At 60.5% G+C, this 54,066-nt stretch overlaps 2 protein-coding genes across 9 annotated transcripts; one reads left to right on the top strand and one right to left on the bottom strand.

The window, feature by feature from the left end:
* The first annotated feature begins 18,081 nt into the window (after positions 1–18,081).
* SMTN (smoothelin) lies at positions 18,082–49,624 on the top strand. 8 transcript variants are annotated; one of them, XM_074293470.1, is made up of 22 exons: positions 18,107–18,242; positions 20,340–20,473; positions 26,356–26,504; positions 27,113–27,206; positions 27,290–27,368; positions 27,446–27,522; positions 30,262–30,352; positions 30,455–30,765; positions 30,928–30,994; positions 32,292–32,372; positions 32,491–33,054; positions 33,409–33,734; positions 37,911–38,081; positions 38,162–38,237; positions 38,655–38,801; positions 39,126–39,188; positions 39,377–39,440; positions 39,708–39,887; positions 39,979–40,093; positions 43,637–43,788; positions 44,940–45,105; positions 49,285–49,624. In XM_074293470.1, exons 2-21 carry the CDS (start codon positions 20,423–20,425, stop codon positions 45,082–45,084), a joined length of 3,003 nt encoding a protein of 1,000 aa, XP_074149571.1. In that variant the 5' UTR covers positions 18,107–18,242; positions 20,340–20,422; the 3' UTR covers positions 45,085–45,105; positions 49,285–49,624. The 8 variants fall into 8 exon arrangements, with proteins under 8 accessions (XP_074149617.1, XP_074149571.1, XP_074149565.1 ...); XM_074293464.1 differs by having other exon boundaries at positions 39,976–40,093; XM_074293516.1 differs by lacking the exon at positions 44,940–45,105 and having other exon boundaries at positions 18,082–18,242; positions 39,976–40,093.
* A 495-nt stretch (positions 49,625–50,119) lies between these two features.
* Positions 50,120–53,763, bottom strand: SELENOM (selenoprotein M). Its single transcript, XM_074293531.1, has 5 exons — positions 53,541–53,763; positions 51,560–51,595; positions 51,428–51,462; positions 50,853–50,931; positions 50,120–50,758 (listed from the first exon to the last, which is right to left on the bottom strand). Exons 1-5 carry the CDS (start codon positions 53,637–53,639, stop codon positions 50,567–50,569), a joined length of 441 nt encoding a protein of 146 aa, XP_074149632.1. The 5' UTR covers positions 53,640–53,763; the 3' UTR covers positions 50,120–50,566.
* Between the last annotated feature and the right edge of the window lie 303 nt (positions 53,764–54,066).

Below are 54,066 nucleotides of genomic sequence, written 5' to 3'. Positions count from 1 at the left end.
GTTGTGTATCTAAGGTCAGATTTGAAGTCAGGTCCTCCTGACTCCAGGCCATCCAGTTGCCCCTGCACTATACTATGGTAAATCCCGTGGAGTTCTTGTTTTTCATTTAGTAGCTTCTGGATTTCCCCATCATTTCCATCAAACTGATCTTTTTAAAAATGTATTTGTTTATTTTAACACACATTGCTTTATGAATCATGTTGGGAGAGAAAAATCAGAATGAAAGGGAAAACCATGAGAAAGAATAAAAAAGAAAAACAGAAAAAAGAAATGAATATAGCATGTGTTGATTTACATTTAGTCTCTTTATTTTTCTTTCTGGCATTTTCTGCCCAAAGTCTATTGGGATTGCCTTGGATTACTGAACCACTGAGAAGAACCAAGTCTTGTTGTTATTGTGCACAATGCATTTCTGGTTCTGCTTGTTTCACTCAGCATCAGTTCGTGTAAATCTTTCCAGGCCTTTTTAAAATCAGCTTCATCAAACCAATCTTGATGTTTATAAGTGTTCTGAGTCAGATGAGCAAACACAGTGTTGGGCTCTAAGTCTCTGAAAGCTGCCCTACCCTGAAAGCTTTTCTGCTCCACTATTGCCAACTGGGTGTTGATTCATAATTTTCCCTCCAAGTTAGCAACAAATTATTTCCTCTCAGAGAAGTGCTCTATTCTGATGACATTAATTCTTCTGGTAATCTTTTTGCCTTGGGGCTGCTTTCCTTGAATGCAAATATTTAGGTTGGAGGAATAAGTCCATGATCTGTCCAGCACTTTGTACCACAAATCATCCCTGTCACTCTCACTTCCTGTTTTTCTCTTCTCCTTACAATCACATTAAGAGCCTTTGTTTGCTGTGAGGATACATCTCTGAAGTTTTATTGCATTTTAAGTAAACAGAAGACCTCACTGGTGATGGTCACGAGATATGCAAGCCTTCAGTAGGAAATGATCCTGCTGTTGCTGTTCCCAACTCCATTCCTCCCAAGGACTTCCTGCCATGTCTGAACCCACTCCAGCATTAAAGTCAACCAGAATTATTAGCCTGTGCTCTTTTGGCACATTGATAATAAGGGTCTCCAGGTCTTCAAAAGCATTTTCTTTTACCTCATCAGGGTTGGCCACGGTGGGAGCACAGACCCCGGTGATGGCAGCATGGCAGTTTCCTGAAAGGGGCAATCGCATTGTTGGGAACCTGTCACACACTCTTTTAGGGAGCTTAAGAGCTTGTCGACTACATTAATTTTGATTCCAAAACTTACACCAGCTTCCAGCGCTCCCCTCCCACTTCAGAAACGCAGGTATCCAGCTCCATCTTCATTGCCAGTCTCGTTTTCTCAGGGCCGCTATCCGGATGGGATACCTGCCGAGTTCTCTAACAACAAGAGCGTGTCTTCTTTCAGGTCTACTGGATTTTGTGTGTCTGTAATTGTACCAAGGGGGAGTGGAATTGTCTTTGCAAAGGTGTTTGTGCATTTTGTGTGTGTTTGGACCCCAGGGTGGGATCCCTACCTGTCACAGTAAGCAGGCCGGGATTAGGTTAAGTGAGCAAATGGATCTTAGAGCACCTTGTCTAGCCCCTTCCTTTCACATGGAAGTGAGACCCTTAAAAGGCTGCTAAGACACCAGGGGGGGGGAGCGCTGAACCCCACTGCGGCTTCCAGTGAGAAGACTTCTCCATGGCCGGGGGCTCCCATGTCCGGGGCTGTGATGGCAGCTCCCTGATGCTCTGTCACTTGCCCGTTGCCGCTGTACTTTGGGAAAGGTAGATACGGTCAAATGGTATCGCTGACGTCTTTGGATCTGAGCAAAATTGGAAAGAGGCCATTGGGTCCACTCGCCCTCCCGGAGCCATTGGTCCAGGGGCAAAATCAGTCAGGACTGAATCTAGCTGATGACCTTGTGATTGCTGATGTCCCTCCAAGCTACTGAGTTCACCCAGTGCCTGCTTCGGCTGCCTGTTCTCAGCCTCCCATCCTTGGGCAGACCCCCCCCCCAACCCATCTACATTAGCCCGTCTGCTGAAATTGTTGACGGGGGGAGCCACTGGACAGCTCCTAAGAAGCACAGGGGAGAGTTGGTCAATTCGGGGGCAAAGGTAAATGGGCAGCCCTCAGATCAGAGGTGTCAGTCCTCCCTGCACACCTTCAACCTCCTTACATAGCTAGCATTTATACAGTACCTACGACACGCTAGGGACCAGGTTAAGCCCTCTACAAATATGACTTTAGTGCATCCCACAACAATCCTGGGAGGGAGAAACTGTTATTATCCCCATTTTACAGATGAGGACACTGGCTTCTAAGCTCTTTCAAGCAGCCAGGATGGACTATGTTAATCATATCTTCTGCCCTCTCTCCCTCCCTTGGGTCCAAGAACACATAAGTCAAGTAATCGACAAGTATTTATTAAGCTCCTACTGTGTGCTGGACATCGGGAATGCACAGACAACAAGAAGGAAACAATAGAATAGCTTATGTGTGCAATAGGATGGAGAATCCGTTAGGGAGGAGCATTGGTAGGGCAGCTCAGTGGCACAGTGGGAAGCGCCCCAGGCCTGGAATCAGGAAACCTGAGTTCAAATTCAGCCACAAACGCTTACTGACTGTGAGCCTGAGCAAGACAGTTCACTCTGTTTGCCTCAGTTTCCTCATCTGTAAAATGGGCTGGAGAAGGCAATGGCAGACCAGTCCAGTGTCTTTGCCCAGAAAACCCCAAAGGGAGTCACGGAGAGTCGGATGTGACTGATAAGGACAGGAAGGACTGGCTTGCCGGTGCGGTGGCCCAGCTGAGATCAGCTAACATAAGTCCAGAGGAGACACGGCCACAGGCTGTATGGTTTTCTGCATTCGGTGGCGCAAGAACAGCGCTGAGCAGCGCAGGGACGGTCCTGGCCGGGTACGTGACAAAGGACAAGAGTCAATAGACAACGGGGCTGTGAGAACAGAGGGCAGTGGGGACTGGCTGATTACTGGGCCAAGGGGAAGAGATCAGAGCGGGCGGACAGCCTGAAAGGGGCCGGAGACCCAAAGGAAGGCCAAGGACAGGTTTCCTGGGGCGATCAGGGACAAAGAACACACGTGTTTGGGAGGCAGGCAGCCAGAGCCGGGGCTCTCCGTCGCGCTGAAGAGAATCGCCAGCCCAAGAGAATCAGACACCCTGAGTTGTTTGGAGCCAGGAGCCGCCTACTCTAACCTGCCCCTAAGAGCCAAAGGCCTCACAGGCAGCTGTGCCCAGTTGCTCCCTGCTCAGGAAAGCCCGGTGGCTCCCTGTGACCCCCAGGTGCAGACACAAAACCCTCTGTGGAGTGAAAGCCTCCCCACCTTTGGCCTTGTGCCCCCCCCTGCGCCCCTGCCCAGCTGGATCCCTTAACTCCCCTTCCCTCCAGGGTTTCTGCCCGCCCTCTGTACAGACCGGCCCTCATGCCAGTGCAAGGGCGAGGTTTGATCCAGTCAATCAGCAAAATCACCCGCCCATGGAAAATCACCAACAGGTGTCTCTGTCAGGTGAAAACATGCAGGCGAATCACTCAGGACTGTAAACAAGGCCTCCTGGGATGGAACGGAGACCCCTGCACAACAGGGCCTTGGACAGGGTTCCCAGTGCCTGGAAAAGCGCAACGCTCTGTAAGTGATGGATGACATAGTCTGGGCTTGAGGACCTCCAAGGATGGCGAGCTCATTACCACAGCAGGCAGAAGAGCCCCTCTTTGGACAATTTCCATCATTAGGGAGTTTTCCCCTCCATCGAAGATAACTCAAAGTTACGGAAATTCCCCGTCCGTCATGGCTCCTGGTTCAACGTGGGAGGTTGAACGAAGCCACTCTTCCCAAACAGTTCTGATACTGAGCTCGTGTTCCCCTCCCCTCTTCCCCAAACCCTCGGCCTCCACCCTTCACAGGCCCTTATCCGGCCCGCTCTCTGGGCCCTTCCACATCCGGCGGCCTCCTCTGGACGCTCTCCAGCCATCACGGTCCTTTGGGGAGCTGGCCGTGCAGCTGGGTGCAGCTGGGGACCGCCATAAGGAGGAGGCCGAGGGATGAGCCTCCACTCACAGGAAATGCTAGTGGGTGAAACGCTCTTAGATCATTGGAGGCTGGAATATAGAACATAGAGTGTGTCCCATGATGGGGCCCAGCTGCCCCTCCTTTAGAAGGTAGAATCCAAAGCTTGCAGGAGGGTCCTCAGGTCCCCAAGGGAGGCCCCACCTCCCACCCCCTCCTTCCCTCAGTGCCTTAGTTCCCTCTCTTGGTCCTTCAGAAGGGCCCAGTCCCATGGCCCAGTTCCTGGTCCTGCCCGTCCCCCCGGGGCTCCAGGACGGGGGAGCCAGTGCCTGCAGACCTGTTCTGAAGGCCAGCACAGCTCTCTTGCACCACTGATATTCTCTAAGAGAAAGTCTGGCTTGGGCAGAAAGATCTCTGGCCCGGAAGGCCGGACTCTCTCTCAGGAGCCAGCCGGGGCCGTAGAATACTCCGTTCCCCACTCTGGCCTCCAGCTGCCTCCACATAAGTCATCTCTCAAGTCTCCTCTCCCTCCTCAGACATTCTCTGGTCTGAAGGCCTGCCAGACCTGACAGTCTCTGTTCTAAGGCTCGTTCCCCCGGGATGCTCGTTCTAAGCTGTCCTTTCCTCTTCCTCCCTGGGCCCAGCTCAGAACCAGACACAAAGGGGACTCTTGAAATAAAGCAGGATCTGTCGTGGGGGCTGGGGAGAACATGAGGGCTGCAGGCCCGGGGGTTGGCTCCGAGCCCCCATCGAGGCCGTCTCTCATCTGGCCTCCGTGCAGCTGCTGTCCCCAGGGACAGTCAGAGACATCTGGCTTACTGTTTGCTCTCTGGAAAGCCACGTCCCTCCTGGGGAGGGGGGGATTCCATGCTGGGGTCCGGCCCTCGATCAGTGCTTGGACGAACTGCTGTTTTCTGGGGCCTGGGGCAAGAACCGGGTCTCCAGGCCGGAGCCCCAGCAGATGCTGCTAAGTCCACGTCCCAGTCCGGATCTCGGGGCTGGCTACAAAGCATATTTTGGCCCAGGTGAGGCAGCCGGCTATTAGCACAGAACCCAAAGACCTTAGCAGGATGGCGCTGGAAGCCTCCTCTTAGAGGATCCGGTTCCACCTGGTCAGTACTTAAGTTCTAGGCCCTGTGGTAAGGCCTAGACATACAGTGCAGAGGAAATCTCCCCCCTCAGACTGTAAGCTCCCTGAGGGCAGGGACTGTCTCTGGCCTGTCTTTATATCCCCCCAGGGCTCAGCACAGTGTCTGGCACATAGTAGGTCTTCATAAATATTTATTGAGTGAATGAATGAATGAAATCAGACCCTCCTGCCACATGCTACTCTGCAGTCAAGCCGTCATCCGGCAGGAGCCCGCTCTAAACATGGCGAAGATCCCTGGGACCTCTCGGGCAGGGGGCAGAAAGCAGAGCGCCCTGGGCCAGCAGCCCAATGGGGCAGGCTCAAGCCACGGCCCGGTCGCTTACTTCCCTATAGGGCGAAGCCTTTGGGACTGGAAGAGACCTTGGAGACCATCTCAGCCCTTGTTGCACAGATGTGGAGACTGAGAACTAGAGGGAAGAGGGACTTTCCCACCATCAGACGAGGAATTACTAGCGCTGTGGGAAACGGTGTGGCCCAGTGGCCTTGAGCCTAGAGCCACGGGACCTGGATTCAGATCTCAACACAGTGACCAGGCCCACTTTCCTTATCCGTGAAATTATCTCAGGGATCTGATAGTCTCCTTTAACTCCCCATCTGTGGAGCTTCTTTGCACAGTTCTGCCTGCTTCTTGTTGAGCCTCAGTTTCCCTGTCTATGAACGGGGAAAATAGAAAGCCTAAATAAGCAATGAGAAGGCTAACACTTTTGCAAAATCCCTCCTCGGGCTCTTGGGAGGAAGTTGCTGTCATTCTTATCATGGACCGTGGCAGGATGGCTCTAACTGCTGGGAAGTTTTTTCAAGAGGCCCCTAACCTCCCCTGTCCAAGTGGGATGCTCTCCCAACATTTCCATCTCTCTCCATATCTCTATTATTAGTCAGAATGTCCTCATCTTAAAACCAGATGGGGAAAGCATGAGAGAGCCTGGAAGCCGGAATGCCTCCGGGAGCTGGGGGTCTCTGGGAAGCAGCAGATGGCCGACCGGAGGAAGGTGGGGGCCTGCCCCACCCTGCGGCTCCCACCCTCGGAAACAGCCACGTTTACACTTGGCTTTGGGATGTTCCGGGCCTGGCCCCGCACCCGGCCAGAGGATGCTCTCTCCCCAAGCCCAGGAGAGTTACAGGAATTATTCTCAGCCCCGCTCCTCTCTGCGCTCCAAGGCCGGCCTCGGTGTGGGAGTCAGGGCAGTGTTACAGCTGAGGGCTGGGTGTGGAGGCAGGAAACCTTGGTTCAAGACCAGCCTCTACAAAAGCTGTATCTTTTACATCTTTGGCTACCATGCCAGGGAAAATGAATGCTTATTGAATTGATTTTTAAAAATCTGCCCCCAAAATGTTTTGTTATGTCCTAGCTGCCCAAAGTGGAAGAAGAAAAGGAAGAAGAGAAAGAAGAAGAAAAGAAGAAGGAGAAAAAGAAGAGAGAAAAAGAAAGGAGGAGGAGGAGAAGAAGAGGAGGAAGAAAGAAAGAAGAAAAGGAGAAAAAGAAGAAAGAAAAAGAAAGGAAGAGAAGAAGAAGAAGAAGAAAGAGAAGAAGGAGAAGAAGGAGAAGAAGGAGAGAAGGAGAAGGAGAAGAAGGAGAAGAAGGAGAAGAAGGAGAGAAGGAGAAGGAGAAGAAGGAGAAGAAGGAGAAGAAGGAGAAGGAGAAGAAGGAGAAGAAGGAGAGAAGGAGAAGGAGAAGAAGGAGAAGAAGGAGAAGAAGGAGAAGGAGAAGAAGGAGAAGAAGGAGAAGAAGGAGAGAAGGAGAAGGAGAAGAAGGAGAAGAAGGAGAAGAAGGAGAGAAGGAGAAGGAGAAGAAGGAGAAGAAGGAGAAGAAGGAGAAGGAGAAGAAGGAGAAGAAGGAGAGAAGGAGAAGAAGAAGAAAGAGAAGAAGAAGGAGAAGGAGAAGGAGAGAAGGAGAAGGAGAAGAAGAAGAAGGAGAGAAGGAGAAGGAGGAGAAGGAGAAGATGATGACAATGACCAGTTTCTAACATTTTTTAATGTGTGGCTTTGGCCAATTTTCTTAATTTCTCTGGGTGTCAATTTCCTTCCCTATAAAATAAGAGATTGGATTAGCTAATCTCTAAAGTCCCTGTTATCTCAGATAAATGGAGTAGTACACACACACACACACACACACACACACACACACACACACACTATATATTTTCCATATTCTGAATGGAGCACTCGTTCCCGTCTCCATGTGCTCCCTCTAGCTGTGCTCCATGCTAGGAACGCACTCCTCCCTCCTCCCTCCTCGCTTCTGCCTCTTGAGACACTTGGATCTCCTCAAGGCTCCCTCAAGGGCCCCCCTTGGAGAAGGATGGCCTAATCCCCCTCCCCCCAGTTCAGTTGCTAACTCTTCCTTGGCTTTTGCGTTGTCATTCTCGGTGCCATTTCATCTATGTCTAAGCTGTTTCCTCCCAGCGGAATGTCAGTTCTCCGGGGGCAGAATCTACCTGAGGTTTTCTGCCGGGGTCCCCTGCTCCTCACAGGCGCTGGGAGTTAGTCAGTGCTTGTGAATGAGCGAATGAATGAGTGAGTGGCCTTCCAGGTCATGAAGGAGTATTCATTTTCTCTGATCTCGGGACTTCTCCAGACCCCTCCAGCACGCAGATCACGCCCAGAGACAAAGCCACTTCAGCTGTCTCCGTGGTCCAGGACACCCAGAATCCCCGAAAAGGTTAAAAAAGAAACAGATCCAGGAGCAGATACTCTCTGATCCCGAGCTCACCCAGCACCTCTCTCCATAACCTGGCGAAAGCGACCAGGAGCGCGGCCCTGTTAGTGTAGCCAAGGACGGGATGCAGACGTAGAAGAAACCCTAACTCTCCACCCGCCCTCTGTTGGGTTCTTACTAAGTGCTAATGAGATAATGAGATATTAGGTTCTTACTAAGTGCTAAATCGGTACTTAGCAATTCTCTAGTTCCGGCCTTTCCTGGTAGTTTGACTTGTGAATTCCTAAGGAAGAGCTTGTATGCTTGGGAGGAGCAAGCTCATTGGTTGAAGTGGTTCTTCCCAGAAGCCCTTGCATTATCCCTCGCCCATTCTCTGGGAGGATAAAAGAGGCAACCTTGAGCCTGGAGAGCAGTCTGGACTGGGGAAGGACAAGAGCTGGAGGAGATCCAGAGCCAGGATTCAGGAAGAAGAAGAGGCTGGCTGGAGGCTCCAGAAGCCTCCCAAGAAACCTGCTCATAGAGGAAAAGATTATACAGAAAAGAAACCTCCTCCCAGAGAAGGATTACAACTGAGAGACCATCAGAACATTACAGCCCTCCTCCCTTTTTTCAGTGCCATAAAGATGCCAGCCCCGGTCTTCTCAGAGTTGGGCCAGCTTGGCCACATGCCTGCAAGAGCAAAAGCCTGGCAGGGGTCGCAGCCTCACGGCACCAGTGCTGCAAAGCTCGGAACCGCAGTGTTGGGCCAGAGAACTGAAGAACGGAGGGAGTGGGCCAGCTCCCCGGGAGCTGTACATGTGGAAGGACCAAAGCCCGAGAGAAAGAGCACAGTCCCCAATGGAGGCTGGGGAGTCAGGTGGGACAGACGGAGGCTGGTGAACCATGAATTCTCCAATACAGGACGATGCTGAGACATTTTGAGCTTGACCCAAGATCAGAGGGGGGGAGGAGATCAGAGAGTGAGTAACAGGACAAAAAAGGGTGGGGGTGGAAGGGAGACCAAAATTACCCAGACTTCAAGAAGAACACTTAAAATCTTGAACATAAACAAATAAATCAACAGAAAAAAGGGTTAACAAAAGAAGAAAGCCTGGTCTCCAGATCTAGTATATGAATTCAGACATCTATGCATAAGTGCTGCCCAAAAAAAAGAAAAGAAAAATGATTTCCCACATGATGAAACAGACCCGGGGAGAACAGGGAACTATAACACATTGTTCCTGAGTAGTTCAAAAGAGAAAAGATCATCGCTAGGACAGAATTTATGGCCCACACAGCAAAAATAATAGAAAAACTTGGAAAAAAAAAAAAGAAAGAAAAACTTGAATCTGCAACAGAATCATCATCTCATCAAAGAAACAGAAGAGAGAACGGGAGGTTGGAAATGCAAATACTCAGAAGTGAAAGACCACTGAGAAGAAAAGATGCAAAAAACAAGAGCATTTTTAGTTGCATGCCCCATTTATTGAGCTCCTCTTTCTCTATTTTATTTATGTAACTATTTAGAGATATAAAATTTCCCTCAAGAACTGCTTTGGCTGCGTCCCATCGATTTTGATATATTATCCCGTTATTGTCATTCTCTTGGATGAAATTACGGATTGTTTCTGTGATGTGTTGTTTGACCCACTCCTTTTTTAGAGTTAGATTGTTTCATTTCTAGTTGGTTTTTAGTCTATCCTCCCCTGCCCTTTTATTGAATATAATTTTTATTGCATGGTGGTCTGAAAAGGGGGCATTTACTGTTTCTGCCTTTCTGCATTTGGTTGTGAGGTTTTTAATGCCTTGATACGTGGCCAGTTTTTGTATAGGTAAAAAACAAGAGCATGCTCATTCCATGTGCATCATATACACATCTAGAAGACACGATAGGGATACAATCTAAGGATTACAGGGATCTCAGAAAAACCAATGGGACCAAAAAACAATAATTAAAAAAAGTCATAAAAGAGACCTGGCCGGCACTTCTGAGCGTAAACTTCCAAGTGAGTGTTGTTTGTCAAGATCTAAAAGGACATCACAGTGTTGGGGTCAGTGTACAATTGTGGCTGGTCAGACTCGGGAGATTCTGCCACAGGTCAGGCACAAATGATGATTTGGGAGAGAGATGGCCCTAAATTTGTGCATCAATAAAATAAAATAAATGTATATCTCATGTTTCTTTTTCAAAATTAGCATGAGCAGCAGAGAATTGGTCAATACTTTGGTGCATCCCCACCTCAGAAGCTGCGTTGCATGTGCAATCAACTATGAATAAAAAGCCTTGTACCGACTCTCTCTTCACTTTAGTCTTGGCTTGGAGCAAATGAAGGAATGAATGAATGGAATCTCTCAGTCTCAGAACCAAGAGTCCAACAGAACCCCTTCCCTATGTTTCAACTCTTCACACCCAGAGGACCTCGTATAACTCAGCAAACCCAACAATAGGGGCAGCTAGGTGGGGCAGTGGATAGAGCATCAGCCTTGCATTCAGGAGGACCTGAGTTCAAATGTGGTCTCAGACACTTGACACTTCCTAGCTGTGTGACCCTGGGCAAGTCACTTAACCCCAATTGCCTCAAAGAAGAAAAGAAAAGAAAAGAAAAGAAAAGAAAAGAAAAGAAAAGAAAAGAAAAGAAAAGAAAAGAAAAGAAAAGAAAAGAAAAGAAAAGAAAAGAAAAGAAAAGAAAGGAAAAGAAAAGAAAAGAAAAGAAGATAAATGATTGTCTTGCCTCTGCTCTAGGCTCTCAAGTCTAACCGGACAAACATTTACTAAGGATTTCCTATGTGTGGAACATGGCGGCAGACATTGGGGAGCAGTGGTAAGGTTAGATAATTCTGCGTTCTGCTCAGGGCAGCCCAGTTCATCAAAACAAGCTAAAGAGCCTTCAGAGGAGAGGAATAGTGGCCATTATGGGCACTAAGGACCCTCATTCCCACTCCCCGATGAAAGAGTTGGGCCCCTGGGCAAGGCTCTATTTCCCCTTCAGAGTCAGGGGGGTAACTAACTCTTCCACCTCTGAGTCTCTCTGGCTAGAGCCCCCGTTCCAAGTCGCTCACCCCAGCGCTCAGTGCCGGTAATAATATCTCTTGGAATATTCTCTCTTGCATCCTCAATGCCGTATCGCAGTATCATTTAACCAATGAACATAAACCAGTATATTTCTTTTTTATTAGAGCTTTTTATTTTCAGAACATGTGCACGGATAATTTTTCACCACTGACCCTTGTAAACCTTGTGTTCCAAACTTCCCTCTCCTTTCCCCAGCCTCTCCCCTAGATGGCAAGTAATCCAATATAGGTTAAACATGGTAACATATATTTCAAATGAGCTATTTATTATTTGTAAAAAGTGCAAAAAAATATTTATTATTTGTAAAAAGCACACAGTTCCTGGTACCCAATATAAATGTTGCTATTATTTTTATTTTTACCGTGGCAGTTTCTACAATTGTGTTCCCATTCCCTTCCTCTCCCTCAGCAAGGTTACTTCCTACGGTCTTGGGAGAAATTGTTATGTAGCTCTTTTTCAGTTGCCTCCAATCCCTCCTAGGCAGCATCAACCGGTCACTGGAGACTTTGCTCCTCACTGGGGTCATCGTACATGGAATCTGGTTCCAGACCTCCCATGGGAGACCCTCTCTCCAACCCTTTAAAGGTTCAAAGGGCAAAGTCTACTCCGCTACCAATGCCAAGAGGCAGTGGGGATAAAAGGCCGGATCTCCCTGCCTCCCTCCCAGCCACAGGCTTTCCCCTTTATGGCAGCTAGGAAAGTCACACCTGTAAATGATTTCTACCTTTAGAATGCATGTTCAGCTCCAGCTGAGTGATCAGTCAGCCAGAAGAGAGTCCTGGCCAGAGAATAATCACAGCACGGGGTCCACCCCATGGGGAGGCCCCGGCTGGGCCAGGATTGGCTGCAGGACGTCAGCAGGCTTTTCCTGGAGAAGAGGAGACCCATGGGGGCTTATTAGAGGTCTTCACGAAGGTGAGGGGCTGACCTATGGAGAGGGCTCTTAGCCTTGTCCTTCCTGTCCAGAAGGAGCAGAAGGAACCGATCAGAGCTGGGAATCGTTGGAGGGAATTAGATTTAGGCCTAATTTAATGGAAACTTCCCTAACAATGAAAGGTGTCCCAAAATGGAGTGGGCCGCTTTAGTGGGGAGTGCCTTCCCCGTCCCTGGAGGCTTTAGGGAGAGTCTGGAAGGCTCCTTATTAGGGGTGTGGTAGACTGGGGGATTCTTGTACTGGTACACATTAGAGTGGCTGTCTCAGAACTTTTCCAGTTCTGAGATTCTGAGCTCCCTTTCCTCTAGCTCTCCCTTCTTTCCTCCCTTCTTCTGTTCCTCCTTTCTTTCCTCTTTTTTATTCTCTCTCTTCCCTTCCCTCCTTGTTTTCCTCCTCTGTTCTTCACTTCTTTTTCCTCCCTTCCTTTCCTCCTTTTTCTCCTCTTTTCTTCCTTTCTTTTTCCTTCCTTCTTCCCTCTTTTTTATCCTCTCTTCTTCCTTCCCTCCTTCTTTTTATTCTCTCCTTCCTTCACTTCTTTTTCCTCCCTTCCTTTCCTCCTTTTTCTCCTGTTTTCTTCCTTTCTTTTTTCCTTCCTTCTTCCCTCTTTTTTATCCTCTCTTCTTCCTTTCCTCCTTTTTCTCCTCTTCCTTTCTTTTTTCCTTCCTTCTTCCCTCTTTTTTATCTTCTCTTCTTCCTTTCCTCCTTTTTCTCCTCTTTTCTTCCTTTCTTTTTTCCTTCCTTCTTCCCTCTTTTTTATCCTCTCTTCTTCCTTTCCTCCTTTTTCTCCTCTTCCTTTCTTTTTTCCTTCCTTCTTCCCTCTTTTTTATCCTCTCTTCTTCCTTTCCTCCTTTTTCTCCTCTTCCTTTCTTTTTTCCTTCCTTCTTCCCTCTTTTTTATCTTCTCTTCTTCCTTTCCTCCTTTTTCTCCTCTTTTCTTCCTTTCTTTTTTCCTTCATTCTTCCCTCTTTTTTATCCTCTCTTCTTCCTTCCCTCCTTTTTATTCTCTCCTTCCTTCATTTCTTTTTCCTCCCTTCCTTTCCTCCTTTTTCTCCTCTTTTCTTCCTTTCTTTTTTTCTTCCTTCTTCCCTCTTTTTTATCCTCTCTTCTTCCTTCCCTCCTTTTTATTCTCTCCTTCCTTCATTTCTTTTTCCTCCCTTCCTTTCCTCCTTTTTCTCCTCTTTTCTTCCTTTCTTTTTTCCTTCCTTCTTCCCTCTTTTTTATCCTCTCTTCTTCCTTCCCTCCTTTTTATTCTCTCCTTCCTTCATTTCTTTTTCCTCCCTTCCTTTCCTCCTTTTTCTCCTCTTTTCTTCCTTTCTTTTTTCCTTCCTTCTTCCCTCTTTTTTATCCTCTCTTCTTCCTTCCCTCCTTCTTTTTATTCTCTCCTTCCTTCATTTCTTTTTCCTCTCTTCCTTTCCTCCTTTTTCTCCTGTTTTCTTCCCTCCTTTTTCTCCTCTTCTTCCTTCATTTCTTTTTCCTCCCTTCCTTTCCTCTTTATTCTCCTCCTTTCTTCCCTCTTTCCTGCCTTCTTTTTCTTCTCTCTTTTCCTCTTCCTCCTTAAAGGATAGATCATACAGATCACCCAAAGTTAATAACAAGTAGGGAGTTCAGCCTGGGTCTTCTAGATTGACTCTTGTTTTCTTTTCCTTCTCAGAGCAGGAGTTCTCCAACTCTCAGCAAATAGGATCCTAGGATTGAGAATTTGGAGGAACTTCAGAGGCCTTCTAATCCCAACCCATGGAGGGAAACTGAGGCCCAGGGAGAAGGTGCTTGCTTGAAGTCACAAAGAGAATGAAGTTCTAAGACTGAACACGTCACTCCCTGGCGGAGAAGCTCAGTTGGCTCCCTCCTGTGCCTAGGCCCACTGCTCCTCCTGTCCTTTCAAGGCTTCCCATGGGACCTTTGAGGTTTCGTGCTGGCTTTGGGGGCAGGTCACACAGGGCTCACCTGCCTGTGCTGCGTGCCAGCCTTCCTCCTGGGTGCCCAGAGACAGTGTTCCCTGCAAGTCCTACCTCCAGGCCTTTGCATGTTTGGCGTGTTCTTCCTAAGCTCCGTACCTCCAGCACCTGCTTCCACCAACTGTTAGGACTACACATGCCTGCTCCCTAAACATTGTTCTGTACTCAACAGGCAAATATTTTGTGCCTATTTGTCTTTTTCTCCTCCCTCTTTCTTCCTTTCTTCCCTCTTTTTTATTCTCTCTACTCCCCTCCACTTGGGATCCTTCTCCAGTTTCCCTCCTGGACTCTGCCTGGGTCTCCCCTTTGCCCCCAGAGCCCCTGCCACCTGCCCTGCGCCCCCATCCCTGCTAGAACCAGAGCTCTTTGAAGACAGGGATTCTGTCACCTTTGTAACCCTCGCTCTGAGAACAGAGCCTGACAAACAGGAGGAGCTTAATAAATGCTGGTTGAATTTGCTAGATTAGACTATGGCAGAACAGGGGTTCCCTGCTGGGACTTCCGCTTCTGCCAGCCCAGATGCCCTGGGCTGCCCATCATCATTAACCCCCACCCCCAGCCCGATCCAGGGGAGTGCTCCCTCTGACCAAGGGACAGGGAGACCCCAGGAGGCTGCCCCCCCCCCCCCCGGCTCTAGGCTCTGAGTTCTGGGCTCCCAGCCCGAACACGTTTTTCTGGTTCTTGCTCCGCACCCCAAACTCCATCCGGGACACCGGCCTTGTTTCTGAGAGCAGATAAAGACCCGTGTCTTTGGGCCAGGACTCGGCCTGGGACAGGCCCGGCTACACCCAGCTCAGGGTTGGAAGTCACTGGCAGGCTGGGCTAGCTCCTGGGTGGGCCGAGGTAGGATGGGGCGGGGAGCGGGGAGGGGCTCCCACAGCTGAAAGCCTGAGTCCTTTGTTCCCAAGGAATTCTGGACCTCCTGGGTTCTGCCAGATGGCATTCTGGATGCAGCCCATCTGTGACCCTTAGAACAGGGGATGTCAGGGTGGGAGGGGCCTGAGAACTGGGGATGTCACAGCCGGGAGGGTAGAAAGAACCTTCGACTCTCCTTTTCCCTCATACACCATAGCTGTTTGTAGAAGAGGAAATGAGTCACTCCAAACCAGACTTGGTCTCTTGGTCTCCTCTCCCGGCCCGTCTCAGGCTCCTCGGGTTCCAGGTCTGTCTGGCCCTGCTTTTCCCTCCCCGGGGCCCTGCACAATCCTGGGTGCTGCCCACCCCCCACTCCTCCCGCCTCTGCACCCAAGGTGTCGTCCCCATCTGGGTGCTGGCGGTGACTCATGGGTCTGGCACAGGCTGGATTCTTAAAATATTTATTTTCAGATGTTTGGATTTGAGCAAAATATTGTAGCTGGCGGAGTGGCTAGTTCCCATCCATCCAACTTCCCCCGAGCCCCTCTGGAAGAGGCTGGGCGTGGCCACGTGTTCCTCCCTCATCTCATCCCCTCCATCCCCCCTGCATCGCCCCCTTCCTTGGCCCCTGATACTCCAGGACCCCCTTTAGTCAAGTTCTTCCCTTCCAGGCAGGGAGGGTCAAGAGCTAGGCCCAGGATCCTGCCTGAAGCCGGGTGTTTAAGTACCTTGTAACCCTCCTCATCCTCACTGAGAGATGCAAAGCCCCAGGGTTAGAGCTAGAAGAACCTTTCGGGCTCATCTAGCACCATTTCCATTTTTTTTTTTTTTTTTTTAGTTATTATTCCAAAAGGAACAATTAAGCATCCATTATGTGCCAGAAACTATGTTAAGCACTGCATAAATATCTCATTTGATCCTCACAATAAGTCTGGGAGGTAGGTGCTATTATTATCCCCATTTTACAGATGAGGAAACTGAGGCAGACAGCAATGACATGGCTTGCCCAGAGTCACACCAGAAAGTATTTGCGATGCGATTTGAACTTCGATTTTCCTGATTTTAGGCCCAGCGCTTTATCCAGCCGCCTTCAGCTTCAACTCTCCGTGCAGTCATGGGTCCCCACGGGCGGACCAACATTTACACAGGGCACAACAGAGGCACATGTGCATATGGATCCGTGCTCTAACACTTCACATGTCCAGAGACACGTGTGCACATTGTGTTTGTCCCGAAATGGAAACTGGGCAGCTAGATGGCATAGTAGATAGAACAATAGTCATGGAGTCGGGAAAACCGGAGTTTAAATCCAGCTTCAGCCATTTACTAGCAGGGGGACTGTGGGTAAAGCCCTTAACCCTATTTGCTTCCATTTACTGTAACTTACAGTAAAATAAGTTGGAGAACTCCAATATCTTTGCCAAGATCACCCTAAAATGGGCTCACAAAGAGTCGGACACAACGGAAAAATACCTGTATGAAAAGGAAATGCGATAGCTAAATATAAAGTGCAGCACTTGGTTCAAAATATCAGTTCTCTAGTCTAGATTTTAATTCAACAAAAAATTTGAAGTGCCTACTATGTGCAAAGCACGATGTTAGGTATGGGAATGGAGGCCAAAAATAAAATTTTAATGTACCTACTATGTGCCAGGCCCTTAGCTGAGCTCTTTACAAAGACCCTCTCATTTGAGCCTTATAATAAACCTAGGTGCGTTATTATGGACCCATTTTGCAGATGAGGAAGCCAAGGCCAGGTGGCTCAGGGTCATTTAGCTTGTAGAGGGGGGGGGTCCTTCCTATGAGACCAAGCGCAGCCATCTCCTCATCAGGCCAGGAAGAGAAGCTGCTCCCATCCACTGCTGTGCCCAGTCCCATGAGACGTTGTCTGGTTATCTGCGTCCTGACTGCTGGGGCCAGGCTGGGGGGGGGGTCCCCCTTGGGGGATTACGCATTAGAGATCTGTGGCCGGCAGCCTCCGCCTGCCTTCACGGCCCTCCCTCCCACGGGGCCTGGGCTGGGCTGGGGGGGATCCGGACTCTCCGGCCTCCGCTTCCCCAGGTCCCTGGGCCTCCCGGCTGGTGCCTTAGGGAGGTCGGCAGCTCGGAGCCCCAGAGGGCTCTGGGGGGCGCAGGGAGGACGGGACCCTGGTGGTCCCCATCACCGGCCTCCTGTTCAGGCCTCTTTAAGCTGGAGCATTTTCCAGTCTCCCGCCCAGTAAATATTGAGCTCTAGAAATGTCGGGGTGTCTTCAGATAAACCATTTTTTTTTTTTTTTTTTTTTTTGAGGCTGGGGTTAAGTGACTTGCCCAGGGTCACACAGCTAGGAAGTGTTAAGTGGTCAGGTCCTCCTGAATTCAAGGCTGGTGCTCTATCCACTGCGCCACCTAGCTGCCCCCATAAACCCATTTTTCAATGTTCTAGAAGAAATTGAAAAAGGTTCATCCCTGCCCAGTCAGAAGCAGCAGAGTCTCCTCATTCCATCCTTAAAGAGTAGTCACCAGCGGTTCTGGGTTCAAATCCTGTTTTACCATTTACAACTTGTGAGCCTATAAGCTCCCCACAGCCATCTTTGGGCCTTTGTCTCCAGTTCAAAGAAGGGTTGGACCCATGACCTTTAATGAAAGAAGCAAAAGGGAGCCCTCAGTAAACACTTGTTCTTAGCCCTGACCTTAATCAGCTTAATCAGGGCTGGCTTCTAAATCCTGACTTTAGAAGTGGTGCTTAATTAATGCTGGCTTCTCATCCCTGACTTTGGGAGTGGTGCTTAATTAATGCTGGCTTCTCATCCCTGACTTTGGGAGTGGTGCTTAATTAATGCTGGCTTGCTAGCCCCGACCGCAGGGAAGAGGCGCCTAATCAGTGCGGGCTGCGATCCAGCCCGAGGCCGGCGGTGCTCCGGCGCTCAGAGCTTTGCAAAGGGTGCGCTCTGCTTCGCTCCCGGACCGAGGGGCTGTGCTTGCACCCCTCCCCCTCCCCGGCCTGGCCCGGCTTTCTCGGCCCCGCCGCCAGTCCCCGCAGCCCGCCCCGTCCAGGCTCCCAGACGGAGGGGAGAAGGCGGGGTCAGGGGAGGGGGACTCGGCTAGGAACAAAGGGGAGAGGAGGAGAGGCAGGAGGGAGGAGCGAGCTCAGCCGCCCGCTCCAGAGCCAGCCTCTCGCCGCGAGGGGTAGAGTCTCAAGCCCTAGCAGGGGAGGGGCCGGCAAGTCCGCGCTGGCAGGCTCGCGGTGGGGGAAAGACGGGGGCGTGGGGGGAAGAAGGGAGGAGCCGAGGACTACAACCCCCAGGAGGCTGTGCGCCAAGTCGGCGGACCCAGTCTCGAAGGGAGGAACAGCAGTGAGGAGGCGTTACCCAAAATTAAATCGAGCCAACCGCGGGAGGGAAACGGCTGAGAGGGCGGGGAGCGGCGACGGATTGGCGGCGACGGCGGCCGAGGGGCGGGGCGGGGCGGGGCCTGCGGAGCCGGACCCCGGACGGGCGGGGCGGGCCGGGCAGTGTCCCTAGGAGACTGGGCGCCACGGACCTCGGTCAGCCGGCGGCGGGCGGAGAGCCGAGGGCGGCCACACGGACCGGGCGGAGCGCGGGGGCGGACGGAGCCGGTGCATGGACCTGGGCGCGCGGGGCTGCGCGGGCCGCCGAGCCCAGGTGGGTGTGCGCGCTGCCGCCGGGAGGACCTCGTAGCCGGCCCGGGGTGGCCCAGGACCGGGGAGACGGGCCCGGGGATGCTCAGGACCGCCTAGTCCGGCTCTGGGACCGCGTAGACGGACTCCGGGAGCGCAGCCCGGTGGAGTGGGGCCTTGGGGGGGCGGTTCTCAGGACCGTGCAGTCGGAGCCCCGGGGTTGTGGGAGCGCGGAGAGAATGCCCAGGACCGCCTAGTCCGGCCTCGGGGACGCGGAGATTGTCTCTGAGGATGCTCAGGACAGACCCGGAGACGTGTAGAGGAGGCTCGGGACCGCGTAGACGCCCCGGGGGCTCGCGGACGCCCGCGCCGGACTGCGGAGAGCCTCAGACGGGCCCTGAGGGACGGCGGGATCGGGATCGGGGATGGGCCGGGGAAGGGCTGCGGCAGACGGGTCCCAAGTGATGGGCTGTCCCGCACAGACGGCTGACGAGGCCCGGGAGAGGCCACCCGGCGCGTGGGCAGAGGGGCTCCCGGGACTAGAGCCGCTTGGAGGGCGCTGGAGGCCGGGCTTCCACCGGGACGGGGCTGCTGAGATGGGGGGCGGGGACCCCAGACTGACGGGGCCCTGGGTAGAGAGCTGCGCACATAGTAGGTGCTTCATTATTAACCTCTGAAGGCTCCTGTCTGAGAGGGGGGACCCCAGCAGGGGTGTCAGGGGCCAGAACGGCTTAGAGGGGGGCACAGGGGCCACAGGGGGGGAGGCGGGGAGAGGAGGAGGAGGGAGAAGGCCCCTGAGGTGGACGGGATTACATTAAGGAGTAAGTGACCCCGGGAGGGGGGACTGCAGACAGAGCGTGGGTGATTACTGCCCATGACGCAGGTTTCCAGGCCCCCTTCACCCCCCCCCACTCTGACTCTCCATCCCCCCCTTCCTGGGAAAGAAGGTGAGCTCCCACCTCTGGAACCTGCTCACCTGGAGATGGGGGGGGTGACCTCCAGGGTGGGGAGGGGCAGAGGGATTCCTGACCCCTCTCAAAGGCGCCATGGAGGTGCCAGCTGGGCCTGGGTGATGGGCAGAGGGGAAAGCGGGGCCTTTCGGGGGTGCCTGGGACCTGTCGGGGGCGGGACAAGAAGGGAGGAGCTCCCAGGTGAGCCAGCCTGGCGTGACTAACAGCAGCTGGGGCTGAGTCAGGGGCTGCGGCCACTGTGGGAGTGAGGAGAAAGAAAAAGGAGGCGGCATTCCTTGGGGGGGGGCTGCCAGCCACGTGGGGGTGCCCTGGAGCCCCCTGGCATCAGTCTGGAGGGAGCTGAGAGGGCGGGAAGTGCCCGGATCGGGGCCCCTGCCCCTCCCCCCCGGAGCAGCTCCGGCAGGCCAGCCCCCTCTCTGGGCCACAGCTTCCCGGGGTGCCCAAGGAGAGCTTCGCACCCTGACTGCGGGGGTCCCCTCCGCCCCCCCCCGAGGGAGCAGGCCCCGAGCCCGGAGCTGCCGCTGACACTTCTGGCTCTGTGAGCCTGCCCTTGTCCGGGGGGCCGGGGGGCTCCGGGAGAAGGCGGACGGGGCGCAGTTCACCAGCCGGGAGCCCCTCACCAATCATCCTTTGCATTGATGAGGAAATGGGGGCACACAGAGGGGAAGTGTCCGGCCACAGTGTCGGAGGGCAAGAGGCAGCTCACAGAGCGGGGCGCGGGGCCCCTTCCCACATTACCAAGCCCTTGTTCTAAACTGCCTAGCAACTGGCCCCCCCTTGTCCTAGACCCCTCCCAACTAAAGCTGGGTGAGCTCTGGCTCCGCTGGGGTCACCAGTTCCTTCTCACATTCAGGGGACACTCAGTCTCCAAGATGGCAGCCTCGGGAGGGATGGAGCGGTCCCCTAGAGCCCCCGAAGGCCCTTCAGCCCCGTTCTGTCTGTTCCTCACCATGGCCCTTTGGCGCAGGGAGCCCGAGCACCCCCATGTCACGGGGGGCCCCCCAAGCCCTGAAGGGAGAAGCCCTGGGCCGGGGCCTTCGGGCCTCCCCCACCTGCCTTCAGAAGCAGCGAGGTCCGGCGGTGGAGCAGGTGGGGGAGGAGCAGCCTGCCTCGCTCCCCCTTTCTCACGGCCCCCTTGGACTCTGTTGCAGAATCTCCCGGGGAGGCCCGAGTGCTGAAGGTCGCTGGCCCCTCGGCATCGTCCCTGAGAGGGAGCGGAGGCGCAGGCTGTAAGATGGCGGATGAGGGTCTGGCCGGGCTGGATGAAGGAGCCCTGCGGAAGCTGGTGAGTGCGCCCGGAGCCCCTGCCAGGCCCCCCCTGCCTTCCTCCCATCATCCCTAGGGCCTAAGCAGAGGCTGCTGGGCCCTTCCTCTCCAGCCCCTGGCTCCAGGGAGGCGGGAGGAACTCTCTGGGAGGGGGCTTTCTAGTGCTTGGACATGGAGCGTCCTCCTCCATTTAAGTCTCCTAAGGAGACCTGGAGTTAGAGCCCATTTTACAGATGAGCAGACTGAGGCCCAGAACCATCCCCCCAGAGATTCCTACTGTCTCGGTTGCTCACTCTTCCTTCCTCCAGGGGCGCAGGGAAGAGCTTCCCCTGATTCCGGGGAATAGAGTTCTGGGGGGGGGGGGTCTGAGGAATCTTCAGACTGAGAATGTGGTTCCACAGGGTCAGCGCTGGAGCCCCTGTGGAATTTACCCCCCCTGGGTGCCAGGGGCGGGCAACCCCGCCTCTCCCCCACCCCTGATTAAACAGTCCAGGAGTCATGGGTTCTGCCCTGGGCGAGGGGGGGGCAGCGCCACCCAGGCCTCTCTGGCTCCCGCTCCTCCCGCACCCCCCCCCCACCCCGGCTGCCCCAGGAATTTGGCAGGGCTGGCCAGCTTCGGGCCCTGGCTCGGTGGAGGCCGGCCCTGACAGAGCCTGGCTCCTCGGGGTCCCCCCTAGAGTGGGCCCAGGACGTGACCGCCTTCACTCGGGCTCACTCAGCCCCGCTCGAGAAGGTCCAGGGGCCCAGACCCAGCCTGGCAGCCCCCGGAGGCCGAGCATCCCACGGCTGGCCCCGGGCCCGGGAGCCCCCGGCTTAGCCCGGCCCAGCTTAGCCACTTCCCATTTGGGAAAGGCAGGCCGGCCGGGCCTCCTTCCTCAGCTGTGGAATGGGGGGCGTGGACTGCACAGTATCTGGGTCCCTCCCAGCCCTGACGCCCCCTGTTCTCAGCCCCCTCCCTCTCTGCCATCCCTGTTCCCTGGTCCCCTCAGTTCTGGCCTTCACCGTTCTGAGGGTCTCGCAGCTCTGACTGGGCCCCCTGTTCATCCCCTCTTGGTTCTGTCTGTTCCTCACCAAGGCTGCGTCCGGGCGCCGAGAGGACCCTTGGCTTCCGTGCCTGAGCCTGATGGCAGATGTGGAGGAGAGAGGGGCCTGGCCGTGGGCAAGGAGCCCGAGCTAGAGGGAGGGAGGCCCAGGGGGGCGAGGGCCCGCTTCTCTGGGGAGGGTCTGGAAGCTCTTTTGTTCCAGGAGGGGGAGCTGCAGAAGGGAGGCTGAGCAAGCGCCGGTGTGGCAGGAGCTCAGGATGGGGGGTCCTCCCGGCCCCCCAAGTTCTCGGCACTCCCAGGCATGGGGGACGTCGGCTGGGGGGCTGGGCTTGGAGCCACAGGAAGGGCCCTGACACTCGGGGGCCCCGAGCCCCCTCGGGAGGCAGCAGGAAGGAAGGGAGGGATGTCAGGAGGGGACAGGAGGAAGGAAGGAGGGGAGCGGAGGCTGCTGACCCAGCACGGGCCTATGGCTGAGCCTCCCGGAGCACTCGGCTTCCTGGAGGGAGGCGAGCCTGGCCTGGAGCTGACTGTTCCAGGCCTTGGGTCATTCTTGGGCCTCCCAGCCCTCCTTTGCCTCTCTACATCTGGGTGTTGGGGACAGAGCTCCCTGGCTCCCTGTGCCGTCCCCGGGGCTCCCCATGCGGCTTTCCCAGCCCTCCCTCCAGATCTGGGGTGTCTCCACACATCCGGTTTCTATAGAACATAAGACCCCCTCCAGGAGGGACCCCTGGGATAGCTAGTCTCCAGGGCTTGGCATATAGTAGGGGCATAATAAGTGCTTCCGGCTCTCAGCAGTCCTGAGGGAGCAGCCTGGGGCCTGGGTTTAGGCCACAAGCAGGCAGGCCCTGCCCTCCTGGGAGTGAGGCACAAATGGGGATCCGGGGAGCCCCTAGAACGAGGTCTGATGGGGAGGTGACCCTCGGGGGGGATCCTAGCTCTCCCAGGGGGTCAGTGGGGGACACGTGAGGAGGCGGGAGAGCTGGAAAGGAGGGGTCCTGCTGCCCGGAGCTCCCTGCGGGGATCCCAAGGGTGGACCTTGGGGGGACTCGTGCTCAGAAGCATCCATTTAGGTGTGGCCATATTGGCAGGGGCCCTCCTTTCCCAGAGTGCGGGGCCAGGCTAGGACCCAGGCAGCAGGAAGAGGGCTAGATTTGGGCCCCGAGGATCCGGGTTCAAGTTCTCCCAGTGGCTCCCGCCCAGTGTGACCTTGGATAAGCCCATATGCTTCTCTAGGCCTCAGTTTCCCCTCTGGGGAGGAGGAGGATCCTGGACCTGCCAGCCATCCCTGTCACTAGGGCCCCTGCACATCTGGGGCAAACCCTGGTGGGAGGCAGGGGGGTGGGCGGAGGGGACGCCCCCTTCCCTCTTCCTCTCTCCCCACCCCATTCTTCTATCCCTTCCTCCTCTTTTCCCTCCCCTTCCTCTCTCCCCTTCTCCCCCTGCCTGCTGGGGGGGGGCAGAGGGCAGACGCACGGGGCAGTTGCTGGGGGGGGGCAGAGGGCAGTCGCTGGGGGGGCCAGGTCTGGGCCCTGGCTTTCCTGCCTTGGCAGGCCGGTCCCAGCTTCCCCTGGGCTGCTTGGCTCCCGCTCCCCGCCAGGGGCTCTGGGAGAACACCAGGCCATATAAGGGAAAAGCCTGCTCCCGAGGCGCCTCGGTCCCAGGGGCGCCCGGCCCCCTCCCGCCCAGTGGCCCCGGCCCCCCGCAGTCCCGGCTCCGCGGCCTCGGGCCTGGAGGTTCGGGCCCCTTCCGGTTCCCTTCCCACACATTCCTGCGGGCTGGGGGCTGCACGTGGCAACAGCTGGGGGGGGGGGGGGAGCCCGGCCGGGTGGGGCTGGGCTCGAGTCTGCAGGGGCGGGAGTACAGAGTGAGTGGCGGGCCCCCACCCCACTCCGGAGCGCCCGGGCGCTTCTACTCCCCCAAGCAGCCCTTCCCCCCCTCACCTTCCTTTGGAGCCCCCACCCCCACACTTGTGGCCCTTCCCCCCTGCAGCCCCCAGGCCCGGGACTCGGGGCTCCCTTTCCCCAACCTCAGCCAGGCAGGAGCTGGGAGGCTGAGGGCACAGCCTGGCGCTCGGGGGCGGGGCCCAGCTGCCAGCCCGTGCCATTGGCTGGTTTAAACCAGCAGCCGCTGCCCACGGGCGCGCTCCCTGCCGGGAGAGGGGAGGGCGAGGGTGTACTGTGTCTCAGCTCAAACTCCTGGGCCCGAGAACGGGGGATGTCAGGGCTGGGAGGGGCTGAGAACAGGGGATGGCGGAGCTGGGACATCCGGGTTCCAGGCGCCCTAGCTTTGCTCACTCTCCTCCTCCTTGTTTGGGGGCTGACCCTTCCACTTTCCTCTGGCCCTGGGAGACTGTACTACTGGGACCTCGGGCTCCCTCCCCTAAGTGGGGGGACCGCTGCCACTTGGCTGCCAGCCCTCGGGGCTGTTGGGAGGGTCCCTGGGAGAAGGGAGGGGGCCTTTGGAGCGCCTCCTCTGTCTTCTCCCCCAGCCCACTCCCCTCTTCTGACAGGGCATTGTTCTAGCTGGCTGGGGGCGGCCCTCCGGCCCTGGGAGGTTGCCCCTCCCCTCCCGCCTCTCCTTTTCCCCCCCCCCCCCCAGCTGCAGACAATCACCCTTTGTACTTTCTTGTTGACTCATTAACTGTCTCCCTGCTGGAGGGAGGAGGAGGAGGAGGAGGAGAGTGGCCCACCTGGCCTGGCCCCCAGCCTCCCAGGATCTTCCCGAGGGGCTTTCCCCACCTAGTTTTGATGATTGAAGTAGACTCCCCCTCCCCCTCGGGTAGATCGGGATCCCCTGAGCCAGGGCCTGGCTCTGGGCCAGGACGTCCGGTCAGCCACCCGTGTGCCTGGTATACAGCAGGCGCAGAAATGGGGCTTCTGGAGGAGGCTCAGTGGGAGGCAGGCCCCCCAATCCCACCTGTAGCCGGGCATAACCTGGCCGCCCGCGCGCCCTGTTAATGTCTAACTGGGATGCCTGAGCGCAAGCAGAGCGTGGTCCCGGAGGAGGGGGACAGCCGGCCCCCCCCTCCCTGTTAGCACAGCCGGGCCCAGGAGGGGGCCAGGGACCTGAGGGGGCTTAGAACGGGTCTCCCCATCCAGGCCACCCCCAAGAATTTACAGGAAGGGAAACCAAGGCCCAGAGGGGGGCTCCCGCCTTTTCCCCCTGCCGCAGAGCCCGGAGGAAATGGCCCCGGCCGGGAGTCCTTCCTGTCGGCCACCCCTCCCCCTCAGGAAGCCGGGGGCCGGCCCAACCTGCCGGGGCAGCAGCCCCCAGGGGTGACTGAGTTCCCATGGTCACTGGAGCTCCTTGGAAGGAAGCCTGGGAAGACCGGAGGTCGGGCGGGGATGTCCTCGGAGCGTGGGGACTTGGCTGCCTTCCCGGCCCCCCAGGGACCCTGAGAGCCCCAGGCCGCCAGGTGATTGGGGGCCCCTCGGCGCTGCCCCGTCCCGGGGGCCGCTTCCTCTGCCGGACGGAGATGTGCCGGGGCCCGGCCTCGGCCTTCCTCCCTGCTGCCGGCCCAGACCCCCGGCCTCGGCCTTCCTCCCTGCTGCCGGCCCAGACCCCCGGCCTCGGCCTTCCTCCCTGCTGCCGGCCCAGACCCCCGGCCTCGGCCTTCCTCCCTGCTGCCGGCCCAGACCCCCGGCCTCGGCCTTCCTCCCTGCTGCCGGCCCAGACCCCCGGCCTCGGCCTTCCTCCCTGCTGCCGGCCCTCCCACTCCCCCGCTCTTCCTCCCTTCTCCTCCCTCTGCCCCTCCTGGCTCCCCCCCCAGCCTCTCCCACAGGAACCCCCCCTTCCCCTGAGCCCGAGGGCCGATCGGGATGGGGGTGGGCTGGAAAAGACCCAGAAGGGGGCTCTCCCCACCTCTTTTCCCCGTTCGTTTTCAGAATTTGGGGGCCAGGAAGTGGGAGTTTAGTTTCCCCTTATCTCGAGAGCCCCCCGCCTTTCTGGGCTTGGGTTATTGGGCAGAAGGGGGGAGGGCAAGGGCTCTGCCCCCGATCCACCAAATGACTGTTATTCCCTCTCATCTCTGCCATCCCCTGTACTGAGCCCCCTCCCACCCTGACAACCCCGTTCTAAGCCTCCCTCCCAGCGCTGCCATCCCCTGTACTGAGCCCCCTCCCACCCTGACACCCCCCGTTCTAAGCTGCCATCCCGTTCTTTGGCCCTTCCTGGTTTTCTCTGTTCCGGGGGTCCCCCCCAGCCATTTGGCCCCTGCCTCGTCCCAGCATAGCTAGGCTACCCCAGGGAAAACCAGCTGGATTTCCTGCCCCGTGCCCCCTGGTCTCTGGGCTGGGTCTGCAGGGCCAGGAGAAGGGGCTGCTTGGCTGCTTATGTCTGTGCTCCTAAGAACCTTTCTGAATGTCGGCTGCTCCCCTGCTCTAGAAGCTCCTGTGGCTCCCAGTTTCTGGGCACCCAGAACCCTTCCTTGTCTCCAAGCTGACCGGGGTCCTGGCCCAGCCTGAGCAAGCAGCTGGTGCCGGGACCCCCGAGGGGCTCACCCTCCTCCCCTTCTGGGCGCCAAGTGCAGGAGATACGGAGATCTGAGGGGCAGGAGGCTCATAGCGACGGCTGTCAGGGACCCCTGGGGAGACAGGGGAGTGGGCCGGCTCCCTCTAAGTGGGAATCGCGGGTCTCGATGGCCCTGAAGGAGCCCGCCCCGCGGTCCCGAGCTCTGCGGGGGTCGCCTCCCCGTGACCGGGCGGGACCCGTGGCCCCAGGGCCGGCCCCCTGCACACGAGTGTGCGGGCTGCACAGGCTGCCCATTGTGTGCCCGGCGTGGGTGGCACCCGCAGAGCCCCTCCCCTCCTGGGAAACGCCGCCCCAGCCCACCCCGGGACTCGCCTTTGTCTGTCCCCAGCTCGAAGTCACCCTGGACCTGGCAGAACGGCGCCGGATCCGCTCGGCCATCCGCGAGCTCCAGCGGCAGGAGCTCGAGCGGGACGAGGGGGCCTTGGCGTCCAAGCGCTTCCGGGCAGAGCGGCTGGAGAACAAGGAGAACTGGCTGCAGTGAGTTCCCGCCCCTCGGCCCCCTGGCAGCGGTGCCCAGGGCTCAACTTCCCCATCTGCAGAATGGATGGGGTCAGCTGGCTAAAGGACCCTGGATCCTGAACAGGACCTGGGGGTGCCCAAAGCCCCAGCCCACAACACAGATGGAGAAACTGAGGCTCGGGGGTCACCTGACACTCCGTATCAGCATCTGAGGCAGGACTTTGTCCCTCCGATGTTGATACTGTCTGCCATGTCACACTGCACTCCACGAGCTAGCTAGTGATGGAAGGGCTCCCCGAGTGCCCTTCCCTCCCTCCCTCCTTTCTCCCTTCTTTCCTCTCTTCCTGCCTTCCTGCCTCCTTTTCTCTGTTTCCCTCCCTTCCTTCTGTCCTTTTCTCCATTTCCCTGCCTTCCTTTCTTCCCTTTTTTTCTCCTTCCATTTTTCCTTTCCTTCTTTCTTCTCTTCACACCTTTATTTCCCTCTTTCCTTCCCTCCCTTTCCTTCCCTTCTTTCTTTCTTCCCTTTCTCCCTCCCTTTCTTCCTTTCACAAGGAAGTGGTTTTGGCTTTGACTCCCGGCACACAGCAGGTGCCTAATAAGTGCTTGTTGTTTTTTTGTGCCCCCAGCTCCCAGCAGCAGGAGGAGGAGCAGCGGGTGGCCCTGGCCCTGCTGTCCGGAAAGCTCGAGTCTATCAGCGACGTGGAAGAGCTGACCACCCTGGTGAGGGCCCAGAGCCTGGCGAGGGAGGCGGGCGGGGGCAGAAGGGGCCCGACGGAGACCCCTTTCATCCATCTTCCTCGCAGCTGCGGGCGGCCGGTGAATACGAGGAGCGGAAGCTGATCCGTGCTGCCATCCGCCGCGTGCGTGCCCAGGAGATCGAGGGTAGGCCCCTTCCCGCCCCCTGGTGCCAGCCCTCCCGCCGCTGCCCCGGCCCTGACCGCTCCCTTCTCTCCTTCCAGCGGCCACCTTGGCGGGGAGGCTGACGAGCGCCCACGAGGACGAGGGGCGGGCAGCCAGGAGGCGGGCACGCCAGGAGGTGAGTGGGAGCCAAGGAGGAGGTGGGAGGGAGAAGATATGGCTGCCCTGGCCACCTACGCCCCTGCTGGTCTGGATCCCTACCCCCCCAGGAGGAGGCTTTCAAGGGAGGGCGGAGCTTTGGCGCAGTGAGTGCGTCACGGTCACTCCAGATAATGGCCAGTTGGGGGTGATTGAGAGATAGGGGGCCCAGAGACGGGACGAGCCGGGGGCTCCCGGGGTAGCCCTGCGCCCACACTTCTGCACCTCTAGGTGCCCAAAGAAGCCGCACAAAGGAACCGCTTGTGTTCCAGGACAGGGTCTCTACTGGGGTTACGGCCCTCCTCCCTACCCAAGAGCTCCCTGGGACAGAGGAAGGGGTCCCAGAAGCCACTGGGTGCTCCTCCTGTTGGCTCTCGCAGAGAGTGGGTGAAAGGCCAGGGCTGTTGCCCAGCTAACTGCTGCTTGGGGTGCGGGGGGGCGCTGGCGGGCCCCAGTCCTTTGGTGCTAACTTGGGAAGATCAGAAGCGTTTCCCCAGTTCCTCCAGCTCTGACATGAGAGTAGTGGAATCCCAGGGCTGGAGGCCGGCAACTCCCACCCGTCCCTGACCGGCATCCCTGACCCCTAGGCCACCCAGCCTCCCTTCCCGCACGTGTGATCTTGGGCGATTTGGGGCAATCCCTGCCCTCAGTTTCCTCAGATATAAAATGAGCTGCAGGCTGAGACACCAGGCTCTTCCTCCCGAGACTGGAGTCTCATCACCTTCGTAGGATGAGGAGGTCGGGCCATGGAGCCTCACTACACCTTCCGCCCATTCCTGAGCCTCAGCTTCCCCCACAGGCAACTGCAGGCTTAGGCCACATGGTCTTGGGGCATCTGAAGCTCTCAGGGCTTCTGTAACTTCTGGAGGCTCTCAGGGCCTGAGGAGCTCCCAGAGTCTCTGTAGGACTCGGGGCCTCCTTAGCTCTCAGGGCCTTCTTAGCTTTTGGGGCCTCCGTAGGACTTGGGACCTCCGTAGGACTCGGGGCCTCCTTAGCTCTCAGGGCCTGTGGAGCTCTCAGGGCCTCCTTAGCTCTTGGGGCCTCTATAGGACATGGGGCTTCCTTAGTTCTCAGGGCCTGTGGAGCTCTCGGGGCCTTCTTAGCTCTCGGGGCCTCCATAGGACTCAGGGCCTTCTTAGCTCCTAGGGCCTCCATAGGACTTGGGGCCTCCTTAGCTCTCAGGGCCTAATTAGCTCTCAGGGCCTCTGTAGGACATGGGGCCTCCTTAGCTCTCAGTGCCTCCTTAGCTCTCAGGGCCTCCTTAGCTCTCAGTGCCTCCTTAGCTCTCAGTGCCTCCTTAGCTCTCAGGGCCTAATTAGCTCTCAGGGCCTCTGTAGGACATGGGGCCTCCTTAGCTCTCAGTGCCTCCTTAGCTCTCAGGGCCTCCTTAGCTCTCGGGGCCTCCTTAGCTCTCGGGGCCTCCTTAGCTCTCGGGGCCTCCTTAGCTCTCGGGGCCTCCTTAGCTCTCGGGGCCTCCTTAGCTCTCGGGGCCTCCTTAGCTCTCGGGGCCTCTGTAGGACATGGGGCCTCCTTAGCTCTCGGGACCTCCTTAGCTCTCGGGGCCTCCTTAGCTCTCGGGGCCTCCTTAGCTCTCGGGGCCTCCTTAGCTCTCAGGGCCTCCTTAGCTCTCGGGGCCTCCTTAGCTCTCAGGGCCTTCTTAGCTCTCAGGGCCTCCGTAACTCTCAGGGCCTCCTTAGCTCTCGGGGCCTCCTTAGCTCTCAGGGCCTCCTTAGCTCTCGGGGCCTCTGTAGGACATGGGGCCTCCTTAGCTCTCAGGGCCTCCTTAGCTCTCGGGGCCTCTGTAGGACATGGGGCCTCCTTAGCTCTCAGGGCCTCCTTAGCTCTCAGGGCCTTCTTAGCTCTCGGGACGCCGTAGGACTCAGCTTGGCAGCCTGGGGTTTCTTGCTCTACAGCTGAAGAGAGAGTGACATCCCCCTGAGAAAGTCCCCCCCCCCCCGGCCTCGTGTGGTCCTAATGACCCTTCCATCTTCACCTCCATGTCCCAAGAAGGGGAGGGGCAGGTGTGGGCCAAGGGGCCCAAGGGGTCCCTGGGTGAGCAGCCTGGGGAGCGCCGTGCTGAGAGCTGCCACTAGAGATCGCTGGCCGGGCAACCTAGGCCCAGATCCAGAGCTGTGTGGGCCCCCTTGGTGCCGCCTCCCCCTGGTGCCGCCTCCTCCCCCCCCTGCTGCCCTAGCCCCGACTCACTCCACCTCCATCAGCGCAGCTCTCCTTCAGTTTCTCTCCCTGGCTCTGCCCTGATGCCGTGCCTCAGTTTCCCTGTCTGTGAAATGAGGTTGGACTAGGTGATCTGGGGCTCACTTCCTGTTCCCTGAGCCTCCAGTGTGCCCCTGGTGGGGGTGGGGCAGGGTGGTTCTGGCCTTTGCAGGACTGGCTACCTGGGCCCCACCCCAGCTTTCTTTCCCAGCTACTTTGCATGGGTGGCAGCCAGCCCGCCCTGGCGGCCATGAAGCAGAGGGGGCGCCTCAGGCCCAGTGCCACGGCCTCTCTTTGGGCCCTCTCTGACTTCTCTGTGTCTTTGTCTCTGACTTCTCGGTTTCTCTGTCTCTATCTCTCTATCTCTGTCTCTCTCTGTCTCTGTCTCTATCTCTCTATCTCTGTCTCTCTCTGGCTCTGACCTCTGTCTCTGACCTCTGTCTCTGACTCCTCGGTTTCTCTGTCTCTGTCTCTCCATCTCTATCTCTGTGTCTGCCCCTCTCAGGCCAGGGAACGAGAACAGCAGGCCGAGCAAGCGCAGAGCCAGGCCCAGACTGGTCAGTGGCAAGAGGCAGCCCCCCGCCCGGAGCTGGACGGTAAGGCTGCTCCGGGGCCCTGGGGCTTGGGGAGCCCGGCGGGAGGGCTAGGGAGGAGGCCCCCGGCCACCCTGGGGCCTCCTCACTCCTTGTCTTCCCCAGACATGGCCTCTGGGCCTCTCTTGCTGCTGGACGCCCTGGGCCCGACGCCTCCCGGCCCGCCCACCCCGCCCTCCACCCCTTCTTCCTCGGAGCCGGCCCGGTGCCCAGCGGAGGCAGGTAGCGAGGAGGCCGGGGAGAGGCCTCCTAGATCCTCTCCGGAGGAGGAGCCAGATCCCGGGAGCCCCCCCAGGGCCAGCAGCCCCGAGGAGCCCCAACCTCTGCCAGCCCCCCCGAGCCCCAGACCCTGCCCTGACCAGCCTCAGGAGCACACGTCGGTCCAGCTTCTAGGTAGCCATGCCCAGAGTGGTGAGGTAGGTGGCCTGGGCCGGGGGAGGGGCTGGGGGGGAGTGGAAGATGGAGGCGGTCAAGTCTCCCAGTGACGGCCTCCCTGCCGCTGGGTGTGGGGGCCTTCAGTGGGGAAGGCCGGGCGGGAGCCTTACAAATGGGACCATCGAGGCTGCGCATCTCCTCAGGTGGGCCAGGACCAAAGGGAGCAGGTGGCAGAGAGAGTGGCCGGGACCCCCGACCAGAAGAAAGCTGGTAAGGACTTGGGCTTAGCTGGTCCCCCGTCAGTGCCCGAGAAGGGCCTTTAGAAAGTCCCTCGGCCTCAGCTTTGGGGCCTGGGCAACTTGGGCTCTCTTGTGGGGGCCTGGGAACTCCCTCGGGCTCCCTTTTGCAGGCTTGGACAAGCCCCTGCTCTCTCTTGGGGGCCTGGGCACTCCCTCAGGGCTCTGGGGGGGCCCCCGGCCCTTTGCCATCAGGGAAGAGCAGGCCGGCTCTCGTCTCGGGGAAGCCTTCCTGAAGCGGGCCCGGCCTTGGGAGGGAGGGAGGGAGGGAGGGAGGGAGGGTTCTCATTTGGAGGGGGGCCCGCATGGGTCCGCTCAGGAGGGAGGCTGCGGCGCAGGCCCCACACTTGGGCCCCAGCCAGCGGGCAGCATCTCTGCCATCCCCGGCCCGCTGTCGGGGCCGGGAGATGGAGGGTCTGTTTATCCCACGGCCGGCCGAGCCTTGAAAGGGAAACTGCGGGCGCCTGCATTCTTCTCCCCAATAAGGGCTGCATCAGCTCCCTGCCCCCAACTCCCCCATGGGCACGGGGCCCCAGGCTCCCCGCCCCCAGCGCCCTCCTGGGCACGGGGCCCCAGGCTCCCCGCCCCCAGCGCCCTCCTGGGCATGCCCCCACCCCAGCATCCCTTCCACAACCTTGAGCCTTTACTCACCACAGCATCTCAAGGCAGTTTGGGGGTTCAAAGAGTGCTCCAGTGGAGGGCCCTCAGGGAGGGTCCCAGGGGCTCAAGGCTCCAGGGGGCATCATGGGGGGAAAACATCCACCCTGGGGCAGCGTGGCCCTGCCCTTCCCATCTTCCTCAGGCCATCTCATCTAGAGAGGGAAACTGAGGCACAGGGCAACTAAGTGCTGGGGGGTCTCCTGGCTCCAGAGCCAGAGCACTTTCCATGACATCCCCTTCCTGAGAGGGGACGGAGCCTGGGAAGGTCTCCAGCTTGGGGTGAGGAGCGTGTGGGAGGGACAAGGAAGTTTAGGAACATGTGAATGTGCAAGAGGAAGGGAGAAGGGGTGAGAGTGTTGGGGTGAGTGTGTAAGGGGAAGGGAGGAAGGTGAGTGTGTAAAGGGGAGGGATGTGAGTGTGTAAGGGGAAGGGAGGAGGGTGAGTGTGTAAAGGGGAGGGATGTGAGTGTGTAAGGGGAAGGGAGGGGTGGGGGGCACTGCGCTGCCCACTCGCAGGCTCTCCGTCTCACGCCCCCCCCCCACCCCGTGGCTTTCCCCTCTCTCCTTGGCACGCACGTGGCACCCCCGCTGGCTCCCCTGCGGCACTGGCAGTACCCTCTCTCCAGAAGCCCAGCCCCCGCTCCTGCCAACGCTCCCTGTCGCTGCTCACCCCCCGCAGGGCCCGGGCTCCAGGTAGCGGCCCCGCGTCGGGTGGGAGGGGGCGAGTCCCGGCCTCCCCGTGGGGCGTCTCGGGGCCCGGAGCTGCCGGCTCTGCCCCTCACCGACCCTCCCTCCCCGATCTCCCTGCCAGACTTCCCGAAGGCCAGCCCCACGGGCCCCTCCCCTTTCCAGAGGACCAGCTCCGTCCGCGACCGGGTCCGCAAGTTCACGTCGTCCGAGGCTCCCTCCCCGCCGGGGGCCCAGACCCCCCAGCAGCAGCAGCGGCGGCTCGGCTCTGGGGACCGCACGGCGCCGGGACCCCCGCGGGCCGGGCTCACAGGTGGCGGGAGAGGGGAGCCGGGCCCTTCTTTCTCCTCCTCCGCTTCCCCGGTCCTGGCCAGGATCGCCGGCAGCGGCGCCCGCACCTCCTCCTGGCACGGAGAGCCCCTGATTGTCCGAGTGGGGGCCGGGGATCGCCCTAAAGAGGAGGGCCCGGGGGGGCGGAGCCCGGCCACGTCACAGGGGAGGCCCCTTGAAAACGGAGAGAGGGGGCCCCCGGCGGACTCAGAGGAGCCCAGCACCGCCAGGCAGGCTCCGCACTCGCGCGCGGCCGGCGACGCCAGCATGAAGACCACCTTCACCATCGAGATCAAGGACGGCCGGGGCCAGCCCGTCAGCAGCCGGGTGCTGGGCCCCGCGGGCAGCCAGAGGGCAGGTGGGTGAGGGGAGGCCGGGGCCGAGGGCGTCCGGGCCGTGGGGGGGTGTCTGCTGCCTTCTTCTGCACTGCTCCTCGGTGGGTTCTTCCCCTGGCATCTCTGCCCTGGAATTAGCCAACTGGCACCAGCTGGGCACAAGCTCCAGCAGGGTGGGAGTCCGGGCTCAGCTTTTCTGAACTTGAGCTCAACCTGGTCACAAAGCCTGGAAAATCAGGGGCTCTGGGTGGGGGGGAGGTCTATTCTCTGGGCATGTGGAGGCACCAGCCCAGGAATGGGCCCCTCCGGGGCTGGGTCCGGGGTGTGTGCCCGGGGGGTGCCACCCTCCCTCCTGATTGTATTTGCCACCTGCACAGAGCTGACACTGGGGCTCCCGGGCACCCCCGTCCACTTTAGTGGCAACAGCACTGGTGTGGGCACCATCAGCCATGTCAGCACCCCCAGGATCATCAGCCACGTCAGCACCCCCAGAACCGTCAGCCACGTGGGCACCCCCAGGATCATCAGCCACGTCAGCACCCCCAGAACAATCAGCCACGTCGGCACCCCCGGGACTGTCAGCACCCCCAAGACCATCAATCACTTCAGCACCCCTGGGACCGTCAGCCACGTCAGCAACCCCGGGACGGCCACACGTGTGGGCAGCACCCCCCATGTCACCAGCGTGGGGCGCTTCAGCAAGGTGAGGCTTCTGGTCTGCGCTCCATCCCCGGAGAATGGGGGGCCGCGTGGCCTGGACGGGCAGAAGGGCTCTCGTTCAGGGGGTCTCGGGCTCTTACCTGAAAGGGGGTCAAGTTGGTCCTGCTGGAAAGGCCCTGGAAGTGCCAGGCAGGGGCGCTGAGCACCGCCTTCCTATGGACAAGAGCTGGTGCCGAGGTCGTGCCCCCAGGGCCGCTGCCCCTGCTTCTTGGCAGGGCTAAGCTGGGAGAGCACCGAGTCTGGGATCAGATAGTGACACTGGCGGGCAGGGGCGCCTGCTCGGACCCTGGAAATGGTTACATCAAGTGGGCTGTCCTGGGTGAGAGCAAATGCAAACGATGATTGGTCTGGACTTCCTGGGGAGGTGGGGAGCTCCTGTTACTGGAGGATTCTGGGGAGGTGGGGAGCTCCCTAAAACTAGAGGATTCTAGAGAAATGGGGAGCTCCCTAAAACTAGAGGATTCTAGAGAGATGGGGAGCTCCTGTTCCTGGAGGATTCTGGGGAGGTGGGGAGCTCCCTAAAACTAGAGGATTCTAGAGAGATGGGGAGCTCCTGTTACTGGAGGATTCTGGGGAGGTGGGGAGCTCCCTAAAACTAGAGGATTCTAGAGAGATGGGGAGCTCCTGTTACTGGAGGATTCTAGAGAAATGGGGAGCTCCCTAAAACTAGAGGATTCTAGAGAGATGGGGAGCTCCTGTTACTGGAGGATTCTAGAGAAATGGGGAGCTCCCTAAAACTAGAGGATTCTAGAGAGATGGGGAGCTCCCTAAAACTAGAGGATTCTAGAGAGATGGGGAGCTCCCTAAAACTAGAGGATTCTAGAGAGATGGGGAGCTCCCTAAAACTAGAGGATTCTAGAGAAATGGGGAGCTCCTGTTACTGGAGGATTCTAGAGAGATGGGGAGCTCCTGTTACTGGAGGATTCTGGGGAGGTGGGGAGCTCCCTAAAACTAGAGGATTCTAGAGAGATGGGGAGCTCCCTAAACCTAGAGGATTCTGGAGAGGTGGGGAGCTCCCTAAAACTAGAGGATTCTGGAGAGATGGGGAGCTCCTGTTACTGGAGGATTCTGGGGAGGTGGGGAGGACTTCCAGGAGCGGCCACCTGCTTGTCAGGTGTGTTGTGGGCCCAGGGGTTCTTGTCTGGGCCCCCACAGCCCCTCCAAAGCACTCTCCTTTCCTCCGCCATGCCCTCTTGGGCCTGTGTGGAAATGTGTCCCTAGCGTTTCCCTCTCTCCTCCTGCGTCCTTCTCTAAAATGGGCTCAGTCTCCCCAGGCCGGGCTTGGGCCTCTGATCAGGTCCGCCGCCCCCCCTCCCCCCCCAGAGGGAAACAACTTCATCTGGCTAATGCTCCGCCCTGGGCCCATGGGATCGGATTAGGATTAGGGGATGAGCTCCCCAGCCCGGCTGGTGGGAGCAGCAGAGCGAGACCCCAGAGCCAGGGAGGCTGGGGGAGGAGGCCCGGGGGTGGGGGCTGGCACAAGGGGCCTCGGGCAGCAGGTGCTGCGGGAACCGGATCCTCCGGGGCCCCTTCATTATTCACGAGCCGGCGGTTGGCCCCCCAGAGCTCCCGTCGGGACGCGGGCAGGGAACCGGCATCCGGCCGCTCAGTCAGGTAATGCCCTCGGGGAGCTCAGCCTCTGCTGCTCGCCAGCAGGGCCGGGGGGCCCGAGACCCCAGGGTCCCGGGCAGGGCCGGCCGCTCGGTCGGAGGGGTTCGGTCACCGACCCGGCCCGGCCAGCCTCCGCCTCGTGCTCTGGCCGGGGACCTCGGGCCACCTGTCCCTCTCCCTCCCAGCTGCCCTTCGAATGCTCCTGCAGGGGAAGCCCTTGGGGTCCTGCCAAGAGCCAGGGGAGGGGGTTGGAGGCTGGCATGTGCAGGGCCCGCCCGCTGCCCTCCGCCCTGGCCGGCTGCCCACCCCCTCCCCCACAGGGACCAGAATAGGCTTCTCTTTGGAAACAAAAGCCCCCGCCGGCTCGGGAGCCAGTCCGGGCCAGGGGCGGGGCAGGCCTCCTGCCCTTGCCCTCGCCCTCCGCCAGCCGCCTGCAGAGTGCGTCGGCTGGGGCCTGAGAGGCAGGATGCCGGGGGTTGCAGGGCCGGGGGAGGCCGGGGCCTCGGAGCTGGAGGAGCGGCTGACCGGGGCCCTCCAGCAGCTGCGTCTAGAGGTGGAGGGCGGGCAGCGGGCTGCGGCCCAGGCTGCCGAGGCCGCTATGGCGTCCGTGGAGCCCGTGGCCCAGGCGGCCCAGGAGCTGCAGAGAGAAACAGCTGCCCTCCGAGGGCAGCTCGAGTACCTCAGCCTCCAGCTGGAGGCCCTGAGCCTTCGGCTGGGGCTGCCCGACCCCAGCGCCCTCCTCCTGGCTGCCCAGGACCCTGAGGCCCTCTTCCAGGGGCTGGAGGATGAGGAGGGGCCGGAGGATCCCCCTGTGGCCCACCCCCCCACCTTCAGCAGCCGGCGGCTGTCCTCCACGCCTCTGTCCCGTGGCAACAGCCTTGTGAGTGGGAGCAAGGCAGGGAGGACGGGAGGAGGACGGTGGGCGCCGGGGAGGGCAAGAGGTGGACAGCGAAGGCCAGACCCCGTCATGGGGAGCCTCTTCGCAGGCCTTAGGCTTAGTCAGAGGGCTTCTGGGCCAGGGAGCAATCTTCCCAGGGGTGGGGACTTAAGAGTGTGCCCCTTCCCCTCTGGGGGCCTCAGTTTCCCTCTCTGCAGAATGGAGGGGGGGTGTAGCAGGCCTGTCTGGTGGCAAGAGAGCGGGGGGGCTCCGGAGCAGCCGGAGCCCCTGTTCAGGAGGCGGGCGTTGGAGGACGGACGGCCGAGCCAGAAGGGGTTTGGTGCGGGTGCTGGCTGAGAGGCCCAGGGCTGGGCGAGGGGGGGGTGCAAGGAGGGAGGGGCCTCCCTGGCACAGCCGCTTTGGGGCTTCTGCAGGAGCCCCGCCGAGGCCAGGAGGGAGGCTGACCCGAAGGGTCCAGGGGAGAGGCCCCCACACCGGCCCCCTGCAGCCATGCCCTCTGCCTCCTCTCCAGCTCTCAGTCCTTTAACTAGCCTTAGGCCAGGGCCAGGACGGAGCCAGGGCCAGGACGGAGCCGGGGCCAGGACGGAGCCGGGACAGCCGTGTTCTCCTCCTGGAGAGCCGGGGCCAAGGTGCCTCCTGTCCTGCAGGCCAGTGGCCGGCCCGGCAGCACTGCTTCTCCCCCAGCCCTGAGCAGGCAGGAAATGGGCCCCCCCTGGGACATTCCGGGTCCCGGGGCTTGGCGGAGCGGAGAGACTCCCACAGGGAAAGTGGATGGGAGTCAGAGGCCTGGGCCCCCCAGCCCGTCCCACGGCAGCGTGAGCCCCAGCAGTCGGGGAGCCAGGCCGGTGCAGACAGGCCACGCCGCCGGCCCGGCTCCTGCGGTTCCCTGAGCCGGGCCCTCTCCGGCAGGATCCTGATGGCCATCGCCATCTGGTCCGTCCCTGCTTCCCTTTCCCCTGCACCCTCCCTTGGCCAGGCTTCCCAGCTCCCCTTATCTTTTGATCCACCGTGAGCCTCGGATTACCGTTGTCGGGGGCTGGAAAAGCCCGGCCCAGTAGCTGGCGGGGCTCCACAGGCCTTGGTCCCCCAACCCCGGCTCCAGACTTGTAGCCTCTGGGTGACCAGGCAGGGCCGGGCTCGGTGGCCCCCAGCATCCCCCCGGCTCCTCGCCATGCTCCCCATGGCCCCAGAATGACTGTACCCAGAGATTCGGGGCCCGCACGTTGTGCGGGCTGGCTCCTCGGGACAGGGCCTTGTCCCATTAGCAGTTGGGCCTTTAGGCTCTTGGGCCGCTGGGCCAGACGTCCTGGGCCCTGCCTCTCCTCCACTCCCTGCTGCCCGTTGGTTCAGACTGCCCAGTTGGAGGGCCCTGGGCGGTCCGGCCCGGCCTGCCCTGCGCCCCCTCATCGCCGGCATCTCAGCCCGGCCTAGCCCGTTTGCAGGCACCACTCCCCCTTCCCGTGGCGTTTCCCACATCCGAGCCCGGCTGGCGTGCGCCCCTGCCCCCCTCCCCCATTGGCCCCATAGCCTTGCTCCGCGGGTGGGTTTCCCATGGGTGGGGGCACCGAGGGCAGGGCTGGTCTCGGGTCTGCCTGCGTCCAGGCTCTCACTGCTTGTTAATGGATCCCTCCCGGTCTCTCCCCATCCAAGATGGACGCAGAGACGGCGGCGGAGCCCCCCGTGGGGGCGGAGCTGGAAGCGGACGTGGCCAACGGCGGGGAGAAGGGCCGGCCAGTGAAGGAGCCTGGGCCCCAGCCTCAGGGCAAGTTGCGCCCAGAGGACTTGGCGGCCATAGAAGACGAGGACGTCCTGGACAAGATGGTACGCGGGGCTGCGGGCCGGGGAGGGAGGGATGGCTGCGCACAGAGGAGGGAGAGGTCACCCCGGGGCTGCCCCCACAGCTGGACCAGACCATGGACTTTGAGGAGAGGAGGCTGATCCGGGCTGCCCTGCGGGACCTCCGGCAGAAAAAGAGAGGTATGGGCTGGGCTGGGGAGCGGGAGAGGCTCTGCGGAGGCTGCGGTGACCACAGCAAGGTCACTGGGCCAGGACTTCCAGCCCCCTCCCATTATGACCGTGGCAGTGCCCTCCGACCCCCAAGAACTGTTAGACTTTCTCCTCCCCTCTGTTCTGTGCTCCCCTCCACCCCCGCGCCTCCCCGTCCCTTCCTCTCCACATGCAGCCCTCCAGATCATTCCCCAGCTTAAGCCGCTCCCCCCTGCCCCCCCACCAGTCAGTCCCCGGGCCCAAGCCCAGCTCCAGGGAGGGGCTGAGGCCCTCGGAGCAGGCGCCCAGCCCCTAACAACCTGCCCGTCCCCGGCCTTGTCTTGTGTGCCTCTGGGTGCCCCCGCGTGTCCCCGGCTGTGCGCGTGTGCGCCCTGCGGCCCCCTCCAGACCAGCGGGACCGAGAGAGAGAGCAGCGGCTGCAGGAAGCCCGGGCCCGGCCCTCCGCCTCCGAGACCACCACTCAGCAGAGCCAGAAGTCGGCCGACGGGTCGGCCGTGAGGACCGTCACCAAGACCGAGCGGCTCGTGCAGTCCAGTAAGGGCCGGAGCGGGCGGGCCACGGCAGCGGGATGGGAGCCCGGGAAAGGGGAGGGCCTCAGACCCGGATCTCGGAGCTGGAGCCCCCGGAGCGCTTAATGATGTGCCCCAAGGTCACGCGGGGGGGGGGGGGCGCAGCTCCCCTCCTCCCAACAGCTTGACCTCACAACAGCTCCTACCTCTGCCATCTTCGGACTCTGGGCATCAAGGCTGGAGGGGACACTGGAACCGGCAGAGAGGGAGCGCACACGGCCGGACTCTGAGCTCTGGCGGCCCGGGCGCCTCCCAGAGTCCCCTGAGGCTGTGGTGTCTGTCCCCGCAGGCGATGGCAGCCGGACCTCCCGGACCACCACGGTGGAGTCGAGCTTTGTGAAGCGCTCTGAGAGTAAGGGCGGCCCGCCTCCCCCTGCCTCTCCGCCTCCGGACCGCGCTCTCCGCCTCTCTCTGTCCATCTGTCCGGGCACCGTCCCGCTCCCACCGCCTTCTGCCTCCTCTGCTCCCTCAGACACTCCCTGGCAGGCTGCCTGACCCCAGGGCCCCCCAGACCCTCACCACCCTCTCCCCTCCTCCCAGATGGTGGCAGCAGAACCGTGGTCCAGACCAAGTCGTTCTCCTCTTCCTCCAAGAAGATGGGCAGGTGAGGAGAGGGCGTGGGTTGTGGGGGGTCGGAGCTGGGCTTGGGAGAGTTCTGGGTTCCGACCCTGCCTGACACGGCTTCGTAACTCTGGCCAAGCCCCTAAGTCTCTCTGGGACCTCAGGAGCCCACAAGGGGAGCAAAGCGGGCCGAGTTTATGGGCGCCCGCCTGGTGCTGGCCGTGGTTGCGACACGGGCCTGGCCCCTCATGTAAATCGGGGCGGAGGTAGCTCCCTGGCGCCTCCCCCTGACCTGCCTCCTTTCCGGAAGCATCTTTGACCGGGAGGACGAGACCCCGTCGCGGGCCGGGAGCCTGGCGGCCCTGGAGCGGCGCCAGGCCGAGAAGAAGAAGGAGCTGATGAAGGCCCAGAGTCTGCCCAAGACCTCGGCCTCCCAGGCCCGCAAGGCCATGATCGAAAAGCTGGAGAAGGAGGGCGGCGGTGGAGGCGGGTGAGCACGGGGCGGAGGCGGGGGGAGGCCGAGGGAGGCCGGGACCAACGTGGGGGCTTTTCCTGACCCGGGGCTCCTCTTCCCACAGCAGTCCCGCCGGCCCGCGGGTGGCCGTACAGCGCTCGTCCAGCTTCGGGGTCCCCAACGCCAACAGCATCAAGCAAATGTTACTGGACTGGTGCCGGGCGAAGACCCGCGGCTATGAGGTGAGCGGGGCCCGGGCCTCCACTCACCAACCCCAGTCCCTCCAGGCCTTTGGGAGGCGAGGGGCGGAAGGGCCCCCTTGGAGTCTGGCCCCTCGTGTTCCCGGGGGGGAAACTGGGGAGGTCAAGTCACTTGCTCAGTAAGGCCTGACTCCAAGCCTGCTGAGATCCAGGCCCCAGAGCCCCTTGCTGCTTCTCGGAGACCGACTCACCACACGCCCGGGCACGTTCATTTTATCCTCAGCCCAACCCTGGGCAAGAGGGAGGGAGGCGGATGGTGCCCCCATTTCCCGGGCGAGGAGACTGAGGCTCCAAGGAGTGACTGATGCCCAAGTGCATGGCTATCAAGTGTCAGAGGCCAGGCTTCCACACTGCCAAAGATAGAGATGAGAGGCCCCTCCCAGCCCTGACTTCCCCTGTTCTAAGCCCCTTTCCTCTCTGACTTCCCCTGTTCTAAGCTCCTTTCCCCTCATATTTCCCGTTCTAAGCCCCTTTCCTCTCTGACTTCCCCTGTTCTAAGCCCCTTTCCTCTCTGACTTCCCCTGTTCTAAGCCCCTTTCCTCTCTGACTTCCCCTGTTCTAAGCCCCTTTCCTCTCTGACTTTCCCTGTTCTAAGCCCCTTTCCTCTCTGACTTCCCCTATTCTAAGCCCCTTTCCCCTCATATTTCCCATTCTAAGCCCCTTTCCTCTCTGACTTCCCCTATTCTAAGCCCCTTTCCTTTCTGACTTCCCCTATTCTAAGCCCCTTTCCCCTCATATTTCCCATTCTAAGCCCCTTTCCTCTCTGACTTCCCCGGTTCTAAGCCCCTTTCCTCTCTGACTTCCCCTGTTCTAAGCCCCTTTCCTCTCTGACTTCCCCTGTTCTAAGCCCCTTTCCTCTCTGACTTTCCCTGTTCTAAGCCCCTTTCCTCTCTGACTTCCCCTATTCTAAGCCCCTTTCCCCTCATATTTCCCATTCTAAGCCCCTTTCCTCTCTGACTTCCCCGGTTCTAAGCCCCTTTCCTCTCTGACTTCCCCTGTTCTAAGCCCCTTTCCTCTCTGACTTCTCCTGTTCTAAGCCCCTTTCCTCTCTGACTTCCCCTATTCTAAGCCCCTTTCCCCTCATATTTCCCGTTCTAAGCCCCTTTCCTCTCTGACTTCCCCTGTTCTAAGCCCCTTTCCTCTCTTATTTCCCGTTCTAAGCCCCTTTCCTTTCTTATTTCCCGTTCTAATCCTCTTTTCTCTTTATTTCCCCTGTTCTAAGCCCCTTTCCTCTCTTATTTCCCCTGTTCTACCCCTCATATTTCCCGTTCTAAGCCCCTTTCCTCTCTGACTTCCCCTGTTCTAAGCCCCTTTCCCCTCATATTTCCCGTTCTAAGCCCCTTTCCTCTCTGACTTCCCCTGTTCTAAGCCCCTTTCCCCTCTGACTTTCCCTGTTCTAAGCCCCTTTCCTCTCTGACTTCCCCTATTCTAAGCCCCTTTCCCCTCATATTTCCCATTCTAAGCCCCTTTCCTCTCTGACTTCCCCGGTTCTAAGCCCCTTTCCTCTCTGACTTCCCCTATTCTAAGCCCCTTTCCCCTCATATTTCCCGTTCTAAGCCCCTTTCTTCTCTTATTTCCCCTATTCTAAGCCCCTTTCCCCTCATATTTCCCGTTCCAAGCCCCTTTCCTCTCTGACTTCCCCTGTTCTAAGCCCCTTTCCTCTCTTATTTCCCGTTCTAAGCCCCTTTCCTTTCTTATTTCCCGTTCTAATCCTCTTTTCTCTTTATTTCCCCTGTTCTAAGCCCCTTTCCTCTCTTATTTCCCCTGTTCTAAACCCCTTTCCCCTCATATTTCCCATTCTAAGCCCCTTTCCTCTCTGACTTCCCCTGTTCTAAGCCCCTTTCCTCTCTGACTTCCCCTGTTCTAAGCCCCTTTCCCCTCATATTTCCCGTTCTAAGCCCCTTTCCTCTCTGACTTCCCCTGTTCTAAGCCCCTTTCCCCTCATATTTCCCGTTCTAAGCCCCTTTCCTCTCTGACTTCCCCTGTTCTAAGCCCCTTTCCCCTCTGACTTTCCCTGTTCTAAGCCCCTTTCCCCTCATATTTCCCATTCTAAGCCCCTTTCCTCTCTGACTTCCCCTGTTCTAAGCCCCTTTCCCCTCTGACTTTCCCTGTTCTAAGCCTCTTTCCTCTGGGACTTCCCCTGTTCTAAGCCCCTTTCCCCTCATATTTCCCATTCTAAGCCCCTTTCCTCTCTGACTTCCCCTGTTCTAAGCCCCTTTCCTCTCTGACTTCCCCTGTTATAAGCCCCTTTCCTCTCTTATTTCCCGTTCTAAGCCCCTTTCCTCTCTTATTTCCCGTTCTAAGCCCCTTTCCTCTCTTATTTCCCGTTCTAAGCCCCTTTCCTATTTCCCGTTCTAATCCTCTTTTCTCTCTGGCTCCCTGTTCTCAGCCCCCCCCAGTTCTGACATCTCCAGGGGGGGGTCCCTTGCTCATGCTTGAGAAGGCCCTCCGGTCCAGAGCCAGCTGGAAGCCCGAGCCGCCTCCCACAGCCAAGAACATTCAGTCCCCCGGGGCCCGGGTGCTGAGCTGGGTCTCGGGCCAAATCCCATTAGCAGGGGCCCCCGGGGCCTGGAAGCTTTGGGGCCTGCTGTAATCTTCTTGCAGTCATAAAAATACTTTATGTTCATCCCATTAAAGTCTGATTAGGCCGTGTCTCCTGAAGCCCTGCCATGCACTGGGGCCTCCCACTGGGGCAACTCCGGAGGCCGGGTTGCGCTCGGGGGGGCCGGGAGCTCCCACGCGGCTCCTTGCTGGATACTGGGTGCCCGCTGACTGACCGCGGTCCCACGGGCCAGCGATCGGACCCAGGCCTCGCACCCGGGGCTGCCTCCTTCACCTCTGCCACCCCGGGTCACCGGCCCGAGATCTGAGGGTCCCAAAGCATCCATGGCGGTTCTGGGCCTTCTGGAGCCCCAGACTCTCGTGTTGGTGCCTGGGGCCTTCCCACGTGGCATCCGCCCGGGCAGCCGCTTCCTTGTCTGTTCTCCCAGGGTCTAGGACGGGGCCTATGTGGCACACAGTAGGTGCTTAGCCATTGCTCGCCAACTGCCGAGTGATCACCAAGATTCAAAAGGCTGTCTAATGGCACAATCACTCACATACATGGCCTCGCCCTTGGGGTCCAAGATGGGGGGCCTGGCTAGACGGCATGGTTCGGGAAAACCCTGGGGGTCTTAGTGGACCCCCATCAGAGACAGTGGGGTGATAGACCAGGTCGATCAGAACTGAGAATCCCTCAACTTCGGCCTTGTCAGTCTTTATCTGGAGTATGGGGAGCAGTCCTGGGCCAGAGACCGGAGGTCTGTCAAGGAGTGGCCACGGGGTGAAGGCCCAGAGGCTGTGCCTCCATCAGACGAGCTTGGGGGGCTAGTTGGGAGGGGCTGTCTGGTGGAAGGTTCATCCCCCCATTCTGACAGCCCCCCTTCTTGTTCTCCTTCTCTGATGGGCGCCCCCTTCTTGTCTCCCTTCTCTCATGGGCACCCCCTTTTGTTCCCCTTCTCTGACGGGCCCCCCCTTGTCCCCCAGCACGTCGACATCCAGAACTTCTCGTCCAGCTGGAGCGACGGCATGGCCTTCTGCGCGCTGGTGCACAATTTCTTCCCCGAGGCCTTCGACTACGGCCAGCTGAGCCCCCAGAACCGGCGCCACAACTTCGAGGTGGCCTTCTCGTCAGCAGAGTACGTAGCCCCGCCCCTGCCGTGGCCGGCGCCGGAGAGACCGAGGCTGGGGGTGGCCGGGGACAGGCCGCCCGTGGCCCCCGGCCGGAGACGGGCCCCTCGGTGGCCAGGACAGACCCCCTGCGGCTTCCCTGCCTTCTCCATCCTTCTGCTGGGCCCGGAACCCCGGGCCTCCCCATCCTGCTTTCTGCTGCTCTTCCCGGCCCCCAGGACAGGAAGGGGCGGGCCGAGACCCCCCCGGCCCCGGTCCCCCTAAGTGCGGAGAAGGGACAGAAGATCCCTGGTCCCCCCCGCTCCCCTGCCCAGGCTGCCCTCCCTCCAGTGCCCAGGCCTCCGCTCCTCACCTCGGTGGGGGCCAGCATTTTCTCCAGTCTGTACAGGGGGCTTCCAGCCGGACTGTGGGAGCCATGGGCCCGGGCCTCGACCGTCCGACCGGCCCCATCCGTGGCCCGCAAGCCAGGTGGCCCCCCCCCTGCCCTTCCCCCTCTGTCTTCCCCCTGTCTCTCTCTGCTCTCTGCCCTTCCTTCTGCCCCCAAAGCTTTCTGCACCCCCGTGTCCACTCAGTGTGCCGGCCCACGATTCCAAATGGAGCCGATGGGCTGGGAGGGGGGCCGCGCCGGCCCCCCCACCCTCCCCCTCCCCCGGGCCTATATACGCCGGATATATAGCAGAGAGCGAGTCCGCTCTGGTTTGGAATCGGCTGCTGTTGAAGCTCACGGCCCCTGGCCCGCTCGGATCACCCCCGCCCATGAGCCCCTCCGCTTTCTCCCGTCCTTGGCGCCCCCTCCTCCTCTCCCACCACCCCCTCACGCCTCCGTGCCAGCCTCACCGCCCCCACGCCTGCCCCCGGCTGGGGGGCGCCGCCCCTTGGTCCTCCCCACCACCCCGCACATGTGACTGGTCTGCCGTGGCCTGCGCCCCTTCCCCCACCGGCCCTGTATGTGCGCACACCAGTAGAGTTCGGTAGCACCCCCACGGGCCGGAACGCATGCGGGGGGTGGCGGCGGGCCGACCCCGGCAGCGTGGAGAATGTCACCGGATTTACGGATCTCTCTCTGTCTCTCTCTGTCTCTCTCTCTTCCTCCTGCCCTTCCCCCACCCCTCCCCCTCCCTCCGCCCACCCCCGGTCGGGGCTGGCCGTGCCCCCCCAGGACCCACGCTGACTGCCCCCAGTTGCTGGACACGGAGGACATGGTGAGGATGCGCGAGCCAGACTGGAAGTGCGTGTACACGTACCTCCAGGAGTTTTACCGCTGCCTGGTTCAGAAGGGGCTGGTAAAAACCAAAAAACCCTAACCCCCCGCCGGGAGCGCCACGGTGAGAAAGGGGGCGGCGGGCGCCGGGGCGGGGCGCGGGGGGCCGCGGGGGCGCTGAGGCCGGCCTCGCTCTGCGGCGGGGCTGGGAGGGGGCTTGGAGCTGGTCCCTCTTATCCCTGTCCCTTTCTGTATCCTTTCCCCCATGGGGGGGGGGGAGGGTTTGCCCAGTCTCCCCAGTTATAGTAATTCAGAGTTGCAGACAAGGGGGGGCGCCCTTTCTGGAGTCCTGGGTCCTGGTCCTGGGTCCAGCACAGAGGGCGAAGGCAGAGTAAGGGCCTGCGCCTGCCCCTCCCCACCATTTTCCAGATGAACAAACTGAGAGGAGGCTCCTCGGGCCCAGAGCCCAGAGCCCCCCCAGGCCCCTTGGCAGGTGCTGAGAGCTCCCGTGGCCATTAGGCCGGATCAGGGGTTCACCTGGCCCACAGGCTCCCGGGCCGCTGTCCAGGGCCGCTGTCCAGGGCCGCCCACTCCGGAGGCCGGCCCAGCCAGTGCTCCCTGTCATATATGGGCAGGGCAGCGGGCCCCCAGGGAGCCGCCGGCCCGGAAAGTGTGACTCAGCCGCCTGACGTCTGTTGCCGTTCGGCTCCCCCCACCAAGGGCATCCCGCGCCCGCGAGCCCACGCTCCCCAGGCTCCCGGCATCAACAATGGCTTTATAAAGCTGAAGCCGGGCAGGCAGGGGCCGGGGAGACTCCTAGGACAGACCCGGCCCGCAAACCTTGGGAAAGGAGGGGGCTGACTCACCGTCCAGCGCCAGCTGGCACCGAAGGGCCTCAGCGCCAGAGCTCGAGAGCTGGGAGGTCTTGGGGCAGAGGCTGGCGGGGGAGGAAAGCAGCCTGCCTGGGAAGGGCCTACTCTGACTCCAACCCGGAGCTGGCCTAGGAGGCTTCAAACGGGGGATGGCAGTGCTGAGAGGGGCCCGAGAGCTCAGAACGTCAGGGCTAGGAGGGGCCCGAGAGCTCAGAACGTCAGGGCTAGGAGGGGCCCGAGAGCCTAGAACGTCCCAGTTGGGAGGGGTCGTACGTCTTGGAATGGGTATTAGCTTCCGAAGCTCCTTCGTTTCTAAGAGAAACCGAGGCACCCAGTGAGGTGGCTTGTGCACTGTCCATGCAAGGTAGAAGGGCGCGGGTCTGGCGGCCAGCTGTCCTGGCCCAGCTCTGCAGTTGGGGCCCCGTTTCTTCCTTGCAGCAGGTTAGGAGCCCTCTTTCCTGTGGCCCCTTAGCTTGTGCCTCCACCCTGCCCTGGCAGAGGCTGCCCCAGCCCTGCCACCCCAGGCCTCCTTGGCTGGGCACAAGCCTTCAGAGAAACTGAACTGGGCTCCCGAGGGCAGAGCTCTGGGCTGCCAGGGCCGGGCTGGCCCGGAGTTGGGTGTGCGGGCCCCCCCGGCCTAAGTCGGCCACACCGGAAAGCCGGCTGGGTCCAGGGCAGTGCCCGCAGGCAGCCTTGGAGCTGGCTCTCCAGCCACCAGTGTCACAGGCCGTGGGTATGAGCTGGGAGACGGCTGAGGCCTCCTGGGCTGACGAGGGCCCGAGACCTTCGTACCGGGAGGGGAAACTGAGGCGCAGAGTGGGGCCCCAGGCGCTGCTGGCTCCAGCTCTTCCAGCCGAGCTCTGTTGCTCAGCAACAGAAGAATCCCCAAACAGAGATAAACACAGGTCCCCACACGGCTTGATTGATTTAGCAGAGCCCACGCCAGGGCTGGGACCCATTCCCAAAGAAGGTCATGGGCGTCCCGGGCCAGCAGATCTGGGCCATTAGTCTTCCCCGCACCCCTCGCTCGTTCTGTCCCGTTCAGGGGCTCAGTGCCCTCCCCCCGCTCTTCCCTTCCTGGAAGGAGGGTCCCGTGAGCCGGCTCTGGGGCGAGGGACTAGCGATGCCAAGTGGGCATAGCCGCCCCTGCCGCGGGGCTAACAGGCCAAAGGCCCCGTTTTCAAAAGGGAGGAGACAGGGTCTCTAAGCCGGGGGCTGAAGGTGGTGGAGGGTACATGTGTGGACAGGGAGGTAGTGACCACAAGCAGGCGGCCCGAGGTTTTTTTCCAGCCCTGAGCAGCTTTCGTGAGTGGGCTTCAGGGGGCTGCACTCAGGCCAAGAGCAGTGATTCGATGGCAGACAGCACAGGGAGACGATTTTAGACCTGGGGGACCCTCGAGTCCCAGCCCCTCATTTTGCAAATGAGTAAACTGAGGCCAGGAGAGGGGACTTTCTGACTCCAAATCCCTCTCCATTCCCCCAGGGGGCCTCTTCCCTTAGAATGCTGGGCAGAGGAAAGCTTCCCCGTGTGTAAAAAGCACCCCCTTCGTGGGCGCAGGGTGGGGGTGCCGTAGGGGAGAAAGCTGCCCTTGCCCCACAAGCCCAGCGTGAGTCGAGAAAAGGCCTGAGATCACCCTTGAACGCCCGCTCGGCCACTGGCTCTAGGCAGGTGTCCTTGCCCCCCAGACTCCGCTTAGAAATGGGGCCCTGCGCCATCTCCCCAGCTCGCGCTAAAGGTAGCGACTTGCCCGTTTTAATACACTAGAGAAATGAAAACAGCAACATCCCTGGTAGGCGGGGCTTCCTGGAGGGGCCCCGTCCCCGATCAGCCCCCAGCCCATGGGTGCCCGTACCCATGCTGCCTCTGCTGCCGCCACGGTCCAGTGGTGGGGACCCCGATTTAAGAAAAAGCTGGAGAGGGTCTCCAGGAAAGCGCGAGGGGAACGTGGCGGCCGCCTTCAGGGAGGGCTCGGCTTATTTGTTCCGGGCTTCCTGGGGCAAAACCGGAAGTGCCGGGTGGCAGATGGAGCCGGGGAAAAGCTTCTGAAATCGGGGCTAGATGGGCTGCCCCAGAAGGGCCACCCCCAGCAGCAGGTTCAGAATGGGACCCGGGCTTTCAGCTGGTGCCCGCCCAGTGCCCACTCCGCCGCCACTCAGAACCCTTGGGAGCCAGCTGCCACCCCCTTTTCACATGGGAAAACTGAAGCAGGCAGAGGTTCAAGTGGCTTAGCCAGCAAGCAGCCTTGGAACTCGGGGCAACACTGACCCCCGAGCCACCCAGCTGGCTCCCCAAGAGTTCTAAGGTGCCTTCTGATCAGATGGCAGCTGAGCCCCCCCTCCCGGCCCAGCTTCAGGGCCCCGGCAGCATCCCCCAGCATGGGGAGGGCTGGAGCCCCTTGTGGGAATCACTCTGCCTCCCAGCATGGGGTCCCCTGCCAGGCCCGCGCCTGCCCAGCCTCAGGTGGAGCCGATCGGGGCCTTTCCAGCCTCCAGACCAGACTGGGAATATCTGAGCATGTTATTGCTCCTAGGACTAAGAGGGCGCCCTCCACGCCTCAGGCAAGGCTCCTGCCTTTTGGAGGCTGTGGCTGCCCCCTAGCCTTCCTAGTCCCAGAGGAGATAGCTGTCCCTGGCCTGGCCTTCTCCTGAGGCCGGGGCTGCCTCCCAGCTTACCTTGTCCTGGCCTGCCTTATTCCGGAGGCCATAACTGTCTCCTGAGGGCGTGGCTTCCTCCTGGCCTACCTTATTCTAGAGGTTGTGGTTCCACCTGGCCTTCCTAATCCCAGAGGACATAGCTGTCCCTGGCCTGGCCTTCTCCTGAGGCTGTGGCTCCACCTGGCCTTCCTAGTCCCAGAGGACATAGCTGTCCCTAGCCTGGCCTTCTCCTGAGGCCGGGGCTGCCTCCCGGCTTACCTTGTCCTGGCCTGCCTTATTCCTGGAGGCTGTGGCTCTCCCTGGCCTACCTTATTCCAGAGGCCATAACTGTCTCCTGAGGCCGTGGCTGCCTCCTGGCCTATTAGTCTGGAGGTTGTGGTTCCACCTGGCCTTCCTAGTCCCAGAGGATATAGCAAGTCCCCTGGCCTGGCCTTCTAAGGCCGTGGCTGCCTCTGGCCTGGCCCTCTCCTGAGGCTGTGGCTGCCTCTGGCCTGGCCCTCTCCTGAGGCTGTGGCTGCCTCCCAGCCTGTTTCCCAGCCTGCCCCTGTCCCAGAGCGTGGAGCGCGGAGGGGTTGGGGACAGATCTGCAGCCTCAGGAGGGGGTACGGGGAGCAGGGCCTTTGTCTGGGTAGTGCCGCCCCAGTCCCTTCCTCCCAGGGTCCAGCTCTGCAGGGTTTCCCAGCTGGCTTCCAGAGGCTTTAACGTCGCCCCGGTGACTGGGGTGGGCGGCAGGGCGGCCCGTGCTCACCCTGTCCCCCGCCCCCCTTCCCCGGCAGGGTGCTGGTGGACTGCGTGCCCCTGGTGGACGTGGAAGACATGATGATCATGGGCAAGAAGCCGGATCCCAAGTGCGTCTTCACCTACGTGCAGTCGCTCTACAACCACTTGAGACGCCACGAGCTTCGATTGCGGCAGAAACAGCTCTAGGGGTCCCTGGCCCCCCCCCCAGCCGAGGCGGCACCCTGCCCCTCCCCCCCAGTGTGTGCATCCAGAAGAGCTCCAGCGCCATGTTTTCTCCCCCAGCCCTGGCACTGGTGCCCACGCCCGCCCCACGGCTCCAGCTCCCCCAGTTACTCACAGCCATTCACGGAGTTTTTATAAATTATTTGTTCTCAACTGGCCTCCCTTTTATTGGATCCCCAGCTTCCTGACGGGGGGTGGCTGAGTTCCTCATGGGGTACCCCAAAACTTGCAAGCCAGAGTCTTAGTACCAGCCACCACTCGCCTGGGAAAGGGCCCAGCTCCTCGTGGCAGGCAGGGTGGGTGGTGACTCGGGGTCCCCATGAAGAGAATCCAGGACCCCCGACTCGGACACGCTGAGCCCAGACACCCGTTCTTTGCCGGGACCATTCCCCCTTACACTGCACCAGGGGGAGCGGCCGGACCCCAAACTGGACTCTTGGCCCCTACAGGTGGGTTGTGTGCACCCCCCCCATGGATGCCCGTACCCAGGCTGCCTTCTGCTGGCACCATGGCAACCCTGCAGAGAACGGGATAAGGGCCAAACGGGCCCTGCTGGGGGACCCCGGGCCCATCGGTCAGGACTGGGGGGAGCCCACCCTCCCTGGTAACCCCCTGGGGGAGCAGCGACAAGAAGGACAAAGACGGGGATAGCGGGTTGGAATGGGGGGGCTTTTACTGCGTAAGGGAGAGGGGGAGACCCCAGCCCCAACCTCCACAGCCCCGGCCCGGCCCCAAGGACGCATCCATCCACCCTCAGCAAGAGGAACCCTTTGCGCTGAGAGCTTCATCCTGTCCCTGACGGCCGGACTTCGGGGCGCGGCGCTGCGGAAAGGGTCCCCGGACCACCCATGCAGACCAACTTGCCGCTTCTGGACCCAAAGCAGATGCCCGCTCCCACCTCCCGCCTAAGGGGCGCTGCCAGCCCCCCTAGGGTGTTAGGCAAGTTGAGGTGTGTGGGTGGCCCCACCCAGCAGTGCGCTAGCCCTTCCCTGCGGTGCGGGCACGGCCCTGGCACCTCGGTTCCAGTTAGGGAGCATGGCAGGCGACGCCGTTCCACCGCAGCTGCCAGCTAGGGTGGGGGCCGTGGTTCTAGACCTAGAGTTCCAGGCGCGCGGGGATTGAATCCCCGTGGGGCGCTGGGGTGGGTGCCTTCTCTCCCAAGGCCCTGGCTGGGGCATACTGGAACTCAGGAGGGACGGGGGCGTCCGGGCTGGATTTCCGGTAGAAGCCCAGGTCCTTCAGCAGCTGATTGATCTCCTCCCGGGTCATGTCACGGAGGGGGATTCTCTGAAGGAGAGAAAGGTGGAGGTGAGCCCCCGCTGGCCCCCGGAGCACCTGCCCCTCCCGCCCCACGAGTGGGCAGCCAGGCCCGGGGACTCACCTCTAGCTCCTCATACTGGTATCCCAGCAGGACCAGCTCAGGGTCGGCTCCAGGGAAGTATTTCAGCACCAGGTTGTGACTGGCGGCAGAGTTAAGGAAGGAGCAGATGCAGCAGGAGGGGGGCTCGGGGAGGGGTCAGGAACTGGGAGCAGAGAGGGCAGCGACCGCCTCAGGCCAGTCAGAGGCAGAGTGCAGCGCCCCCTCAGGAAGGAGGGATGGGACTCCAAATGGGAGCTGGGTGCTGATTCCCAGGGGACTCTGGGATACCGCCTGAGGCCAGTCAGAGGCAGAGCTCCTCATCATCAGAGGGATGGGGCTCCTAGCTACCCTCACTGGGGCCCGGGGGCTGATTCCAAGGGGACCCTGGGAAGAGGCCTTTGCCCTTGGCAGAGTTCTGCCTTTAAGAGCAACTGTGGCCCTCGGGGCTTCTGGGGAGCCATCCCTCCCGGGCCCAGCCTGCCCGCGGGGGTATCCCTGAAGGAGACAGAGTGGGGAGCTGCAAGAGAACCTGCAGAGGGGCCAGGAAGTGCCCCCCTCAAGACCCCCACACCCCAGCGCCTGCTGAGAAAAGATACTAGTATGGAACATCCTGGGTGACGAAAAGTTTCACCTGGAGGAAACAAAGAGATGTGATGGTTGGCAGCTCCCAGCATCCCCCCTCCTGCCCTCCTCTCAGGGAGCTCCCCCTCCCCCAGCCAGGGTCTTACCTCCTTCAGCCGGTTCAGCTGTCATCCTCCACAGGTCTGCCAGGGGACAAAGCCATATGTGAGACGGGCCGGGCCCTGTCACGGTCGTCCCCTTCCACAGCCACCACCACCACCACCACCACCTGCAGCAGACCCTGCAGGCCGGCCCCTACTCTAAAGGTGCCGCGTTTTATCTATCTGGTTGCCAGGGAAACACGGGGAGGGGGCAGCCTCTATGGCTCTGTGGGCAGGGCACAGTGCAGAGACTCTGGGCCCGGGCTCTGGGGGAGGAAACAGCCCCGGGTGGGGGGGAGGGGGACTTGTCTTGGAGCCAGGACTAATGCCTGAGAGCAGATCAGAGATTGGGGGGGGGCAGGGGGAGGTCATCTGCCTGAGGTCAGAGGTCACTCTCTCTCTCTCCTTTATCACTGAATTACTGATTTCACACAGCACGAAACTGAGGTCCTAGAAGCTTGCCTGTGGCCACGCACAGTCAGTGTCAGTGTATGGGGGGGAAGGGGGTTTAAACCCAGAGTCCAACCCACCCCGATTTACCGAAGGGGAAACTGAGGTCCGGAAAAGGGCGGAACTGGGACCTCACAAATGCCGCCCCCCAGGGGAGACTTTAAAGTGGGCGGAGATGCGGAGGCCCAGAGTGCTCCCCCACCCCCACCCCGTCAGCTCGGGGTCTGAGCCGCAGGTGCAGGGGGGCGGGGACCCCAGGGAGATGGTCCTTCCACCTGCCTCAGAGCCCAGTCTCTCCCCGGGGCCTGTGTTCAGATGCTTTCATTTCCCCAGAACAGGGAGGCGGGGTAATAGGGGGGAGGGGTTTCCGTGTGGCGGTCCAGGTGGTTGTCCCCCAAATCCCCAGAGGGTCCCCTGCTCCCTGGCACTTCCTCCTCCCCTTCCTCTTCCCCAGGACTGAAAAAGTACTAGAAAAACAAACACACGCCGGCCGGCACTTCCCGCTCCCAGGTTCGAGGCTCCGCCCTCCCTGCACCCCCTGAGGAACGCTCAGAAGACCACTCAGAAGCGGGTCCGACCCAGGCCCCTGAACTACTCTCCCGCTGCGTGTCCGCCGGCCCGCGCTGCACCCCCCGGGGGAGGGCGGTAGGGCCCACCGGCTCGGGGCTAGGCCCGGCGGGGATGGGACTCGGCACTCGCCCTGCGGCTCTCCCGGGGCTGGGAACGGTCCGGCTAAATGCGCTCCGCTTGGCTTCCTCCAACCCCCGCCGGCCCAAGGCCCCTCCCAGTCCCTGCCTCCGAGCCGGGAGACCGCGGGAGGCCTGGGGCCGCTCAGAGGCAGAGGAAGATCCTACGGTCTAGGAGGGCCGGGAGAAGGGGGAACCGGGGTCCCGGGCCGCGGCCCAGAGCCCACGAGGCGGGGCTGCTGGGGAGGGGCCGGGCTTCTGGGGAAGGGCCGGGCCTGAGGAGGGAGGAGTGGGAGCTCGGGCAGGAGAGAGACGGGAGGGAACGGAGGGGGGGGGTTCCTAGGGGACGATCAGAGCCCAGGAGGGCAGCATGGGCCGCGCTGCTGCTGGGGGGGGAGGGGGGTGCCCCGAGAACCGGGCGGGAAAGGACAGGGACGGAGTGGGAGCGGGGTCTGGGAGGGGGGGAGGGGAGAAGGATGTCAGGCGGCTCTTCAGTCCCTAGTGGGGGAGAAGGAGGGGGGAATGAAGTCCGGTGGCTTTCGGGAAGGGTGGGGCGCACTGCGGGGGCGGGGGCACGGGCCGGGGGGTCCTGGAGGGCTGGGGGGGCCAGGAGGCCCGGAGAGGGGGGGCACGGGCCGGGGGGGGGGGAGTGAGATGCTCCACAGGGATGGGGGGTACTACAGCGGTGGGGGGAGAAGCCCAGGGAGGGCCCGAGGGGCCGGCGGGAGGGAGGGGCCCCTCTGCGGGGGGCTCGAGCTCCCGGGGTGAGATTCTGGAGGGGCCGGAGTTTAGCAACGCCCGGGGAAGGATGGGCCCCTCCCGGGGTCAGGCGGGTCCCCGGAGCCCCTTACCTCCACTCGGCCCCGGGCCAGGCCCCGGATCTGGTTCCAGTCGGGCTGGAAGGCGGCGAAGAGTCCGGGGAGGAGAAGGAGCGGCAGGAGGCGACGCATGGGGCCGGCGGGGGGGGGGCCTGGGCCGGGGGGCTGGGGTCGGGGAGGGGGCGGGGGCTGGGGTGGGGGTCCGGGCAGGAGCTCGGCTTGGCGCGACCGGCCGCTTCGGACGCAGATGAAGAGAGGCAGGAGCAGGAGGGAGGGGGCTTGGCGGGGAGGGGGGGAGGCGCCACGTCACAGTTCCGGGAGAGGGCGGGGCCGGGGCGGGCCGGAGAGACAGCGCCGCCCACAGGCGGCCGGTAACCCGGGGAGCGCGCTGGGGGGGGGGCGCCTTTGGGGGCGTCCCCGACAGCGCCCGGGCACGGCTGCAGCTCCTCCCTACCAGACCCCCAGCCCGCCCTCCATCCCCGCCTCTCACTTCCACCCCCTCCGCCCTCCGGGCCAGCCAGACGCTCTCCAAGCCCCCTCAATCTAATCCCGTGGCCTG

The sequence above is a fragment of the Sminthopsis crassicaudata genome, chromosome 1, assembly GCF_048593235.1.
Source record: "Sminthopsis crassicaudata isolate SCR6 chromosome 1, ASM4859323v1, whole genome shotgun sequence".
Lineage (NCBI taxonomy): Eukaryota > Metazoa > Chordata > Mammalia > Dasyuromorphia > Dasyuridae > Sminthopsis > Sminthopsis crassicaudata.
The sequence above is the reverse complement of the archived record's forward strand: the minus strand, read 5'-3'. Positions and strand labels throughout refer to the sequence as shown.

What these genes read in the sequence shown, in the direction of transcription:
- SMTN (XM_074293516.1), top strand. Translation starts at nt 20,423, where the DNA reads ATGGCGGATGAGGGTCTGGCCGGGCTGGATGAAGGAGCCCTGCGGAAG. An exon ending in GGAGGCGGGCACGCCAGGAG is followed by an intron (nt 27,523 to 30,261) that starts GTGAGTGGGAGC and finishes TGCCCCTCTCAG; the next exon opens with GCCAGGGAACGAGAACAGCA. An exon ending in CCTCCGGCAGAAAAAGAGAG is followed by an intron (nt 38,238 to 38,654) that starts GTATGGGCTGGG and finishes GGCCCCCTCCAG; the next exon opens with ACCAGCGGGACCGAGAGAGA.